The 72,089-nt window shown below is 39.7% G+C and overlaps 3 protein-coding genes and 1 pseudogene across 7 annotated transcripts in view; 3 read left to right on the top strand and 1 right to left on the bottom strand.

The window, feature by feature from the left end:
- MCU (mitochondrial calcium uniporter) overlaps positions 1-15,295 on the top strand; it is a 202,763-nt gene extending 187,468 nt beyond the window's left edge. For 2 of the 4 annotated variants that reach the window (XR_003437879.1, XM_027129931.1), the window contains 3 exons: positions 551-754; positions 11,843-11,959; positions 13,330-15,295. Coding sequence is in view for 3 of the 4 variants with exons in the window: in XM_027129931.1 (XP_026985732.1) it covers positions 551-754; positions 11,843-11,959; positions 13,330-13,407 (399 nt within the window). In the remaining variant the exon portion in view is untranslated. The remainder of the gene's footprint in view (positions 1-550; positions 755-11,842; positions 11,960-13,329) is intronic. The other 2 variants (XM_027129930.1, XM_027129932.1) reach the window with 2 other exon arrangements.
- Positions 15,296-19,901: 4,606 nt separating this feature from the next.
- Positions 19,902-21,132, top strand: LOC113632601 (mirror-image polydactyly gene 1 protein pseudogene; annotated as a pseudogene).
- A 2,658-nt stretch (positions 21,133-23,790) lies between these two features.
- OIT3 (oncoprotein induced transcript 3) lies at positions 23,791-48,774 on the top strand. The gene is made up of 9 exons (XM_027129929.1): positions 23,791-24,061; positions 27,890-28,264; positions 29,058-29,165; positions 33,910-34,032; positions 37,679-37,801; positions 39,407-39,567; positions 41,177-41,592; positions 46,504-46,603; positions 48,032-48,774. Exons 1-9 carry the CDS (start codon positions 24,001-24,003, stop codon positions 48,203-48,205), a joined length of 1,641 nt encoding a protein of 546 aa, XP_026985730.1. The 5' UTR covers positions 23,791-24,000; the 3' UTR covers positions 48,206-48,774.
- A 1,157-nt stretch (positions 48,775-49,931) lies between these two features.
- Positions 49,932-70,765, bottom strand: PLA2G12B (phospholipase A2 group XIIB). Of its 2 annotated transcripts, none has more exons than XM_027129629.1 (4): positions 70,406-70,765; positions 59,542-59,630; positions 55,987-56,152; positions 49,932-50,470 (listed from the first exon to the last, which is right to left on the bottom strand). In XM_027129629.1, exons 1-4 carry the CDS (start codon positions 70,614-70,616, stop codon positions 50,349-50,351), a joined length of 588 nt encoding a protein of 195 aa, XP_026985430.1. In that variant the 5' UTR covers positions 70,617-70,765; the 3' UTR covers positions 49,932-50,348. The 2 variants fall into 2 exon arrangements, with proteins under 2 accessions (XP_026985430.1, XP_026985431.1); XM_027129630.1 differs by having other exon boundaries at positions 49,932-50,467.
- Between the last annotated feature and the right edge of the window lie 1,324 nt (positions 70,766-72,089).

Genomic DNA, 72,089 nt, shown 5'->3' with positions numbered 1-72,089 from the left:
TTATCCTAAGTACTTGTATTCTCTTATTTAATCCTCAGAACAACTCATTAATGAAGTTATGGTAATGTGCAGATCAGGGCCTAAACTCAGCCGTTCTGAATCCAGAGTCCATGCTCTGACCCACTGTGCTGCTTTGCCCCTAGTAGACCTTTTGAGTAAAAAACTAATGATAGATTAAATCTTGTACACTACAGTGAGAGAACATTGGCATGTTTTTATTTCTCTCTTTCAAAGAAAGCAATCTTGTGGTTGGATAAAGACCCGCTGAAACTAACTTATTCACTCCCATAATTTCACCGTATTTTCAGCTACTTCTAGGATGAAACATAAAACACAAGTGTATCAAAAATGTTATGCCTATAAAATAGTACTCAGTAAAAACTACAGATATTATTTAGGAAGACAAACTATATTTCCTAGAATTGAGACTAACTTATATCTTGATTACAAGCCCTGTTTCTTTAGTGAACATTGAACAGTTTAAATAAGAGTTTAAAATTGGTTCTATGTCAAAATGCTTTACAGTTGACCAGTCACGTGTGCCCTGTAGGTACGAATTGAGATTAGCAGAAAAGCTGAGAAGAGGACCACTTTGGTGCTATGGGGTGGACTTGCCTACATGGCCACACAGTTTGGCATTTTGGCCCGGCTTACCTGGTGGGAATATTCCTGGGACATCATGGAGCCAGTTACCTACTTCATCACTTATGGAAGTGCCATGGCAATGTATGCATATTTTGTAATGACACGCCAGGTAAGAATTCCTCTTCAAGTAACTTTCCATGAGATAGTACAATGTTGGTTGTCAAAGTAGTTCCCTTTTCTCTCATCTTCTTTCTAAGGCCAGTTCCCTTGAAGTAATCATTTATCCTTTATACATACTCACTCATACAAACACACATATGTGCACATGCATGTGCATGCCAGTTATGTATCAGGCACTGGTCTGGGTGCTAGAGGTAGATAGATATGACATGGCTTTGGCCCCCATGGAGCAAACAGACTATTAAGAGAGCCATATAAACCATTAAATTCATAAAACTATTATAGTAAGATATAGAATAAGAAGGCAAAGGAGAAGAGTGGTCAGCTGTAGGATAACTTGCTCAGTTGGCTTGTCTTTTTATGTACTGTGTAATTAATTTAGCAGTCAGATGGTGTAGTCCCAAGCTTTTGGGTTTTTTTGTTGTTGTTTTGTTTTTTAATTTTATTTATTTATTTATCTGTTTGTGCCCAGTCTTAGTTGCGGAATGCATATGGAATCTAGTTCCCTGACCAGGGATCGAACCCGGGCCCCCCGCATTGGGAACGCGTAGCCTTATCCACTGCACCACCAGGGAAGTCCCAAGCTTTTGGGTTTTATTGAATGTTTGGAATGGAGAATTGGTGATAACTGATCAAATAGTTAAACTAAACTCTGGGCTACTTCTAAATATATTAGGAGTATAGGTGTGTGTTGTTGTTTTTACTTCATGGAAGAGAGGTGAAAATTAGATATCTAATCACTATTCTATTCTTTATCATCCAAGGCTCATATTTTAAATATCAGTGTCTAGAACTAATTTTTATTGTTAGTGCTGTATTTTTAGTAGCTTGGAAATCCATAATGGTCACTTTAGGAAGTATGAAGGATTTATTATCACTTATTTATTACTGCCATGTGTGATACAACCACAGATCCAGGCTCCCTTGAATAAAAAGTATTTGAGGGCTTCCCTGGTGGCACAGTGGTTGAGAGTCCGCCTGCCGATGCAGGGGACATGGGTTCGTGCCCTGGTCCAGGAAGATCCCACATGCTGTGGAGCGGCTGGGCCTGTGAGCCATGGCCGCTGAGCCTGTGCGTCCGGAGCCTGTGCTCCACAACAGGAGAGGCCACAACAGTGAGAGGAGAGGATCGCGTACCGCAAAAAAAAAAAAAAAGTATCTGAAATAGCTGAGAGATATGAGAAACCTTTTCTATTTTCTTAGGTATCAGAAGAAAGCTGAGAGTTGCTTCTCTTATATTTTTATATGGCCGCTATTGAACATAGGCATTTTGTTTCTGTTGTCATTAGACCAATGGTCATAGGCCTATTTTTGTGCAGGAAAATGAAAGCCCAAGGGTGTTATTTAACCTTTCCGGGCCTCCCAAATATGTCTAGTGGAGAAGAGACAGTAAACTGTTCGTGTCCTGCTATTGTTTGCCCAGTGTCTCTAGCACCTAATCCCTTGTCTGGCTCATGTTCGTCACTCTACCTGAACAGAGCTGACAGCCAAATCAATCTTATCTAACCACACCTCTGGACATGGCTTGCATATGTGTATATGTCTGTTTGTGTTTCTTTCCCTCTTCCTCTGCCCTGTCACTGTCCCTCATATACCCCTTTAATGGATTCTTTTTATCGACTGAAATCCAGGCTCCTTAGCCCAATATTCATAACTGGTTGCTGTCCTTTCCAAATGCCTCTCAGCTCCTCTGTGTATGTACTAGGTATTTTAAACACATCAAATTACAGTTGACCCTTGAACAATGGGGGTTAGGGGCGTCAACCCTCTGTGAAGTAAAAAAATCCATGTATAACTTAAAGTCAGCCCTCCATATCATGGTTCCTCTGTATCCATAGTTTTTCCATATCCATGATTCCACATCTGGGGATTCACCCAACTGCAGATCGTGTAGTGCTGTAGTATTTACTATTGAAAAAAATCCGCATATAAGTGGACCTCTGCAGTTCAAACCCATGTTGTTCAAGGGGCAACTGTGTAGTCTGTATTTCCCCCCAAATGCCCTGAGTTTTTCACCACTTCCTTCCTTACTTCATATCATTCTATTAACTGGGAAGGTTTTCCCTGTAGATCGCTACCTGTCATATTTCAAGGTTTACTTAAATGCGTATTTTTCATGAACCTTTGACTACTTCCCTGCAGCCAACTTTGATCTATCCCTCTTCTGAATACCTATAGCACATTGTGCCTCTCATTTCACTTATCCTATGCCATCTTGTATTATAATTATTCATGTTCAATGTCTTTTCCCCTCTACTAGACTATGATATCTTTTGAGGCAAGGCGTTCGGGTGATTTTTTCAATTTTTATTTCCTTACCATGCCTAATACAGTGCCTATCTGTCCTACTGTTTAAATGCTGTCCTACTTCTGTGATTCCTCAACGTTTTTGCTGCCCCCAAGTGACAAGTTGTAAAATAGCAGTAGTAAACAATTTAGTCTTTTGTGAATAGGAAAACACTGACCAAATAAAATGTAAATAGTTTCTCATGTTAAATATTCTTCCCCATATCAGTATCCATAATTAACACCCATGAAACAAAATGCCTGTTCAACAGCATTTAAACTGTTCAATGAGCATTTATTAACAACCTAAATATATTCCAAAAGTATATTAAGTTCCAAAGAATTTTCAAAAGATAAGTTCCTTGACATCATAAAATCAAGTGAAATATTGAATTTTACTGACTAATATTTCAGTGAGACCTGAGTACCATTTTCTATCATGTGAAAAAGGAGCCTGACAATAAGAATTGCCATTCAGCAAAGTTACTTCAGCAGGCATGTGAACCACCATTCAGCCCCCTAGCCCAGGAGTTTTCTACAAAGGGGAGGTCACCCTCAAGGGTGTGAAAATTGGTTCTGGGGGAGTAAAACATCTTAGATATTACAACAGATAAACAGATACACAGTATATTTGTGGTGTTGAAACTTCTTTGAGGGACTTCCCTGGTGGTCCAGTGGGTAAGACTACACGCTCCCAATGCAGGGGGCCCGTGTTCGATCCCTGGTGGGGGAACTAGATCCTACATGCATGCTGCAATTAAAAAGCCCGCATGCCACAACAAAGATCCCACGTGCTGCAGCTAAGACCTGGCACAACCTAAATAAATAAATAAATATTTAAATATTGTTTTTAAAAACTTCTTTGGGGAGGAGGGGCAATTAAGGAAAATAATCTAAAAAGGCAACTTAAGGGAACAATGATGAATAAAGGTTAAGAAACACTGACCTAGCCTTTAATACCTTTTGTCATCTCAATTCCAACATCCAGCATTTATATTCTACTCCAGCAAACTACTTCAGTGGCCATTCAGGACCTACTTAGAATAAAAATTAGCATGCCTAATAATTTAGTATGCCTAAACCTTTAGGCTCCTGACATCTCTCAACTTTTTTCCTTCCTTCCTCGTGTGTTGCTTCCTTTTCTGTCGAAATTAGACCATATTGTCATTCTGTTCAATCTCTGCTCCATTGTCTTTCCACCATATATACTCTATAAACTCCTAATCTTGGATAAATTTAGCCATTTATCCTATATCCAGGCTACTGAACATTGCTAGAGAAAAATCATGTAATAGTGTGGATTGGACCACTGCTTGTGTTTCTAATTAGATTTTCTTCCCCACATAACCCTCTCATTAGTTATTCTAAGACTTCACATCAGGCTCCTCATCCCACATTTAACTTTGCCTCCTACCTCTCCTGGAAAATTGAGCTTAACAGATACAAGCTTGCAAATTCCTAAACCCTGTGAGTTTAATAGTATCCATACCTACTTTCACACTATTTCCTTAAATTCAAGTAAGAGGTGGCATTTTCCTGCTCAGGGCTAGCTCTTCCACCTGTTCTTAATCCCATTACCCCCTTCCAGAATCTTATGCCAGTATATTTTTTGTGTTCCCTATGTTATCAAACTCTCCCTCTCTGACTCTCTTCCCTTCATAACCAAGCTCTATGTGTATCTCTTCTCACTTATTATCAAATTACCAAATTTCTAGAAGAGAGTCTAGCATGTAGTTGCTTAGTAAATGCTTGTTGCCCAAAAGAGGAAGCATAGAATATATCTGAATAAATTGAATTAGTGTGTACATTTACATCCTCAGCAAAGATAGGTAAGTGGCCTAGTAATAGCAACTTAGATGAAACCTAGAGGGCTTTCCCTCAAGTTTTTAATCCAACAGTTATCCCTTAGGTCAGTATTACTTGATTCAGACCACGATTCTATCCATTTTTAAAAAGCTTCCACAGTCCCTTCAACCACTATTTGTTCATTATCTGTCATCATCAATAATTAAATATTTACTTCTGTTTCTAGTTATGGCATCCTAGGTAACCAGAACAATGCTCCCACTAGGAAATGTTAAAATAGTTAGACAAAACATAAAACACATCTGCCTGTAGACTCTAGAGAGCTAACAAGATAGCAAAAATTACCAGGCAAGAACCAGAAGAAGAGAAGTCCCAGGAAGGTGAAGCTGGTGTTTAGATGTGCTTTTTCCTCTGGGGATTTGTATTGATTAAAGAGGGTAAGGCTGAGAGGCCAAGAAGCTGAGCTATACTTGATAACCTAGAAAGACCAAAGCCATAGAGATTCATGTCCAGGGATTGCTAAAGTAGGTTGAAACATTTTTGCTTTGGTTTGGAATTTTAAAGGCCACTACTGTAGAACAGAAGAACCTGTTGTAGGCTCTCTCAGAGACTGTAGCTCATCTTTCGATCATCCCAATCTTGTAAATTGGATTGAGGTAGTCCTAGAATGCTGGTGATCCCAGAGTGCTGATATCGCTGGTTCCAGGCCAAAGAAAACATTAATCATCCCTGGGAGGAGATAACATTATCCTAAACCTTACATTATTTCTACAAATAATTTTGCAAATACAAAGTTAGTCATACAATAAAAAATAAGCAGATACACAGGAAAACACCTACAGAAACAGTAGACATTTGAAACAGACACAGATAGGAGATCTAGTTACTGGATTTATCAGACATAGCCTTTAAAATAATTATACTTGCTAGATTCACGGAGATAAAAGGTAAGGTTGAGAGTATTGGCAGATAACTTGATTTTTTAAAAAACAAATGAAAATTTTAGAAATAAAATTTAATAGATGGATTTAACTGCAGATTAGACAGAAGAGAGATAGAGTGACCTGGAAATAAGTCAGAAGAAACCATTCAAAATAAAGTATGGAAAGACAAAAAGAAGTAAAATATAGGAGGGGGTGAGAGATACAGAGGATAGAGTGAAAAGGCCTAATATATTTTTAATTTTATTAGCATCTCAGAAGGAGAGGAGGGAGAGAATGGGAAGAAACAATATTTGCAGAGATGGTGGCTGAGAATTTTCCAAAATGATGAAAGACATTAATTTATAGATTTAAGAATTCCGTCAAATACAACCAATATAAAGGAAAAGAAATCCACATCTAGACACATCAATAGTAAAACTGCAAAAGACAAAGAAGAAATCTTAAAAGTAGCCAAAGAAGAACAAGAAAGGCTTGCCTTCAAAGGAGTCACTGATAGATAGCTGACTTCTCAACAGCAGAAATGAAAGCCAGAAGGTAATGGAATGGTACCTTCGATGTGTTGAAAGAAAATAACTGTCAACTTAGAACTCTATACTCAGCAAAAATATCCTTCCAAAATAGAGGTGAAATAAAGATGCTTCCAGACAAACGAATAGAGAACTTGTCACCAGTAGATCTGTACAAAAGGAAATACTAGAGAGCGTTCTTTGTGCAGAAAGAAGATTATCGCAAGTGGAAAGTAAAAAAAAAGCAGGAAGGAATGAAGAGCAATGAAAATGGTAAATCTGTGAGTGAATCTAAATGAATATTAAATGTATAAAATAATTATAATAAACTCTTATGGAATTTAAAATACAGAAAAAACTAAAACATATGACAATAGCATATACGTCTGGAGCAGGTAAGTGAACTTGAAATGTTCTAATGTTCCTTCATTGTCTGGGAAGAGGGTAAAAGTACCACTTCCATTCAACTTTGAATGAGAAGTCCTAGCCAGTACAGAAGGCAAGAAAAAGATACAGAGGATGAAAATATTGGAAAGAAAAACAACTGGCATGATTCATAGATTTTGTACATACAAAAATTTTAAAAGCATATATAGATAATTAGTTAGAATTCATAAGTGAGTTTTATAAGTTTACTAGATACAAGGTCAATATATATAAATTAATTGCATATCTATATGCCAGCCAAAAATAGTTAGAAAATGAAACTTTTTAAGCAATGCAACTCAAAATGACTTTTAAAAATAAATCATGCAAGAGATAGCTTCAAGAAGGCAGAGGAGTAAGTCGTAGAGATCACCTTCTCAGATGATGATACAAACAGATGGAGAGATATACAATGTTCTTTGATTAGAAGAATCAACATTTTGAAAATGACTATACTACCCAAAGCAATCTACGGATTCAGTGCAATCCCTATCCAACTACCAATGGCATTTTTCACAGATCTAGAACAAAAAATTTCACAATTTGTATGGAAACACAAAAGACCCCGAATAGCCAAAGCAATCTTGAGAAAGAAAAACAGAGCTGGAGGAATCAGGCTCCCTGACTTCAGACTACACAAAGCTATAGTAATCAAGACAGTATGGTACTGGCACAAAAACAGAAATATAGATCAGTGGAACAGGATAGAGAGCCCAGAGATAAACCCACACACATATGGTCACCTTATATTTGATAAAGGAGGGGAAAATATACAATGGAGAGAAGATTGCCTCTTCAATAAGTGGTGCTGGGAAAACTGGACAGCTACATGTAAAAGAATGAAATTAGAACACTTCTTAACACCATACACAAAAATAAACTCAAAATGGATTAAAGACCTAAATGTAAGGCCAGACACTATAAAACTCTTAGAGGAAAACATAGGCACAACACTCTATGACATAAATCACAGCAAGATGCTTTTTGACCCACCTCCTAGAGAAATGGAAATAAAAACAAAAATAAACAAATGGAACCTAATGAAACTTAAAGGCTTTTGCACAGCAAAGGAAACCATAAACAAGACGAAAAGACAACCCTCAGAATGGGAGAAAATATTTGCAAACGCAGCAACTGACAAAGGATTAATCTCCAAAATTTACAAGCAGCTCATGCAGCTCAATATCAAAAAAACAAACAACTCAATCCAAAAATGGGCAGTTGACCTAAATAGACATTTCTCCAAAGAAGATATACAGATTGCCAACAAACACATGGATGGATGCTCAACATTGCTAATCATTAGAGAAATGCAAACCAAAACTACAATGAGGTATCACCTCACACCAGTCAGAATGGCCATCATCAAAAAATCTACAAACAATAAATGCTGGTGGGAATGTAAATTGATACAGCCACTATGGAGAACAGTATGGAGGTTCCTTAAAGAACTAAAAATAGAACTAACATATGACCCAGCAATCCCACTACTGGGCATATACCCTGAGAAAACCACAATTCAAAAAGAGTCATGTACCACAATGTTCATTGCAGCTCTAATTACAATATCCAGGACATGGAAGCACCCTAACTGTCCATCAGCAGATGAATGGATAAAGAAGATGTGGCCCATATATACAATGGAATATTAGTCAGCCATAAAAAGAAACGAAATTGAGTTATTTATAATGAGGTGGATGGACCTAGAGACTGTCGTACAGAGTGAAGTAAGTCAGAAAGAGAAAAATGCCGTATGATAACACATATGTATTGAATCTAAAAAAAAATGGTTCTGAAGAACTTAGTGGCAGGACAGGAATAAAGACGCTGACCTAGAGAATGGACTTTAGGACATGGGGAAGGGGAAGCTGGGATGAAGTGAGGGGAAGCTGGGATGAAGTGAGAGAGTGGCATGGACATATGTACACTACCAAATGTAAAATAGCTAGTGGGAAGCAGCCACATAGCACAGGGAGATCAGCTCAGTGCTTTGTGTCCACCGAGAGGGGAGGAATAGGGAGGGTGGGAGGGAGACGTAAGAGGGAAGACATATGGGGATATATGTTTATGTATAGCTGATTCACTTTGTTATAAAGCAGAAACTAACACACCATTGTAAAGCAATTATACTCCAATAAAGATGTTAAAAAATAAATAAGTAACCAAATAAATAAATCATGCAAAATATGTACAAGACCTCTATGTAGAGAAACATAAAATTATAGGAGAGTTAATAAATATAATGATAGAGCATGTTCATGGACTAGAAAAGTAAATAGTGCAAAAATGTTGGTCTTATCCACATTGATCTATTAGATTCAGTGCAGTCCCAGTCAGAATCCCAACAGATTTGGAGTTGGGGGAAGATATTTTAATAAACTGATTCTAAAATGTATATTGAAATACAGAGGACTAAGAAAAGTAATAAACACTTGAAGAAAAACTAGGTAAGAGGATTTACTCTCAGATATGAAGACTGCAGCTTTAATTACAATACTGCAGTGATTAAGACAGTGACACAGGGATGGACAAATAGTCCAGTGGAATAGAAGAGAGAAGTAGAAATAGACCTAGTATAAATGAACTTTTGATTTTAAAAAAATGGCACTGCAGGGAAAGAGTTTTTTGATAAATGGTGCTAGGACAATTGAATATCCATATAGAAAAAAGAAATGACCCCATCCTTACACTATAAACAAAAATTAATTCCAGACAGATTGTTGATCTAAATATAAAAGGTAACACGATGAAGCTCCTGGAAGATAATATAGAATATCTTAATTACTGTGGAATAGGGAATGATTTTTTACACAGAATGAAAAATGTTAACCGTAAAGAATAGGAACGATAAATTAGGCTATATTAACATTAAGGACATCTGTTTATTAAAGAGCACCATGAAGAGGGAGAGTGGGCTGGGAGGAGATGTTTCCAGTATGTATATCCAACAAAGGATCCATATCCATAATATAGCAACAAATCCTACAAATCAGTAAGAAAAAGACACACAATCCAGTAGGGAAAAAATGGCAAGAGGTTTGTACAGGCACTTCTAAACGAGGATATGCAAATGGCCAATAATATAAAAGAGGATATGAAAAGGCCTCAGCCTCATGAGTGATCAGGAAAATGCTATATCTCTTCAAGAGAAATAAAAACGTGTCCACACAAAAATTTGTACACAAATGTTCATAGCAAGATTATTCATAATAGCCAGAAAGTGGAAAAAACCCAAATGTCTATCAATTGACAAATAGATAAATAAAATGTAGCACAGTGGTCCCCAACCTTTTTGGCACCAGGGACCGGTTTTGTGGAAGATGATTTTTCCCTGGGGGAGGGGATGGCAGGGGATGGTTCAGGCGGTAATGCGAGGGATGGGGAGCGGCAGAGGAAGCTTTGCTGGCTCGCCCACTGCTCACCTCCTGCTGTGCGGCCCAGTTCCTAACAGGCCGCAGACCGCTACCAGTCTGCAGCTGGGAGGTTGGGGACCCCTGATGTAGCATATTCCATTTAATGGAATATTATTTGTCAATAAAAAGAAATAATGCACTGATACATGCTACAAATAGATGAGCCTTGAAAGAAGCCAGACACAAAAGGCTTTTTTACAATTCCACTTGTGAAATATCCAGAAAAGGCAAATCTATAGAGACAGAAAGGCTAGTAGTTAACTTAGAACTGGAAGTATGGAGGGAAATAGGAAGTGATGTTAAAGGGTATGTATGGGGTTTCTTTGGGGGATGATGAAAATATTCTAAAAATTATTGTAGTAATGGTTGTACAATCCTGACTATGCTAAAAAGCATTGACTATTATACTTTAAATGGGTAAATTGTATGGTATCTCAAGTAAAGTTGTTTTTAAAATGTAGTAATATAAATAATATAAATTAGGAGTTTGGGATTAACATATACAAACTATATAAAATAGATAACCAACAAGGACCTATAGTATAGCACAGGGAACTATACTCAATATTTTGTAATAACCTGTAAGGGAACAGAACCTGAGGTAGTATTTCTGCCTAACTCGTTTTTTAACTGACAATACCAGGTATTGGCAAGTAGGTGAAGTGATGGCAACTCATGTCCTGCTTATGGGAGTATAACTGGTACAACCATTTTGATATCACTCCTTAAATTTGAACACAAGCATACGTTATGGTCCAGAATTTCCATTCATAGGTTTATACCGAACAGAAGATAAGTCCAGAGATGATCTTGACAGCATTATTTACAACAGCTAAAACCTAGAAACAACCCAAAAATCTATCAGTAGTACAACAGATAAATAAATTGTGATGTAGCCACACAATAGAATATAACATATCAATGGAAATGAACAGACTACAGCTACACGCAAAAGATGAATGTCACAAACATGATATTGAGTGAAAGTAGCCATACACAATGCATACTATCTGACTCCATTTTTATAAATTTCAAAAAACTCAGCTGTAGAGCTCAGGGGAGTGTATGCTTAAGTAAGAAAGCTGTAAAGAGAGCAGGAAAACAGTTACTATAAAAGTCAAGATAGTGATTACTTTGGTGGGGAAGGAGGGGTTAGTAATTGGAAAGGGGCAGGAAGGGGGCTTGTGAGTTACTGGTGGTATTCTATTTTCTCTGTCTGGTGATGATTAACATTTATTACGTGATGATGATTCTTTATGATGTACATTTTTTGTGTGTGTACTCTTCTGTGTGTGTTGTGCAATAAAAAATGTTTAAGAGGGCTTCCCTGGTGGCGCAGTGGTTGAGAGTCCGCCTGCCGATGCAGGGGACACGCGTTCGTGCCCCGGTCCGGGAAGATCCTACATGCCGCGGAGTGGCTGGGCCCGTGAGCCATGGCCGCTGAGCTTGCGCATCCAGAGCCTGTGCTCCGCAACGGGAGAGGCCACAACAGTGAGAGGCCCACGTACCGCAAAAGCAAAAACAAAAAACAAAACAAAACAAAAAAATGTTTAAGAAATAAATACTTAATATAGCACATGTCAGTAGTATATCTTTATATATGCTCATGTATATTGAATCTAATCAACAGTAAATGCTTATTTTGTGAAGATAGTGTGCTAAGGAGTATAATTTAATTTCTTCTTTATTTTTGTAGGAATATGTTTATCCAGAAGCCAGAGACAGACAATACTTATTATTTTTCCATAAAGGAGCCAAAAAGTCACGTTTTGACCTAGAGAAATACAATCAACTCAAAGATGCAATTGCTCAGGTAAGTTTTACAAAAATTAAAGTAAATCCCAGCCTCATCTTGTATGGCATTATCGTCATCATCGTCGTCTACAGTCAAGTACTTAGATGCGTAAACTCTGAAAGAATGATCCAATCCTCTTCTTCCTATGTAAATTATTCCTCAGTTGATAAAAATGACTATTTTACATGGTCAATGCTCCAGAAAGTTTTATAACACAAGCAGATGAAAAGATAATGAGTCCTATCTATCCTTTTATCACTAGCATATTGAAATTTTTAAACCTATTTTTATATTTTTCATTTTGTTTCTTTAGAGAGGTCTGTTTTTACTTTTCTCTCTTTTTTAATTTTTTCTGCAATTGACCCAAAGATCTCTCACCTGAGATGTGTGGTAGCAATGGAGCCAAAATAAAATCCGGGTCAGAGAGAGACTACTAGAAATGTTTGCTAGGTGCAGGTGAGAGATTATTGAGCTAGAAATGTTTTTTTAAAGACTGATATCTTATTTTTCATAACAGCTACCTCTTTCACATTTCTGATTGTGCCTCCCCCTCACTCTGATATCTTTGATTTTGGTGAAGAAATCCTCATTCCTTTTCTCTGCAGTCTTTCATGACTTTAGAGATTTTTTTTATAAACCTCTGGAAGCCCTTCCATTCTCTTTAATGTTTAATTACTCTTCTCTGGACCTTCTCTGCCTTCTCTGTCCCTTTTTGGTGACGGGGTTGTGCTTTGAATAGGCTTAATTCATCTCCCTGCCTTGGCCTAAGTGAATTCTTACCTTCTGTTGCTCTGTGTGGTGGTTCTCAACTGGAGGGAATGCGTCAGAATCATCTCTGGAGCTATTAAAAATACAGGTGCTTCAGCCCCCCCCAAACCTATTAATCCAACTCCTCAGGGGTGAGGCCCAAGCACGTGTGAGTTTTGAAAGTGCTGCAGTTGACTGCACATCCCTGTTTTAAAAGTTCCTGATAAGTGAAAAACTTAAACAACTACTAGACAAATAACTAAAGTCTTGAGGAGCATAAATTTGAATTCTGGCTCCAGGCAAAAAGTTTGTAAAAGGGCTTCTCTCTGGAGAAATGCCATCAAGGTGCATCAGTTGCTCCCACATTCTTGAGCCCCTGATCCTGCCCTGTTGATTGCACAGTCTTTTCTGGAGGCTCTGTTGATAGCTGAAACTGCCAGGACAGACTTCTGTTTCTGTCCTGCTTTGTTGTCCTGTGCCTTTAACATTCTTTGCCTCTGAGGCACTCTTACTTTGAGAGTGATTGAGATGATTTCTCTGACTCATAGTGATGGAGGACAGACAGTTTCCTCTTCTCAGGAGACAGTAATATCATTGAAAGCTTGGCTAGCCAGTTTTCTCACCTTTTGTTTCTATTTTAGGCAGAAATGGACCTTAAGAGACTGAGAGACCCATTACAAGTGCATCTGCCCCTCCGACAGATTGGTGAGGAAGATTGATCTGCAGAGAGCCTCTGAATCCCAGCAGAAAGAACACCTGTTTATAACTATGGCCTTTTTAATTAAAGCATTGCAGGTGGAAGCTGGGAGCCACGTCTGGGTAGAGGGTTTTTAACTTTAATTAAAAAACAAAAACAAAAAGATCTTAGGGAAGAAAGGAATGTTAAAATCTGACCATCAGGCTTTGTGGAATATAAGCTCAAAGGGCTTAGTGAATATTGTCTTAATCAAGAATCTCAGTTTCTGGATGAAAATCATGTATTATTATTATAGTTGAGAGAAAGTGATGCTAGGGGTGTTGTTTCTTGCATCTTCTTTTCAGGGTCAGCAAAATAGTAACACACCAGCACCCCACTCAGCTCTAAATTTTTTTTTAATTTAACTTTTCTTATTTTTGACATAGCAGTAAATAAATATACCAGAAAAGCAAACCCTCAAGATATGTGGGTGGCAAACAGAGTCTGAGCCCATGTCATTAGCATTTATTTTAGATTGGACCCAGTCTCTGCAAAGTTACCAGGAATCTCTCCCGTTTGTGCCCCATTTCTGACCACCCACACCTGTTGGTACACTAATTTTATCCATATGATAATTGGAACCAACTTATGACTGTTCGATAATTGACACTTTGGATTATCCCTTAATACCTTCTTAAATGTCTCAATATTCCAGTTCTCTGGATCACTGTCTAGAAATAATTGGCAACAATGCATGAGGTTTTTTTGTTTTGTTTTGTTTTTTACTAATTAATCTTTAAGAGGAGGACAGATTTCCCTCCTTTATTTGACTATCCCATTGATACTCCCCTCTCCCTCCACAGCTAAAGCCAGAGGCGGAGTGTTCAGCTGTATTACCAAATCAGGAAGATGTAAGGTTTACAAAATGGCTAAAAACCATGGCTCTGTAGCCATTTCAGAACCAGAATAGTTTCACTGCTGTTAATCTGTTTGTGTGACAGCATTCCAGGCCACCCAGATGGCACTACCTTGTCTGGAGGCCTTGTTAATCTCGAAGGACACACACTCCCACGCTGTTTGTGAGCCCTCCCACCTCCACCACTTCAGTAGTTGTAAATCAAGTGTGTGGATCTCAAAGGGTGCAGTTTATCTTTGTACAGGAATACATTTCTATGGCTTCTTTCAGCCTACCCTCTTCACCCTATTTTTTCTTAAATTGAGAGAAAAAGGAGTTAATCTTATACTCTATCAAAATATTTTCTACCATATTTCCAGATGACATCACACTTGAAGAGTCAAAGGAATCTGTGTCTACTATCCTGCTTTTAACTACTGCGGGGGCAGGATGGAAAGGATGTTGGGGCTTGCCGCACAGCTGATTGATTGGCTTTTTTCTTTCACATGATTGATCCCTCTTCATTGTGGCAAGGGGTTTCTTTCTCTTTTTCTTCCTCCTTTGGGATCATTGTGTATGAAGAGAAACACTTTAAACGACAAACCCAGACTGCAGGTGCCTTGCAGAGGTTGAAGGCCAGCCAGGATTGCTGCTGCTGTTCCAGCCACCACCCCTTCCACTGGCATGACGGAATGAAAGGATGCATGTCTCCACTTCTCATCCCTCCTCCCACTTCCTTCCCCACCCGCCCCCCCAGTCGTTCAACCCCCTTCCCTCATTTATTTCTGTTAAGTTGTGTGAATTATTTTTAAACCATTTATCCTGTTTGTACGCAGGGTTTTTAAGAAGAAACAGCACAGTGCAATGAGCAAATCCTTTCAGGGTGTGTGGGAGGCAAGGGGAGGGAGAACGTGGAGAAAAGTCCTTTAAACAAATAGCAAAATATTGAACATGTGTAAAATCCTGTATCATTTATGAAATATGTATAAAAAGCAATGTACCTTCTGGAACAATAAATACTTATTCAATTTTTGAACTATAGCATCTCATTCTTTAAAGCAAAACAACCAAGATCAGAAACAAAAACAAGCTTATTCTGATTCAAGGTGGAAAAGTTTTTACCTCTAAAATTAATTTTTATAAAAATACCATTTTGAAATTAAGTTTTGTTCCTGGAGCCTATATTTTTACAAGGCATTTCATGAATTCTTCCTGAACTTAAGATGGTCAATATTTTCCTAGTTTTCCAGAGCCACTAGAGGTTCGGTGACCTTTGCAACTGTGATAGAGCCAAGGACAGCACTGACACTAATATCCTTATCTCCTGATTAACAGGAAATATCTCCATTATATCAGATCATCAGATTGCCCAGTGTGGTCTCCTGGACTCCAGAAACTTGTTCAAGGATGAATTAAGATCAAATACTCATTATTTTAAGAGTTTGTATCAAATTTATAATGATCACCAAATGGGAAAATATCACATGCCACCTAGTCCATCGAAGGCATATCAAAAAGCATGTATTAAATGTCTGCATTAAGTGCAGTGTGAGATGTACTAAGAACCTCCACAGCTACAGTCCTGCCTCTCCTGGCAGCTCACAGCAACCGAACACAAACATCCCTAAGATATGTAAGGTTTAAGAAGATAAGATTGAAAATATTAAGCCATTGTTTGCATTCAACAAATAATAACTACACCCATGCACCTATGGTCAACTACGACAAAGGAGGCAAGAATATACAATGGAGAAAAGAGTCTCTTCAATAAGTGGTGCTGGGAAGACTGGACAGCTACATGTAAAAGAATGAAATTAGAACACTTCTTAACACCATACACAAAAATAAACTCAAAATGGATGAAAGACCTAAATGTAAGGCCGGATACTATAAAGCTCTTAAAGGAAAACATAAGCAGAACACTCTTTGACATAAATCACAGCAATATCTTTTTTGATCCACCTCCTAGAGTAACAAAAATAAATGAGACCTAATTAAGCTTGAAAGCTTTTGCACAACAAAGGAAACTATAAACAAAATGAAAAGACAACCCACAGAGTGGGAGAAAATATTTGCAAAGCAACCAACAAGGGATTAATCTCCAAAATATACAAACAGCTCATGCAGCTCAATGTCAAAAAAAAATCCTATCAAAAAATGGGCAGATTTAAATAGACATTTCTCCAAAGAAGACATACAGATGGCCAAAAAGCATGTGAAAAGATGCTCAACATCACTAATGATTAGAGAAATGCATATCAAAACTACAATGAGGTATCACCTCACACCAGTCAGAATGGCCATCATCAAAAAACCTACAAACAATAAATGCTGGAGAAGGTGTGGAGAAAAGGGAACCCTCCTACACTGTCGGTGGGAATGTAAATTGTTACAACCATTATGGAGAACAAAACAGTATGGAGGTTCCTTAAAAACTAAATATAGAACTATCATATGATCCAGCAATCCTACTCCTAGGCATATATCTGGAGAAAACCATAATTTAAAAAGATACATGCACCCCAATGTTCATTGCAGCACTATTTACAATAGCCAAGACGTGGAAGCAACCTAAATGTCCATCAACAGAGGAATGGGTAAAGAAGATGTGGTACATATATACAGTGGAATATTACTCAGCCATAAAAAAGAATGAAGTAGCACCATTTGCAGCAACATGGATGGACCTAGAGATTATCATACTAAGTGAAGTAAGTCAGACAGAGAAAGACAAATATCATATGATATCACTTATATGTGGAATCTAATAAAAAAGTGATACAAATGAACTTATTTACAAAACAGAAACAGACTCACAGATCTCAAAATCAAACTTATGGTTGCCAGAGGGGAAACATGGGGAGAAGTGATAAATAAGGAGTTTGGGATTAACATATGCACACTACTATATATATAATAGATAACTAATAAGGACCTACTGTATAGCACAGGAAACTCTACTAAATATTCTGTAATAACATATGGGAAAAGAACCTGAAAAAGAATGGATCTATGTATATATATAACTATTCACTTTGCTGTACAGCTGAAACTAACACAACATTCTAAGTCAACTATATTCCAGTAAAAAAAAAATTTTTTTTAAGGCAAATAATAACTACATATTCCACAACATCCTCTTAGGCTCTGGTGAATAATGGAGAGTGTTAAATCCATTAGTGAGCATAGGTAATGCAGTTTCGCTAAGGGATCATAGACTTTTAGAGCTGGAGAAAGTAAAAGTGTTCTCAGAGTATGGTTCCTGGAACAGCAACCTACCTCTCCAGAAATGCAAGTTCTCCACTCCCTACTGAATCAAACTAGGAGTGGAACCAGCAATCTGTGTTCAGCAAGCACTCCTGGTGATTCTGATGCAAACCATTGACCTCATCAAACCGTGGCTTTAAAGAGAAGGAAACTGAGGCATAGAGAGGGCATCTGTGTCATAACTCATCAGTGAATTCTATGATCAAACAACCAGACTGAGTGAGGATTGGTGAGTATGGTGACTATGGTAAATGGAAAGGATAGAGATCATGTCACACGTACGTACTATTGTATCTTGCCTGTGAGGGTGTAGTGGTAAGCACACAGTAGATGCTTACAAAAACAAATACAAATAGGTTGAATTTTTAAAATCTGTCTGGAAAGATTTCACAGAAATGTGGAACTTCTTAGATTTCGGAATTCAGTTTCACCAAAACTGTTAAGGGTTGTCATTCATTTTTTTTTAAATTTATTTTATTTATTTATTTTTGGCTGCATTAGGTCTTCGTTGCTCTGCGCGGACTTTCTCTAGCTGCGGTGAGTGGAGGCTACTCTTCGTTGTGGTGCACGGGCTTCTCATTGCGGTGGCTTCTCTTGTTGTGGAGAACGGGCTCTAGGCTCGCGGGCTGAGTAGTTGTGGCTCGTGGGTTCTAGAGCGTAGGCTCAGTAGTTGTGGCACACAAGCTTAGTTGCTCCGCGGTACGTGGGATCTTCCCGGACCAGGGCTCGAACCCGTACCCCCTGCATTGGCAGGCGGATTCTTAACAACTGAGCCTCCAGGGAAACCCGGGTTGTCATTCATTTTTATCACTGCCAACAACCTTTAGTTCATTGCTCCCCAAATAAGTCCAAACTCCTTGTCTCCCAAAATGGACTATGTGGTTATTTCCTTAGGATAAATGTATAGGTTAATTTTAACAAGACCTACTGAATATAAAATGACCCACTTTATAAATATTCATTTATGTATGTTTTATAAATGCATCATCCACCGAGCAATCCTTCCACCTTGAAACTGCCCTCAGCTCTTGTGACGACTACTTCTCTGTAAATCTCTGACTACTTCTCAGCCTATTTTGCAGCATCCTCTTCCTCTGCCCACATCTTTATATTAGGCTTCTCCAAGGTCCCATCTTGGACCCCATTTTCCATGAATGATCTCATCCATTCTCCTCCCCCAATTTCAGTTACCGTTTATATGCTGGTAGCTCTCTCAAATTGTTATCCTAGCTCAGATTTCTCCCGAAGAGTACATTGGTTAATCTATCTCCTAACTGATCTATTTCCACCATTCCTGCCTGTGCATTAAATTTGTTCACTGTCACCAGAGTATTTTTGTTTTAATTTCTAATAGCACATACTTTAGAAAAATAGATGCTTACATCTCCCTGCGCACCTCCCTGCACAGAGGAGCCCCAGGCGGGCAGGGAGGCTCCGAGTAAGCATCGGTTGGTGGACGTGGTTCCTGCGCGTCGGGCCTGAGAAGCTCTGGGCAAGAGCGCAGAGTCGGCTCCTGGGGCGGTGCGGGGCGCATCTCAGGTCTCACACTTGTAAGTTTCGGCAAAGAATGCTGTGCTTCTTTAGGCACGCTGAGCCATGCCGTACAAAGCTTCAAATCTTGGCGCAAAATCCAGAGACCTTGCCAGAGCAAACAAGACGTACAAATGGACGACTGGTCAAAAGGGCCTAGATAAGTGGTGGTGGTTATTGCTCTTCCAACCAGCTATGAAAGAAACCTTCATTGCCTGTATTTTATAACCAACCAGTATATTTTAACACCAGGACAGTGCTGCATTAGTCCAGACATAACCCATAGTTATCTTGAACAAGAGACCACTGGGAGAAATAAAAGTACACAGCCAGATGAGCAACTGCCTGTGAATTCTAAGGGAAGCATGCAACAGAAATCCAATGAATTAGTTAATGAAGCTACATATGAGGGCATAGAACTGCCAGAGCAGAGATCAAGGAATTTTCAAGTCATCAGTCCTCATCTAGGTGATGAGAAAGCTCACTGTACCAGAGAAAAATCCAACATTATGGAACATAGAAATAATGATTTGCATTACAAATGTATGATTCCTTGTCAAGTTACTTCAGACTTAGGAGACGATAGCGTTGCTTCTAAAAGAATTGGACATTCTCAAAGCAAGCAATAAAAAGCTTCAAGAAGGGCTTCCCTGGTGGCGCAGTGGTTGAGAGTCCACCTGCCAATGCAGGGGACACAGGTTCGTGCCCCGGTCTGGGAAGATCCCACATGCCGCAGAGTGGCTAGGCCTGTGAGCCATGGCCGCTGAGCCTGCGCGTCCAGAGCCTGTGCTCCGCAACGGGAGAGACCACAACAGTGAGAGGCCCACATACCGCAAAAAAAAAAAAAGCTTCAAGAAAAACTGACTAAAGAAGATAAAGAACAGAGAAAACTAAAGCTTAAACTGGAACTCCAAGAAAAAGCAACAGAAGCTCAAATTGCTGAAAAAACAGCAGCTCTGGTTGAAGAGGTGTATTTCGCAGAGGGAACGTGATGAAGCTATTATGTCTCGACTGCAGTTAGCCAATGAGGAGAGAGATGAAGCAATTGCACGAGCCAAGCATATGGAAGTGTCTCTAAAACTGCTAGAAAATATTAACCCTGAAGAAAATGACATGACATTACAGGAATTACTGAACAGAATAAACAGTGCAGACACAGGGATAGCTATTCAGAAGAATGGAGCTATAACTGTGGATAGAATCTACAAGACCAAGGAATGTAAAAAGAGAATAACTGCAGAAGAAATGAATGCAGTGATTGAAGAACGGGATGCTGCTTTGTCTCAGGTGGAAGTTTTTCTCCCTTTGGAACTAATAAGACTTCTGGATTAGCAGAATCTCAGTTTGCAGAGATGGGAAGCAAAAATCTTGCTATTGGATCACTACAGGTAATAATGAATGAAGCCACTCCTATTTCAACCCCTTGATTCCGGGACCCGTGAATATTGGCTGTGGATGAAAAAGTACTATATGTTGGATTCTGGTTTAGAGTATATACACTGTCATGGAGAACCTTGTCCTAGCCCCACCAGGTATTGCCACCTATCGGGCACTATAATCAAGTCTTCAAAACTCCATTCCACTGTTTTATCAAACTAGCTGTGTCAGGATGATTCAGAACTTGGTAAGATCAGTGTTCATGAGCATGAGCCCATTGCCACACTTCATGTGCTATGAAGTGAGTTCCTTGATCAAAACAATGCTGTGTGGAATCTCATGGTGATATGTAAGGCATTCTATAAGTCCATGGATGGCTGTTTTTGCATAAGCATTGCATTCAGGGAAGCAAGTCCATATCCAGACAAAGTGTTTATTCCAGTAGGAAGAGTAAAGAGCAGTTTTAGTAAGAAGGTAGGAGAATGAAAGTTTGTGATCCAAGAGCAGAGTTTCAGAGTTAAGAATTAAAGAGGACTAAGGACAAGATATGGCCAAGGTTATTGTTTGAAGGTATATTTTATTGGAATAAATGAGTCAAGAAATTGTGAGGCTAGAGTGTTGCATGGGTGATTCTTGCTTTTATCTAGAATATTGGCAAGAAAAAAAATTTTTTAATGTGGGAAAGTAACCTTTGTTGTCAAATCACAGTGGTACAGATGAGAAGCAAGTCATCCAAATCAGTGCTTCTCAAACTGTGGTGAAAACCAGTTTAAAAAAACGTTGTTCCAATGTGTTATGGGCCACTACTTTTATAACGTATAATAAAAATGACTTATTAAAAAAACTAAAAAATGTGAGAGAAGGGAAAAGACACCACACGAAGTGGTCAGTGAAACTCAGGATGTGAGACGTTCTATAGGACAAAAGACTGGGTTTCTTCAACAAGTAGCATGGGAGGTGGAGGGACTGTTATAGATTAAAAGAATTTAAGAGACCCAACCACAAGCAATGTATAGCTCTTGTTTGTTTTGTTTTGTTATAAATTTATTTTATTTATTTATTTATTTTTGGCTGCATTGGGTCTTCGTTGCTGCACGCGGGCTTTCTCTAGTTGCGGTGAGCAGGGGCTACTCCTTGTTACAGTGCGCGGGCTTCTCATTGTGGTGGCTTCTCTTGGTGCGCAGGCTCTAGTAGTTGTGGCTCACGGGCTCTAGAGTGCAGTAGTTGTGGCGCACGGGCTTAGTTGCTCTGCGGCATGTGGGATCTTCCCGGACCAGGGATTGAACCCGTGTCCCCTGCATTGGCAGGTGGATTCTTAACCACTGTGCCACCAGGGAAGCCCCTATAGCTCTTGTTTGAATCCTGACTCAAGCTAGCAATACAAAGAAATTTTTGAAACAACTGGGGAAATGTAAATATGGAATGAGTATTAGATGATATTAAGGAATTACTGCTACTTTCCATAGTTGTAATAATGACAATACAATTATATAAAAAAAGAAAGGCCATTTGTTAGAAATACATACTGCTATATAAATGAAATAAGATTGACAAAATGTTAACTATTATTGCAGCTGGGTACTCTTTATTGTTTTTTCTACTTTGTATATATTTGAAATTTTCATCATAAAAAATTAAAATGAAAAGGCCGGTCAACTAAAAAGGAAAAAATAGGAATAAGAAAAATATCCTACCATCCTGGGAAGACTTGTTTACAGAACCAAAGGACTATCTGGTAAAAGTCCTTGACTCTAGCAATCAATCCTGGCAGCAAATCTGGGTTTATCTCACGCACACGTCCTCTGTTTCTCTGCAACACATATGAAGCAGTCAGATGGCTTCTCAGGGACAGGAAATTGCACGGTTTTGTTATTTCTGTTAAGACCATTGCCACTTAGCAGCACTACCCTGTAATGAAACAGTTCCTCAAGTTAAGACCATTGCCACTTAGCAGCACTACCCTGCAATGAAACAGTTCCTCAGTTAAGACCATTGCCACGTAGCAGCACTACCCTGCCATGAAACAGTTCCTCAGTCCCAGAGTCATCCATTGCTGCCATCAGATTGCAACTTAATAAGCTAATAATGATCAAGTTGCCTGTGTCCCACTAGTATTAGTGATAAAGTAGCTGAGTACAAGTTAAATCAATGGAAACCCCTTGCTAGACTGTAAAGTCTGCTTGTGGGAACCTCTTTTACCCTAATCACTGTCAAATACCCGTGACCAGCATGTTACCTGGCCCTTAGTAAGCATTACTGTTTAACTGAACTGAAACCCTAGAGGAAAGGGGCCACAGTAATTTGAATGCTACTTAGTGTAATAAGAAAATGTGCTAAAAGATTATGAAGACAAATTTAGGGACTACTTCCTAAATGACAATAATATTTCTTTCCCAGGCACTAGAAGTTCTGTTATTAGGAAAAGAAGCATAGATGAAGAAAGTTTAGAAATAATAGAAGCCCAAAGCATCATGTCAAGGTAAGATTAGGAGAGAAAAATTTTGGTTTCACGTGGATCCTTGTTTAATATCATATTTAAAAACAACAAACAAAAACCTATTCTCTACCCTTCTTTTTATCCTTCCCCTTCACATTATCTTCAGTAATAGTGCTTGCCAATTCTCATTCTACGCACTGTAGGATGTCAGGAAGCTGGAAAACTCCAAACGTGTAACTACTAAGGTTATGTCTAGTGACATGTCATATACAGGACCCTACATTGTCCCTCTCTTGTCTAAAACTGAAACTCTAGTAAACTTTGTCACTTACTTTTCAGTGTCGTCAATTTAATGAATAGTTCCTAATCTGAAGCCCCTACCCCTATCTTACTGTGAGAATTAGTGAAATAAATAACACTAAACCATTTTAAATTTGGAGAAGAAAGGCACTATGAAAACATGAGATACTGCTGCTCAAACACAACTTGAACCTTGTTTCTTTAGGAAGTTTTGATACCAAAGACCATAATGAAACAGACTTGGATGTTTGCTTCAAGAGAATATTGTCCTCATTCCACACCTGTCCATACTACTCTTTTGTGTGCTATTGTAAACTCCTTGACCACCTGACCAAGACATTTTCTAAAGATCATTTCCAAAAATTAGGCTTTATCCCATTCTCATGTAATCTGCAATGCTATGGCTGCAATATCATGAAATCAGTTCCTTGAAATCACAAAACAAGATTTTGACGTGAGGGGATGTCCCTCTTTTAGAGTTCCCTTCTGGATAAGATACTGGAGGCCTCATTGCAGGGAAGTCTTGAGAAAAAAACAATAGGAGGATGAGGGATTGTGAGGGTTTTTCTTTTTTTTCCCCTGAAGAAAAATATCAATAAACTAACTCTGTTGACAGTGTAAAGCAGTACTTCTATCTGGGGTCAAGGCCAGAGCAATGGACACCTTATCCCACTCATCCTCTTCCTCTGATAAAGCCCCAGCCAGTACTGAAAAGTCTTCTTCACAAGAGCCTAGAGGCCTTTTTAAAAAGTGTTTGAAAAAGAAGCGGACAAAGGAAGACTGAAATTAAGAGGATTTTCCAGTCTGTCTCTGGTGGCTGGTCCAAAAGGATGCTTCAATTCCTGCTCTTCACCTGCCTTCTCACCACAGTAACACTGGGGTCACCAACGGGTAAGTCTTGTGTCAAGTACTTGACACGATGTACTTTTTGTTGGAGGAATTTGCTGTTATGTACAGGTAATTAAGAGCAAGATTCCAATATCTTAAATACTGGTTCTAGAATAGGAGAAGAAAAGTCATTGAAAACCTGTAGAGATATATTTTCAGAGAATTTCATTTCATGTTTCGTTTAGCCTTTTGCCTGGGCATCCAAAATTTCCATGGATCTGCCAAATCCAGACAACTTTCCATGAGCTAAATATTTCTTGGAGTATCTGTAAAAGGAATCCTAACCTCTTTATATTCTAGGCACTTGTATAGTCCCAACTTTAAGAGGGAAAAAAAATTTTTTTTAGAGCAGAGGATAGAGTTTTTTCTTTCATTAATACAAGGGACTGAGTGTGCCCCTAAAGGCACAGATCTGGATAAATCAGACATCTTGACATCTGAAAATACGACTTTTTGCAGAGATTGAGTGAATCTTAAACTGTTTCCCCCCTTGGTACCTCCCGACTTGATACAAAACTGGCCAACAAAGCAAAGTTTTAATTCCATTTAGTAACAAATGTCTCTCTCCTTTTCCCATTAGAATTTAAGTTCTAACTAGAAGAGAGAGTGAGATGGCGAGAACCATCCTTCTTGGCACCTCTGAGAATCTCAGTGTTTAATTGCCCCTATTTCTTCAGGTAACTAAGGCCTTGCTCTAGTACCTTTAAGAATAAACATTAAAAATAGGCTTGAGACCCTAAGGAGACATGTAAAACTAAATGTCATGTGGTATCCTGGATGGGATGCCAGAATAGACAAAAACAGGCAAAAACTAAAGAAATCTAAACTATGGACTTGAGTTAATAATAATGTATCAACACTGGTTCATTAATTGTGGCAAAGATACCACGCTAGTGTACGATGGTTTCATACTAGGGGAAAGTGGGTGCCAGAAAATGGGAACTTTTTGTACAATTTCCTCAATTATTCTCTAAATCTAAAACTGGTCTTTAAAAGTCTTAAAGATAGGTTTGAGCTAAGTTTAATCACCCTGTATCTGCTACCAGTAAGTAACCAAGAGTCGCTTGAGTCGAAGTGGTCCTGCCCTCAACTTCCTCCCCGCTTTCTCCCCACTCTCTTCCCCGGCTTACTCCTCCCTCTAGTACCTCCTGTACCCTCCCATCAGACACCTTCTCCTTTCCCAAATCTTTTTTATTTTATTATTTTTTTTTTCCAGCCCTTCTAGGACGTTTGACTCAACGCCATAAACAAGATAAAGGGAGAATTTTGGGGGCTAGGGATTGGGTGGGGGTGCAGTTGCCTGAGATGAAAGGGTAAGTAAGAAAAAAGCAGAAGAGGGGAGGGCGGAAGGCGGGAAGCGAAGGGGGAGAGGGAAGGAAGGAGAGGAGGGGCTTCCGGCCCGAGTGCGCAGTGCCAGAATCTGGCGATCCGGACTATCCGAGGGGCGGTGCCCGGGGTTCGGACCTGGAGGGTCAGGGAGTCCTGGTCCCCGGGACGAAAGGGCGGGGGTGCTGACGTTTGCTCTCTGCTTTCGGCCACGGCGAGGTGCCGGCCCTGGGGGCGCACGGACGTCCGGGCTGATGAGCGAACATCCTAGTAAATAAAGGCTGACCGGCTGTCTGCCAGCTGGGGCCCCCTGACTCGAACTTTGCCCACCGGGCTGTTCTCTGAAGCTCTCTCATTTGAGGGATGTATTATGTGTGCATGTGTATATATACGTCAGTAATTCAGGACGCAACATGCATAATACCGAATTCGGGCTCCACATTGAGAGACTGAAAAAAGGAATTAACGCCAGCGGCCAGATTATTAAAGGATTAAATTACTCCCTTTAAAGGGGATGAGTGGAATGGGTTTATTTAATGTTAGGAAATATTGTATGGGTAGCTTTTAAAATATGTATTTAGTTTACAGAAGATAGTAAATTTCTCCTATTTGTGGCATGTATCACCTACAACAAGAGAGGAAGTAAACGTTCAACAAATAGCACAAGAAATGATAGTTAAATTTAAGGAAAAACTTTATAAATCATGAAATAGTTATTGAGGGAGGTTTAGGAATTTCTGTAAAAGCTATTAAAAGTTGAGTACTTAACCATTTCTTATAAAATTAGAGCCAAGGAGATGAACCAAATATTTCTATGAATTTATAATCACCTGTGAAATTGCCCTGGAAATCTGTCTTCATAAGAGAACCACAGCTGGGAGAGCAGATAAGGGAATTTTTCCCTTTTCAGAGGGTAGAGAGTCTGTATGAGGACATTTCTTCCTCTCAAGGGACATCAAACCATGGTCTAGGGCACAGTCAGGAAACCGCAGGGACATTGTAAGGAGAGGGTTGCTCCTGGCACGTGTAACTCTGCAGAAGTCTTACTTCCAGAATATGCAATATCCTACTTATTTCTTGTCCCAAACGGTTATTATACTCTAAATGGGGACCTTAGCACTAGGCTACACCATCCTCTACATGTGACTGAAGTTTTGAGATTAAACTTGAAATTGAAATGGAGACTGGGAAAACCCAAAATATTTTCTAGACAACTTACATTTTTTGATCATGGCCTATCCACACTTAATTATTGTGCAGTATTTGCTGAAGCTGAATTTCCTGCCCACAAAGTATTTCAGCCTTAATATGAATTCCCTGCCTACAATGTCTATTAAGTCAGCCTCACATGCATTAAGAAGGATAGTACTCTGGCTAGGACTCCTTTCTAGAATTTCTTGATTTTATAGATTCTTTGTAAGAACAATTTGCCTGTGTTAATTCAATGTTCTCCTGAAATTGAGAGAAGCAGTGAACTGGGGATATTGGTGTATTCAGTCATTAAAATGTTTTTGATGAGGTATTTGTCCATGTTATTTATGCACTAAAAATGCATGCTTGAAATGTTGCTATATTCTAGACAGTGATGCCCTGGCTAATTGTGAAGACACAAAGTTCATGGTGTTTTCAATAGGTGATGGAACATGTACCAACATTCACATGGAGAATATCTTTGATAATTACTTGACACTATACTGTGTTTTTCAAAGCAGCTGACATATGCCAGAGGCCTATTCCTTCTAAGGTGGAATGAGCTTTACACATTCATTATCAAGCCAAACTGCCTGCTAATGCAAAATTCCATCCAAAATCTTGCTTACAAATGACCATCCAGCTACTTTTTGAAAATTTCCAAAGATGAAGAGCTTACCACTCTATGATATAGCCTCTCCATTACTAGATAGCTGAACTGAAATGCACTTCCCCGTAACAATTTGTTCCTGTCATTGTAACAGAAAGCTAATTCCTCTTTCACAAGCCATTCCAGATTTTTGAAGACTGATGCATATTCTTCAGGGTTTGTTTTTTTTTCCTCCAAACAGTAGTTCTCAGCTTCTTCCCCAGTAAATAATTGTTAGGCTCCCTTCTAAATCTGATCACCTTCCTCTGGACATCAAGTTTGTCCATTACTTTCATAAAATATAGCCTCCAGGTGTGAACACAGTACTCAAAATATAGTCTGACCAGTGCAGATTTCAGTGAGACTATAACCTCCCTTGGTCTGAACAACTATCCTATCAGATGATTACTCTGGATGAAAGGTTTAGTTCAATGCAAACACAAAACCTTAAATAGATTTGAAATAATTTTTCAAATGTAAAAGGCATTTATGAAATATGTTTACGTCAACTTGAGGAATCTTAAACAGCTACTTTTGGGGACTTTAGATTATTTCTTTCTTGAACTAAAAAGCCAGAATGTAAGACCAAGAAGGTGGACTCAGGCTATTGCCACTGTGATCTGAAACATCACAAGGTGCCTCTGAGGTGTCCTTTTCATTCCCAGCCCTAGATCCTTGTTCTGCTTACATCAGTCTGAATGAGCCGTGGAGGAACACTGACCACCAATTTGATGAGTCTCAAGGTTCCCCTCTGTGTGACAACAATGTGGATGGGGAGTGGTACCGCTTCACAGGCATGGCAGGGGATGCCATGCCCACCTTCTGCATACCAGAAAACCACTGTGGAACCCATGCACCTGTCTGGCTCAATGGCAGCCACCCTCTGGAAGGCGATGGCATTGTGCAACGCCAGGCCTGTGCGAGCTTCAGTGGGAACTGCTGCCTCTGGAACACCACGGTGGAGGTCAAGGCTTGCCCTGGAGGCTACTATGTGTATCGTCTGGCCAAGCCCAGCGTCTGCTTTCACGTCTACTGTGGTCGTGAGTACCTTCCCTGGGCTCTTTTCCTTCCCCCCACAAGGCCACATATGGCATCAAAGAGAAAAACACCATAGGAAATTTGGTTATGGTAGTATCTCAGAGCCTGAAGAACATTGATTTAGGGCCACGGATACCTCCAGATCATGGTTTCTGAGGTCTGTTCTTAGATTTCTGAAAAATTCCTGAAGAATAGAAAGGGAAAGGAGCTATGACTTTGATCAGTTTTACTTTGTCTTCCACTCCATTCAAACAGAGCAGTAGAAAGTGAAATGTTGACTTAGATTATTTAGTGTGGATTTCCAGCCTTTTTGAGCATGGAGGACCCCTTCTCAATATATATTTCAGACATCCATATGGTAGCATTGTGCTTAGTGCCCACTGATTTTTTAAATGATGTATAATGGGAAGAAGCCACTTGAGATCAGTAATACTTTTAAGTGAATTTTCATGTTATTAATCCCATAAAAATCTGTATACATTTAAAAAATAGACTGCATAGAAGAGTAGGACATAATGCTTACTTAATCTACAGCTCATGTTTGGTGAGGTTTTAGATTTGCAGAAACTCCATGGTCATCCAAGGATCTGAAGTTGGGACTCATTGAACTCAATGACAGAACATGTCCCTAGGCAGCACCTCTTGCCATTGGGCTATATAAATGCTGATCAATGAGAATTCTCTTGATGTTGGCTAGGAATTCATACCCCATGATTGAACTCATGAGGCTTTCTCATGGATGAGAGTGTCCTCTGGTCCTCGCCCTTCCTGAAAGGTCCTCTTTATCCTCCATAGATTTTTATGACATCTGTGATGAGGACTGCCACGGCAGCTGCCTGGATACCAGTGGGTGCACGTGCTCTCCAGGAACCGTGCTAGGCCCCGACAGACAGACATGCTTTGGTAAGAGACCCATCTTGCGGTAGAAACAGGCTATTAGGAGTAAAGGACAAATCAAAAACTCTTCCTGACTCAGAGCACCATCATTTTTCCAGTTTGTGTCTCTGAAAACTCAGAATGGGGTTTGTCTTTTTAGTTCATAACTAAAGCCTCAAGCCAAATTTATATCATGTGTCGGGACAGTCTGGGATTGCGTTGTCCAATACGCTAGCCACTAGCCATGTGTGGCTTTGTGGCTTGTGTGACTGAAAAACTGAATTGTAATTTTACTTAATTTTAATTTAAAAGCTAACATTTGATTCAGTCATTGGAAAACTAAAAACGTGTGGGGCAACTTGAGTGAACTGTAAATTTTATGACTCTAAAATACAGCTCAAGTATTTCTGATGAAAATTTATCATCCAAATTGAGACATGCTATAAGTATAAAATACACACCAGATTTTGAAGATTAGTTCAGAAAAAGATATCAATAATTTTAATATTGATTATATATTGAAATGAAATATTTTAGACATACTGGATAAAATGAAATCTATTTTTTTATTTATTTTATTTATTTATGTATTATCTTTTGGCTGCACTGGGTCTTAGTTGCGGCATGTGGGATCTTCGTTGAGGCACATGGGATCTTCAGTTGTGGCATGCAGGATCTTTCATTGAGGCGCACGGGCTTCTCTCTGGTTGTGGTGTGCAGGTTTTTCTCTCTCTAGTTGTGGCGCACAGGCTCCAGAGTGTGTGGGCTCTGTAGTTTGTGGCACAAGGACTCTCTTGTTGAGGGACGCGGGCTCAGTAGTTGTGGCACGCTGGTTTAGTTGCCCCACAGTGTGTGGGATCTTAGTTCCCCAACCAGGGATTGAACCTGCATCCCCTGCATTGGAAGGCAGATTCTTTACCACTGGACAACAGGGAAGTCCCTAAAATATATTATTAAGATTAATTTTACCAATGTCTTTTAACAAATTTTTTAATGTGACTACTAGGCAATTTTACATTACATGTGTGTCTTGCTTTGTATTTCTGTTGGGTAGCTTTGGTCTAGAATTATCTAAGGACATACTCCTATAGCTTCACTAATATAATTTTGGTTTGTCTGAGTAGCAAGAAAGGGGAGTCAGATTATTTGTAGGAAATCCAGAGCTGTCCAATTGTATACATGTTTTGTTGTCTACAGCAGGGAGAAAATAGAGTTGAAAAACCCAGGACTGAAGATCATCTATTTTCTGTTTAGTGTTATGAAGCTTTTTGTATTCAGACTCAAATAGAGTTAAAACAAGTCTAGAGAGAAGGGGGAGGACTACCCCACAGCTGCCTCCTCCAGAAGAAGAGTAACAAGATCAGGATGGGTTAGGGCATCAGGATGAAAGGGATATCAAAGGGTTCTTATTTTAGAAAAGCTTTTGTTCCTCAGTCTCTTTAATGAACCCCACTAGCCATCCCATGGAGCATGGTTAGGCGCTCCCATAACAGTTGTTAGGGCTCTTGCCTGGTTGATTTTGACTATGTGATTTAATGTAAACAGGTTCAGGGTGTGGGGGACGATGGTTCCTACAATTCCCCCCAACCCCTCACACTGCACACACACACACACACACAGACACACACACACGTGTCTGTTGGAAAATATTTGGCTTCCTCTTAAGGCAGGAGTTGTTCATTCATCTCTTCTTTTGTTTTAATATAACTTTTGAATAGGTAATGTATTTAAATGACTCCCAAGTTAAACAGCATGAAGGTATACAGTGAAATATCTAGCTCTCTGTCCCCCATTTGTTCCACTTCCCTCTCCTCCAACTCCATCCCAAGTAAACTCTTTTTTTTTTAAATATTTATTTTATTTCTTTATTTTTCTTTATTTTTTTGGCTGTGTCGGGTCTTAGCTGCAGCACGCGGGATCTTTCGTTGTGGAACACGGGCTTCTCTCTAGTTGTGGCACATGCGCTCCTGGGTGTGTGGGCTCTGTAGTTGTGGTGGCCCGTGGGCTCTCTCGTTGAGGCGCATGAGCTCAGTAGTTCTGGCGCGCAGGCTTAGTTGCCCCACAGCATGTGGGATCTTAGTTCCCTAACCAGGGATCGAACCCACGTCCCCTGCATTGGAAGGTAGATTCTTTACCACTGGACCACCAGGGAAGTCCCCCAAGTAAACTCTTACATTATTTACTTACGTATGCTTCCAGGGTTTCTTCAGGCAGATATAAAAATAAAAATATACATATTTATTTATTTGTTGCCGTTTTTTAAACCAAAGCTTGCATATCATACACACCATACACATCTCTTGCTTAACAATTTATCTTGGACATCTCTGCCTATCGGGACATAGGGAAAAGCCCCCAGTTCCTGCCTGGAGTCTGTCTGTTGGTTTCAGGGAGATCATGAACTCCCTGAAATTAGAGGCAAAGTTTTGTGTTTATGTGCATGTGTCAATGTTACTTTAGTTTTTTAAAAAATATATAACAATTTTAATTATTTATTATAAATTATTTTTTTCAGGCAGAGAGAAGAGTATAGGAAAATACTATAACAGACACTCATGTACCCAGATTTATAGCTAAATTTTTCTTCCTTTTTGAATTAAAAAAAATTTTTTTAATTAATTTATTTATTTTTGGCTGCATTGGGTCTTCATTGCTGCATGTGGGCTTTCTCTAGTTGTGGCGAGCGGGGGCTACTCTTCGCTGCGGTGCATGGGCTTCTCATTGCGGTGGCTTCTCTTGTTGTGAAGCGTGGGCTCTAGGCACGCGGGCTTCAGTAGCTGTGCCTCGCAGGCTCAGTAGTTATGGCGCACGACTTAGTTGCTCCATGGCATGTGGGGCCTTCCTGGACCAGGGCTCGAACCCGTGTCCCCTGCATTGGCAGGTGGATTCTTAACCACTGCGCCACCAGGGAAGTCCCTCTTCCTTTTTTTAAAATAAAATTTTACAGATACAAATAAAGCCATCTCACTCCATCTCTTTTACCTCTCTCACCCTCCAGGGGTAAAAATCACAGTTTTGAAGTTAGTGTGTGTCCTTCTGGTCCCTGTTTTTATGCTTTTATTATCTATGTAATAAATAACAATAATAATATAACATAACAATAGCAATATATAGCATTGTTTTGTGTGTTCTTAAAATTAACATAAAAATGATACCTTACCTCACGTGTGAGATTTTCTCTAGAGTATACCCATAAAAGTGGAATTGCTGGGGCATAGAGTTTCTAAGGCTGTAAGTGACAATAAACTCCCAGATAACAATGGCTTCAGTAAGTAGAAGCGTATTTCTCTCTCAGGTAAAATAATCAGTCTCCAGGTAAACAATCCAGACTTTCGACAGAGGGTGAACCCAAGCACCAGTGTGGCCACTCCCAGGAGGGCTGCTAGCACCTCTAGCCATCCACTGTCCAGGCTGTAGGGGCCCTGATGAAGGATCTAATCTTAGCAACTATATTTTTCATTTCTACGAGTTCTGTGTGTTTGTTTTGTTTCAATTCTGCCTTGTCTTCCTCCACAATTTTATTTTGGTTACTGGCCTTACTCTTATCTGTTTAGTAATTTTTTAAATCCTTGTATTATGGATTTTTCTGGATTATTCTGTTCTCTCCAGTTCAGAGCCTCCCATTGGTTATCTTGTCAGCTTTCTCATAGTGGATCATCTCCTCCTGCATATGTTTTATGATACACCACCTTCTGTTGTCATTGTTTTTCTGTGGTCCTCCACTCTTATTATCTGGTTTGAGGAGTTCTTTTTTACTACAGAGAGTTTTTTGATTGCTTGTGTCACAGAAGCTTCACCAGTCCAGGCCAAACTTTACATCAGTTTCTCAGTTTCAAGATCCCCACGCCATGTGGGAATTATGAGTTCATACTTCAACCGTGGCAGGGCCCAACTTGGGGTTTATGAAGGCTTTTCTCTTTCCTAGAGCCTCAGGCAGAGAGCTCCTTATTTCTTTCCTGGGCCTCGGAGCAGAGTCCTTCTCCTCCCCCTTTCATTGTGGGGATACGTTTTCCAGGGTCCTAGACTTGAGCAGGGTTTCAGTTCTAGCTCATCTCCTCTCCTGGGCCCAAGGCCATGCCTCCTGTCACCTTGTGGGTGTTTAAACCCCAGTCCCTGGTTTATATCCTGTATCCAAGCCATGGCAAATTTAACTCCTCAAGCTCCCCTGTTTTTGTTTGTAGAAGGAAGGGGATCGACATTTGTTGCCAACTGTGCTTATTCTTTTTATAGCAAGAGTCCATGTCCTTCATCAGATTCTTAAAAATGTTAGCAATCATTGCTTAAGTACAATGGGGGAATATTCCAATATTTAAAATAGATTTGAGGGCAGTTCTTCATGTTTTAAAGAAGACTGCTTCGCAAAAAATTTTATCCAACATATCCTCTGCAATGCAAATTCCTTTAATGCATTTAAAACACAGTTTGATTTATGTTTTATTTATTTAGCAAATCTTCAGGAATTGCAGAAAGTGAGACTCTCCAATACAAACAAGCAGGTGAACCCAAATACCAAAGGGGACTTCATTTCCCCAACAGTTTTGCCCTGAGGAGGGAACTGGCAAGCAACCAACTAACTGCCTTCCGCTCCAGCAGAGGGCAGAGGGACAAATAACTTGGTGGGGAGACCAGGTTAATAAAACTGATTATATTGGAGTTGGTTTGTGGAAAGTCTATGGACAGGATCTGAAAAGATGTGGAGTTTCTGCTAAGGGGCTTGGGAAAAGGTTGCATGGCTCAGCAGTATCTAAATGGTGTGGTCTCTCTTCTACAGATGAAAATGAATGTGAACAAAACAATGGTGGCTGCAGTGAGATCTGTGTAAACCTCAAAAATTCATATCGCTGTGAGTGTGGGGTTGGCCGTGTGCTAAGAAGTGATGGCAAGACATGTGAAGGTGAGATGGGCAAAAAGGGATTCACATCAAGAGCCCCCAGTAAGCCATTGGCTTATTCTTTGATGTTCATAAAACTGGCCAACGTCAGAAGAGAGTAACAATCTGGCTGTGTAAAGAAACCACAAATCATCATCACTGAGAATCATTGCAGGATGCTCGTGTTGCAGACAGAATGCAGTGTTGATTTTGTCTCCAAGCTTTAGCAGGAGGGAGCTGTTGCATTTTGCAAGAGGCAGAGAGCTGCATTTTAATTGGTGGTATAAAAATAGGGTATTCCGTGTTTCCCAAACTTTAATGTGCCCACGAATCACCTGGGATCTTGTTAAAATACAGGTTCTGATTCAGTAGGTCTGGGGTCAGGTGAAGATATTGCATTTCTAAATAACTTCTAGGTGACACCTGTGCTGCATATCCAGGGAGCATATCTGGAGTAGCAAGATAACGGAGGTAGGTAGCATAACAAATGGTTTACAGCAGTGTTTCTCAAACTTCCCTGCTGAGAATCACCTGGGTGCCTTTAAAGCTGGCCTTTCCCAGGCCTCTCTCCTGGAAACTCTGGTTCAGTGGGGTGGGAGGGGCCTTACAGTTTGTGTTTTTACCAAGTTTCTAGGTGAGTCTTACCATCTTGGAAGTTTGGGAAACTGGCTTACATGAAGCCATTTTTTTTTTTACTCATATGCTTTGAATTTATTAGAGATTAATACATTTTTAGAGATAAGTAAACTTATCTTTTTTTTTTTTTTTTTGCGGTACACGGGCCTCTCACTGTTGTGGCCTCTCCCGTTGCGGAGCACAGGCACTGGACGTGCAGGCTCAGCCGCCATGGCTCACGGGCCCAGCTGCTCTGCGGCATGTGGGATCTTCCCGGACCAGGGCACGAACCTGTGTCCCCTGCATCGGCAGGCAGACTCTCAACCACTATGCCACCAGGGAAGCCCTAAACTTATCTATTTTTGATAGTAGAGATGCTGTATACATTTCATATAATTAAGTGCTAAAAAGAATTTGTAATGTATGTCAAATAATTGAAATGGAAATTGTCTACTATTACGACATGAAACTTAGATAATGTCCCTTCTCTAAGGCCCTTGCAAATTATCCCAAATAAAATTTCATCACTTCCACTTTAATAAGTCTGAATCTTATGATATTGGGAGTTGAGAGACCAAAAAAGGAAAAAATTCTGCAGATTATATGGAGAGATAAATGGCTTAATTATCATTATTTACAGAGGACATATGATTTGTCCCAGAGGGTAATTGAATTTGTGGCATAACAGATTATAATACTGCTTACGATTTCACTTTATTCTAGTTATATTCAAAATAATAAAATACTACCCCAAAAGGAAAAATTATGGCTAGTGCTCACAATTCATTTCATGCAACAAAATTTGCGTTATTAACTCAGGGACCATTAACCAGGATATCAAATTACTGTCCCTTGTAAAAAGACTAAAAGTACTTTAAATTTTATTGAGTAAGAGTGATGTCCTGAATCCTCCTTAAATCTTATTTTATGCAATAATCTTTACATATTTAAATATTAATGAAATGTTCCATGAGGAACATTTATAATTACTCATGAGTATTTCATTGGAAATATTAAGTTAATCCTCATATAATTTTAAAACCTAATAATCATAACTGAAAAGTATTTTAGCAGAAGATAAAATTTGAATATGAATTACACTTTAGGATTAAGATTCATATTTGAAATCCTGGTTTTTTTTTTGTTTATTTGTTTTTATGGAAACCCTTACATTTTATTGATAGTCCAAACATATTTGTTTCTTTAGCTAGTCTGTTAGATTAGCATATCTTCTTTTTTAAAATAAAAAGCTCTTTTTAATTTTTAAGTAACTTTTATTGTTTTGTTTTATTATGAAAGAGTTATGTTCATAGAAGAAAATACAAAGGAGTAAAAGAACGATAACCAAAATGACCACAATCCCACTTGCAGATATAGCCATTCTAAACATTTTGGTATGTCCTTGGAAGAGACTTAAGATCCTTTAAACCAAATAAGAATTTCTGTTTATTTTGTGCTTTGCAGTTTTAGACCTGGAAATATCCTGAGTGAACATTTAATCCAACCCTTTCATTTTACATATATTGAAATTGAGGCCCAGGGAAATTAACTGACTTAAGGAAGACCATTTTTAAGAAAAAAATTTCCTATTAATGTTGACTTTAACATTTTATAGCATATTTTATGCTTTCTTCTACACCATTATATATCATTTTCAGCTATTTCAAAAACCCATAGGAATACTCTTATCCTTTTTAATTGTACAGATTTATAAACAGGTGATAGCCTAATCTCTCCTAAGTTTTGCAAAGATTAATTCATCGCAAATTTATTCTCTCTCCCTGTTTCACAAAAATTGATTCATCTCAAGTTAATTTACTAAGGACTAATATTTTTATTATTAATGAACTGAGACTAATAGCTATAACTGGAAATTGGCTCATATCTTTCCTTGAACATCTTAAATGATTTGAAAGCATTCCCTTTTTTTTTTTTTTTGGCCATGCCATGCGGCATGTAGGATCTTATTTCCCCAACTAGGGATCGAACACAGGCCCTTGACAGTGAGAGTGTGGAGTCCTAACAACTGGACCACCAGGGGATTCCTGAACGCATTCCCTTTTATTATCTGACCCCTAAAACAGGGACCAGTAAACTTTTTCTGCATAAACACAATAGTAGATATTTAAGGCTTTGCGGACCATATGGAATCTGTTGAAACTACTCAACTCTGCCCTTGTAATGAGAAAACACCCATAGACAATAGGGAAATAAATGGGTATGACTGTGTGCCAATAAAACTTTATTTACAACAACATGTAGCAGGCCAGAGTTTGATGACCCATGATCTAGAAGATCATATCCAGAGCCCACAAAGGTCATTATGTTTCCTCGCTAACTATGACATTATGTGGTAGTTTCTTCATTTTTCAACTGAATATTTTTCCTTTTTGCACATTTGATTGAGTATGCTTTTTGAAAATGTGAAACTTTTAAAAAGAAAACTTTAAAAAACTATGTCATAAGAGGAATGTCACAAAGGGCTCAGCTGAGTGGAATCTTTCAGTATGTTGTCCAGGTTTCATTTTTATAATGTGCTGTCAGCCCAAGAAACATATCTCCAGTGCTATTATTCCTAGAGATTTGAGGAGAGGGGCTGGTGATCCAACCACTGGTAATAGCTCTGACTAACTCTGATCCATTTAGCTGCTCTAGGAGAATTTATATTCTGTCAGTCCCTTTTACATCAATAATACTCTATAAAATTTCAAACTGGGTGGACTAAATGTTACAGAAATTAAGAAATGACTTTTGGGTCTTCCTCCCCAAAATTGTAGTCTAACCATGAGAAAAACAGACAAAGCTGGATTGAAGGGCATTCTACACAATGACCAGCTTAAATGGTTAGAGCTATGTGTGTTGTAAGATTGCTCTTTGTAGCTTTAACATTTAATAAACTTCTTTGTGGACATCATGTCTCAGTGACTGAGTTGGGCCCCAATGATACTGTGGTAAGTCAAGTACAATGCCTGATGCAAAGTACCAGTCCAAGAACCAGAATTCTTGGGGAAGAGGGCTACAATATCATTCCCTTTTCTTTTGGTTTTTATTGCAGACATTGAAGGATGCCACAATAACAATGGCGGCTGCAGCCATTCTTGCCTTATGTCTGAGAAGGGCTATCAGTGTGAATGTCCCCGGGGCTTGGTGCTGTCTGAGGATAACCACACTTGCCAAGGTAGTACATGCTCAACCTCTGCTCTTAATTCCTCCCTCTTAATCTCCCTGCCTTCCTCAACCGAGTGTGTCAAGATTCTCATCTTTTAGAACACCACCTCTTTTAGCAGCATGTGTACACTCTGGAATCATTTAAAAATTGTGGTAAAAAAATATAACATAAAATTTACCATCTAAACCAATTTTAAGTGTATAGTTCAGCAGTGTTATATATATTCACATTTTTGTGCAACGAATCTTCAGAACTTTTTCATCTTGCAAAACTGAAACTCTATACCCATTAAAACAAGGACCCCTCATTCCTTCCTCCCTCCAGCCCCTGGCAACCACCATTCTACTTTCAGTTTCCATGAAGTCAACTACTTTAGGTACCTCATATAAGTGGACTCCTACGGTATTTGTCTTTTTGTGGTTGACTTAATTTCACCTAGCAAATTGTCTACAAGGTTCATCCATGTTGCAGCATATGACAGGATTCCTTCCCTTTATAAAGCTATTCCACTGCATGGGTATACCACATTTTGTTTATCCATTCATCCATTGATGGACATTTGGACTGCTTGTCAATAATGCTGCTATGAACACGGGTGTGCAAATATCTCTTTGAGGTCCTGCTTTCAACTCTTTTGGACCTATGCCCAAAAACAGGATTGCTAGATCATACAGTTTCCTTTGCTTTTTACTTTTGATTTTTTTCTCTAATTTCTATTATTAGTTGTATAACTAATACTTAATTTAGATGGAATTCCTCTCTTTTCTAACAGATAATTGGCTTATGAAAAGTTGAAAGCCCTAGGGAACTGATTCTTCCCCCTACACGTACAATCTGATCATCAACAATCCTCTGAGAACTATTTTCTGGAAATCTAGTTATTTATGTCCAGAAAATTAATTCACTCATCCATCAAGTATTTAATGAGCACCTATATGTGACTTCTTTATACTAAGCTGTTGCTGTGATATGCCCTCACATACTGATATTGCCCTCACATATTGTCTGACAGTACCCTTTGTACTCCTTTTAGAGTATTTGTACAGTCTAGAGGAGTGAATGCTAAGGAAGAGCAATCTTTTTATATTAAATTAAAGTGAATTTTATAGTTTATGGTTTATTGAGCAATGCAAGGACAATTTAGAACTCTTCCCCAAGTGCGCTAACGCTGTTTTTATTACCTCTGTTTTATGGGGCAGTAATTAATGGGAAAGTCAAAGTGGTAGTGTTATGTAATTTAAGCCTATATCAAAGCAGTGCTTTTTCTGTATTGCCAATAAATTGTGTTTGTGCTAAAAGTTCATCCTTTAGGTGTTTCAGCGCATGGAGTTACGCTAGACACACTTTGAAATAAATGTTTGTTGGATTGAAATTTTGATACAGTATTTTCTCATTTGGGAAACAATATAGTATTTGAGGAGCATTATTTGACCACAACCTTGGGAGTTAGGAGTCCAGGTTTTATTCACCAATTTGTTTTGAGCCTCAGAGGTTTCCTTGAGGATAGAACAAAAAGTTCAAGTTGTGGAAGGGAGAAGTTATTTCTCCTAGAATCCTCCTTCCCTTCTCCCAGTCCCACTTTTCCGGTTCTAACAGCAGTTCCTGTCCCCACAGTCCCCGTGTTCTGCAAATCGAACACCATTGAAGTGAGCATCCCCAGGGACCTGGTCGGCGGTCTGGAGCTCTTCCTAACCAACACCTCCTGCCGAGGCGTGTCCAATGGCACCCACGTCAACATCCTCTTCTCCCTCAAGACATGTGGCACAGTGGTCGATGTAGGTTCTTCCTGAAGGACCCTTGGGGAATGACCAAATCCAGTTATTTGGGAAGTTGTTGACAGAGGTGTGCAGTGTGGCTTGCGTCATAGATGAAATATTTCCACATAAAAGAATGGAGTTAAAAAAATCATATACCATTCATTTAACAAATGTGTTATTGAGCATCTGCTGTGCTGTGGTCCCGACACTGGGAGGACAGTGGCTTAAAAAGAATTCTGCTCTTTCTGTTCTCAAATGGTACCATCTCTCCAATATGTGCAGACATTTTTCTGAGTGCATCAGCACCAGTACCCGGAGGCTGGCTATGTCTCCTCTGACCAATTATTATACTTGAAGATAGTGACTGATATAGATGATGGTTCATTTATGAGGTAGTAAATGAGTTCAGGGATTGAACCAGTTAGAGGTAAAAGGTTTGTACTTTCCTGCAAGAATCTGTGCACAGCCCTGTGCTGGGAGCCTGAGGGATATGTGAAATAAGATTCCTGACTTTTAGGAATATCCACAGTAGTATTGAGATGAAAACACACACAAATTATAAATAAGAGACAGTGATACAGTTGACGGGTGGTATAGGAGTCCAGAAAGGGACAAACAATGGAACAGTCACGACAAGTGGGACTTGAATTGGGGTGGAAGCATGTGTGTGGTTTATACAGGCGGAGACGAAAGGAAAGGGCATTTCAGATGGGAAACAAGTGAGCCAGTCTCAGACATGGGAACTCTTGAGGCTTAAGCTGAGTGAATGGGCAACACAGCGTGACTGGAAAAGGAGACTGGAAAAATAGATGGGGGGAGACTATGCTTCCAGACATCTGCTTTGTGTGCTGGGGTGAGACGTTTGGGCTTTTTCCCATAGGAATGGGATTAAGCAGGCACTGTCATAATGAAATCAGAAGTGGGCAAGATGGATAGAAAAAAGAGGACCTGGACCCAGGAGATAAGTGTAGAAGCCCTTGCAATGAAATAAATACTTACTTATTGAATCCAACTTAGAGAAAAGCAGAGAGCTAATGAGATTTGGGGTGAGACATAGGGGTGATATATGAGGAGAAGGTCCCGCTTTAGGCAAATTGTGTTTGTTGTATCTGTGGATAATCAAATGGAAATGCCCTACGATGAGCCAGGGGTTCTGGCACACAGGAAAGCAGACAAGGCTGGAGATGAAGAACTGAAAAATCATCTGGGTAAACGCGACAGCTGAAGTCTGCGTGGGGTTGAGCTCAGCACAATGTCATGCTGCAGCACCATCACCAGGTCTAGGATTCCAGAAAAAGAATAATGTACAGAAGCTGTTCTTTTCTAAAATATCAGAGCTTTGAATTGGCTGATTCTGCATAGCTCAGGTTTTTATGACTAATACTCCAAAAGAATGTGTGGGTTGACCATGAAGTGGTATGTAAAACTCTTTAACAGTCAAAATATCTTGCTAAAAGGAGGAGAAGCAATTAAGAAAAAAGAAGCCTCAGGCTTCAGCAACCAAACCTCTCATGTGCTTTGATGTAAAAAGAAATTTGGAGAACGTTACGGTGGGCGTGGGGCGGGGGCTGAGGTGCTCTGTGGAAATAAACATAGACTCTCCTCTCCTGGCCCTGGCCTGGCTCAGGTGGTGAACGACAAAATCGTGGCTAGCAACCTTGTGACAGGTCTACCCAAGCAGACCCCAGGGAGCAGCGGGGACATCATCATCCGAACCAGCAAACTGCTGATCCCTGTGACATGTGAGTTCCCGCGCCTGTACACCATTTCCGAAGGCTACGTTCCCAACCTTCGCAACACCCCGCTGGAAATCATGAGCCGCAGTCACGGAATATTCCCTTTCACTCTGGAGATCTTCAAGGACCATGAGTTCGAAGAGCCCTACCGGGAAGCTCTGCCCACCCTCAAGCTGCGAGACTCCCTCTACTTTGGCATTGAGCCCCTGGTGCACGTGAATGGCTTAGAGAGCCTGGTGGAGAGCTGCTTTGCCACCCCTACGTCCAAGATCGACGAGATCCTGAAATACTACCTCATCCGGGATGGGTAAGTAGGCTGCTTGGACGATGGGTTAGCCCCAGTTTACATCAGACCTCTGGGCACGAGAGCAAACTCAGTCATTTCTTAAAACCACCGCAGCACTCTCACCAGCTCTTAATTAGTTCAGAAACCGTTTGTGCGCATTTTGGTGGTAAAAACTGGTGAAGGAGAGGGGAGTCCAAAATGACTCCAAGGGGTCTAGCTCGTGTGACTGACTGGATGCCCTTAACCAAGATAAAAGGACACAGGTGGAGAAGCAGATTTGCTGTGAAAATATTGAATATGATAATTCCAAGTAATAATATTGTATTGTAAATACCTGCAGGATACTAAGGCAGAGAAGTTCAGTGGGCAGTTGGAAATGCGTGTCAGACCCAGGAACAAGGTCAAGACTAGAGACAAAGGACAGAGAATCGCCCCTGTTTATAGTCAAAACTATAGGATTAACCTGCCCAGAGAGATTGTAGAGCATGGGTGGCAAGTGGGGGCTGAGAAATGCAAGAGGGTTAGGAAGTGGGAGCAGCAAATGCAGGCCCCTCTTTTTTTTTTTTTTTTTGCGATACGCGGGCCTCTCACTGTTGTGGCCTCTCCCGTTGCGGAGCACAGGCTCCGGATGCGCAGGCTCAGCGGCCATGGCTCACGGGCCCAGTCGCTCCGCGGCATGTGGGATCTTCCCGGACCGGGTCACGAACCCGTGTCCCCTGCATCGGCAGGCGGACCCTCAACTACTGTGCCACCAGGGAAGCCCCAGGTCCCTCTTTTAAGAAGTTTGGTAGTGAAGGAGAGAGAAGAAACACTTGGTCAGTTTTAGGAGAAGAAAGATCAGGTGAAGTTCGTTTCTGTTTGCTTGTTTTATACAAAGGAGATTTCCGTATTCCCTGAGGATGCTTGGATTGAGACCTTTGCTTGTCTCCGTGTATCATTGGAAGCCTGCAGTTACCACACCCACTGCTTACATTCCCAGGAAAATTACACTCACATCCCAAACTCATAGTAGTATCTCATCAGTTTCTTCCTCATCCTCAATGTCAGATGGGACACATCTCAGGCAGATCAGGACCTGCAGCTTAAGAAAAGGCAAATAGTCTAGTCAGAGCACCATAGGTGTGCCCCGGTTCATGCCCTTTGCTAATTGGCCTGGTAGACTCTGAAATTTCTCCCTTGCTTTTAACTCCTCAGATCTCTCACCACAGGCAAGCTTCACCTGCTGCTATCGATCTCCTGCACAATGATTTTCAACCCTTGATGCACATTAGGATCAACTGAGAAGCCTTTCTAAAAGTAGCAATACTCCAACCTGGTTCTCCACTCTTATTGCCCTAATTCCAGCTCTCATTATCTGTCACCCGGACAGATAAAACGCTTTCTAACAGCCTCCTAAATCCCAGCTCTCAAGTCTCAGCTCCACAGAGCCCTGGGTATCCAGCCAAAAGAAAAAATATTATATGTATAGTCAGATCCCTGCTGAAAACATTTTGATGCCTCTTGATTTCCTTTGGTTGGTAAATTTAACTGTTTATCAGCAGGAGTACTTCTAGTTTCAGATTCCTGTAGCCTCCTTAGCTTGTTTTCAGAATCTGGAAAATACATCACTCTGAGCTGCTTTGGATGGCTAAGAGTAGGTCTCATAGAGGGCTGAAGCCCTTTAGATTTCTTGCCATCTTAAAGGGTTCTCCACAAAGTTTTAAAATGAAACGTAGAAGCATCAATTTTTATGTCTTTTTTTAAGTCACATAATTAGTGCTAAGTAGATTAGGAAATGGATTTACTTTTGGGGGAGAATGGATTTGGGTTCCTTTCAAATTTTTTTACAGCTTTATTGCAGTGCTATTTGCATACAGTAGATGTACATATTTAAAGTGTACAGTTTGATAAGTTCTGAGGTATACACCCTGGTGAAGCTATCACTACAATCAAGACAGTGAATATTTCTCTTACCCCAAGTTTTCTCCTGCCCCTCGTATTTACTTTTTGCAAACATAAACGTATAGTCTTAACTCATTTACTGGGAAAACATGTAACCTGCAATCTCAATAAAGCTTGTTATTCAGACCCTCAGTTAGGACTGACTATATATTTTTATTTTAGACAGTTCTAAGAAGAAGCTGTGCTATTTAATTTTCCAGCCGTTAGCACACACAAAACAACAACAAAATGCTATGGAAGATGTTAAAATTGTTAAAAAGCATAGACAGAACTCAAAAACACTGCTGTGTGGGCCTGTTTCCACTATTCACAGGAAAACAGTCCCATTTCCGGTGCAATATTGTATAATACAATATTGGCTAGGACAATAATGGTGCATTTGAGATAATCCTTCAAGATAAAATCCAACTCTCAGCTTGGCTTGCTCTTCCTCGCCCTCTGACCTCTACCTTCTCCAGTTTCTGCTCCTGCCAAAGGGAACCATGGGCAATTCCCAAATTCTGTTGTTCCTTACACCCTCCTGACTCTGCACCTGCTGTTTCCACTGCCTGAAATCTTCTTCCCTTTTTCTTCCTGTCTGATTCTTACTGGTCCTTTGAGACACATTGGGATTTCTTTCCTCCATGAAGCCTTCCCTGATTCCTTCTGACCTGAACTAGATATCTTCCTTCCTTCTTCCTCCTCAATGCCTTGCCTACAGTAAAAGTCATTAAATATTTGTCTGATGAACTATTGAATGAGTATTTATCATAATACTAATCTGGAGCTAGTTCAGAGCCCTAAAATAAACAGAGTGCAGTTTACTTATATTTGTAAACTATTTGATTATTCACTGTCCTCAGCTTAAATTTAATTCAGGCTGATATTTAACACATCTGATTCACTTCCCTCTAGTTTGGTTGGCATATGCTCTGAGAATGCAAAATAATTTAATGCAAACCTAAGCAAAGTAGAATTAGAAAGTTTATCTCCAGAAAAAGAAACATTGAATTCCAAAGTCAAATATTGGACAACTTTTGGGTAATCAGTTATTTTGGATTTTCCTATACCATTGTTACTTTCTTTTAGCACATGAACTTGGAGTTGATGAACTAGCATTGTCTAATCACAGCAAACACCAGATCAAGAGACAGAATTTGTCTTGGCTTCTATTCCGTAACGTGTTGCCCTGTAACTCTTTCTGCCACATCTTCTCTTTAAAAAAAAATCGTATTTTTACTACTCAGCTATAGAAAAGAATGAAATAATGCCATTTGCAGCAACATGGATGGACCTAGAGATTATCATACTAAGTGAAATAAGTCAGACAGAGAAAGACACATCTCATGTGATATCACTTATATGTGGAATCTGAAATAGGATAGAAATGAACTTATTTACAAAACAAAAACAGACTCACAGACAGAGAAAACAAACTTATGGTTACCGAAGGGGAAATGGGGGGAAAGTTAGGAGTTTGGGATTAACAGATACAAACTACTATATATAAAATAGATAAACTTCAAGGTCCTACTGTATAGCACAGGGAACTATATTCACTGTCTTGTAATAACCTATAATGGAAAAGAACACGAAAAAGAATATATATGTATAACCAGAAACTAACACAACACTGTAAATCAACTATACTTCAATTTTTTAAAAATAGTATTTTTAGGTAAAGATAAATTGAAAATGCTGAGGCATTCACATGAAAAGTGCCATTTTAATGTCACGTTACTATTGTTATCATAGGTACTGGGCTTTAAGCTCCCTGACGTCACAGACCATATTGTTCATCTCTATCTCCTGTGCAGCCCCCAGCAGAGTGTGTCACACAGATTAGGTATGCATTAGGTATTTATTAGAGAACATAATCAGAAGATGGTATAAATTCATTTAACCTCAGGAAAATGCGTACATAAATACAGGAAATAACAGAAACCACATTATATGTTTAGATCCTCTTCAGTTTAGGGGAATAAGGTAGTAGTGGTAATACAAGTCAAGATGTCTTATTTTTAAATAATTTTATTGGATTTTTCAACTGCCCTGAAACAGCAATTACCAATGAACTAGAAAGCGGTCTGTAAGCATGTGGAGCAAGTATCAACTTTTATAGGCTTTTATATCTGATCCCACTTTTTTACTGGCCTGGTAGACGGGAACTATTAAGTATCCATAAAAGGAAAACAGTCAGGAAAAAAGTTCCTTTTGAATTCAGAATGGAAAACATAATACATGTGTGAGCCCTGGCCTTTAGGAGAAATGGTTCATCAATACTAAACTGTCGCCTCAAAGTGGAGTGTCACTAACCCCTCTTTACCCTCAACTAATCCTGAGGCGAGCCTAGGAGTTTCACTTTAAGTGGTAGACCTGAGATTAAAACCCCAAAGCCCTATCAAACTAAAATTTAGCATTAAATCTGGGAAAAGAGGAATTAAAACATTTTGGAGGTGAATGATTTTTCCCAATAGATCCAGTTATTTTCTAAGAAACTGACATCTTTCTTCAGCTCTTTGTTGTACAAATTGGGGTTTGCTCACCTTTGGATCCCCTTCAGGGGCGAGTGTCCATAAATACAGTGAAATCTAGTTAAAGAAAAGTCATCTCAAATCAATAATAAAGTACGTAAATGCAGAATTCCTGCAATATATTACAAATTAAAATACAGCCTTAAAAAGATACCTTAATTTCAAAAGATATCTCTGAAACAAATGTTGCTGCTGTTGCTAATACTTCAATACAATGACTTAACAGGAGGTCCTTGTGCGCAGTTTGTGGGTACAGAGAATGAGAGACGGGACCAGCAGCGTTAATGAGCAGGCCTGTGTCTGAAGGTGCCTTCACAGGGAGGGGATTTCATTTTTCTTTCATTCTCAAAAATCTTGAGTGCAGCCCAGCCTCCTCCACCCAGTTTGCCTCTCCTTGGACCAAACACGTTGGACTGGATTGTTTTTCCACCTCTGTTTAAACAATCAAGTCTTACGTGCTATTCTGCCCTACTTCCAGCTGTGTTTCAGATGACTCAGTAAAGCAGTACACATCACGGGATCACCTCGCAAAGCACTTCCAGGTCCCTGTCTTCAAGTTTGTGGGCAAAGACCACAAGGTGAGCTGAACATCTTTACCTTGTAAAGGTACCTCTCCTCCCCAGCCTTCCTTCATGGTGTCCCAGTTTGTTCACATTCTGCAAGCCCACAGTTAGATCTGCATCACCTCTATGAAAAATACTATAAAACTGGCCATCTAGAAGGTTAACACCTCCATGAATGTCCCAATTACCTGCCCCCCACCCAGTAAAATAACTGGGCTTGTTCAAAGAAAGTACTATGTGATTATAATATAAAATCCTCGTGAGCAGATGTGGTTGAAAAAGCCTGTGTAGTGGTCACGTGGCAAAGTATATGGACAGAATATTTGCAGAAAAGACAAATAGTGAAATGTTCAGTGAAAATAGTACTTACGTGCCAATTAAAATAATTATTATAAGACTATTTTATACATATTAAATTTATAAAAATTATAAATCCCAACTTGCAAGACTATAGGGAGATGTATACAGTGGCAGTGTAAATTGGTATACTTTCTGGAAAGTGGTCTGACAATGTGTAATAACCATAAAATTATGATCATCTAAAAATTTCAATTCTGACAGCTTCTCAAAAACAAAAAGTAAAACATGACTTGTTGAATGTGTTTATAGAGCACTGTTATGAGAGAGGTGTTGCTTACACCAAATAGTGTATCAATTAATGCAATATTAAGCAGTTAATGCAGAATGAAATATAGAAAAAGGAGATATGAAAAAACTATTGTCATAAAAATTTACATGCAAATTGAATGTGATACAGTTTTTTTTAATGTATATACATGAATAGAGGTTGTAAGAGGCTTTGTATACTCTGTAAGGTAGAAGGTTTTTGATTTTTGTTTTAGTAGAGTTGTTGAAACACATAAACAAAAGGAAGTTTAAGAGACCAACAGTCTTTTCCATACTGCATTTAAGTGGATTTATGTCCTGTCCAGCTACATCACTGTTCTAGAACAATTGTTAACCATGATGACTAACCCTGATCTTCCTCCTCAGCTAGGCAGCATGCATGGGGAAGTTACTTAGAGGAAGAAGCTTGGAGAAAGAACTTGTTATTTTACACAGAAATGCATGGGAGCCCATGTTATACCCAGACCTTGATGTGAAGAACCAAGATGTTAACGTTGTTAGATGTCTTCACAGAGGTCTCTTGTGTCCCTGCACAAAGGCAGAAGTTATGGATGTAGGGTTTTAAATCACCCACATGACTCAGTGTGTTTGCCATGTTACTAAATGTGTGAATATGGGCAAGTTCGTTAACCTCCTAAGTCTCAGTTTCCTCATCTGTAAAATGGGGATGACGATATCTACCTCAAAGGGTAGTTGTTTAGATGAAATGAGATAATACATATGTAACGTTTGGTATTGTGTCTGGCTCCTAGTAAGCAGCTCCCAAGCGGCAGTTCTTCTCACTCTTTTTGTTCATTATCATTATGATCCTTCTAGGAAGTGTTCCTGCACTGCCGGGTCCTTGTCTGCGGGATGCTGGATGAGCGTTCCCGCTGTGCCCAGGGCTGCCACCGGCGAATGCGTCGTGAGGCAGTAGGAGGAGAGAATGACAGTGGTCCAGAGAGCCAGATGTTGACAGGCGGCCCCATCAGCATCGACTGGGAGGACTAGGACAACCCACCACCCGAGTCCTACTTCTGGCTGCCTATCTCCTTGGAATTCTCCCCTCGCCCTCTGAGAACATCAGCCGACACCCTAGAGCACAGCGCTGCTTTAAACCTTATACTGTGGGTTTAGACAAACTCCCAGAACGGACTCACTCTGACTCTAGCCCACTGTGTCGGGAAAGATCACCTCACTGATGACCAACCTGTCCCAGGTGGGGCTTCATCTTCCTAATGTGGAAAGCTGCGCTGTGCACCAAGAAAGCAGCTGACCCCATGCCCCCCATTTCTTTCCTGCAATAAAACACCTAGTGTTGGATGCAGTAGCCTGACTAAAATCAGAAGTTGGGTATAGTATTTCAAATTAGGAACTTAAAAAAATTAAATAGTTGCTTGAAATTATGACTTAAATACCCACTGACTCCTTAAATATGTAAACAATAATTATACCCTGAAATTTCCATTCAAAGACAGAGTAGTTATAGGGGATTTGGAAGTTTATCACTGTAAGTGTGTACTAAAAAAAATACTATTTGGATTTTCTCCTGAACAATATTTTCCTCTGAGGTTTTTATGCTGTCCTAAATAAACTATTTTCAATTAATAAATGTTAATAAATTCACTAACTTGCATTTAAGTGGTTCAATGACTGAACTGTAGACAGAATTAAAATGTGGTACCATATGCCCTGTTATTTGGCATTCTGTGCCCCCAGATTGATAAGACAATAGAAAAGGGTATAAAACTATACCGTACTCTATTTTGTAGGTGCTTAATAAATTTTATTGAGATAAATATCCTAAACCACAAAGATTAATGTTATCTGAAGTTAAATCTGCTTTCTTAATATGCCAATTCATTTTATGGCTTTACATAAGATCAGAAAACAGTTTTTCTTCTTTTTTTTTTTTTTAGAAACAACTGCAATGAACACTTCGTATTGGAACCAGTGAAATAATTAACAAAAGGAAGGGAAAGGAGAAAATGATGTAGATCGAAGATTGGCAAACTTTTTCTGTAAAGGGCCAAAGGGTAACTAGTTTAGGCTTCCTGGGCCATACAGGCCCTGTCACAACTACTCAACTCTGTTGTCCTAGCACAGGAACAGCCGTAAACAAATGTGAGCCTGGCTGCGTTCCAGTAAAACTTTACCAAAACAGGGGTTGGGCCTGATCTGGCCCATGCGCCTTCATTTGTCAGTCCCTGACTTTAGTGGCCCTCAGGCCTCACAGTGCATCAGAATCACTGGGGGGTGTTTTTAAAATACCAATACACAGGTACCACCCCCCACCCCCCTCCCAGAGATTCTTTGTTTTTTTAATGCTCCTCAGGTGACTCTAATCTGCAATCAGGGCTGAGAACCATAGTTTCGGGAATGGCCCTCAGTCTCTCACTCCCCTCAGTTTTCAGGGATTTTCCTAGCTGTCTTCAGTGGCAGTTTTTACCAAGTGCTTCTCATCTTAACAGGACACTAATACTGCTTAGTAACTGGGAATTTCAACAGGAATAGTTCAATGAAGGAAAAAAATGGAACCTTAGAGGCCTAACGCCATCTGACCTCTACCTCCATTGGCTTCAATCAGGTAAGCCTCTGACCTTGCCTTGTTCTTATCTCTTCAGCACCAGTGGGAATAACTGTTATCATTGATGGAATTTACCAGGTTGGGTTCTGTTCTCTTCTAAGTGAAATGGAAGCATATTGGTGATAATGGAATTCATTCATCTCTTTTCAAATTTTCTAAAAAGTACACTTTATTAAATGTGAGATGCTTACTGGCAACTGAAACATGGACCAGAGGAAAGTCATTGCCTCCCAAATGGTTGGACTCTCCAAAATTTCACTTATGAATATAATTATTAATTCCAGAAATTCTGGTATTTTAGTCTTTAAGAACTGAATTTCCAGGCAAATATGTCTTGGCTGGGGAGACCAGTGTTAAAGTGAAGCATAGTCTTCAAATCACTCCATGTCTTTTTTCCAATTCTCCTCAAACGATGACTCACTTTTCAGCTGTAGAATAGTGTTTCCTTTCTCCTGCTTTGCGGTATCCAAACTTTTGGAAAAAAGAATGAGATGCATCTGCCGTACTACCATCTCCCAGACAGACGGCTGTGGTGTCACTCAAAATGGGAAAGAAATCACCTCTTCCTCATAAGTCTTCTTTCTCCTCTTCTGCACAGATGCAGGCTGCCCGCTGACTGTTCATAAAGGGCCGGCAGCCCAAGGTCCATACAGTGTTGAACACAGTATCAGCCAGAGAATCACAGCCTACTTGAAAAAGATTAAGAGAAATATAAAGGTTAAGTCTAAGTAATTTTGAAGAGGCAGCGTATTTCCAAGGATAACATGATACCCAGAGGAAAGTAGAGGCAGTGATCCAAATACAGAATTAAAATGAAAAAATAGATTTAAGAGAAGCTTTTTCAGAGGAGCTTCTATCCAATCTAGTAAAGCAGAACACACTTTGGGATGCCCTCCTTTTATGGGCCTCCAGGTAGAAACCATGATTAGCAATCAGAATGCCCCACATCACTGTGCTAACTCCATGGAAAATTTACCTTTTTTTTTTTCAGAATACTCCCTCAAATAACACTACTATGTTTCCTATAGCTTTCCCTATTCAAGTGTGGGGTGAATAACCAGGTTGCTAATATTTCGTGGAGGATTTTTGCATCTGTATTCATCAGGGATATTGGCCTGTAATTTTATTTTCTTGTAATATCTTTATCTGGTTTTGGAATAGGGTAGTGCTGGCCTCTTAAAATGCCTTTGGAAGTGTTCCCTCCTCGTCTGCTTTTTGAAAGAAGGATTGGTATTAATTCTTCTTTAAATGTTGAAGCCATTTAAATGGCTGACTAATTCTTTGAATGTTGAAGCCACTTTAAAAGTGAAGCCAAAAAAAAAGTGAAGCCACCTGGTCCTAAATTTTTGTTTGTTGGGAGATTTTTGATTACTGATTCAATCTCCTTACTAGTAACAGTTCTGATCTGATTTTCTATTTCCTCATGATTCATTCTTGGTAGGTTGTATGTTTCTAGGAATTTATCCATTTCTTCTAGGCTGTCTAACTTGGTGTATAATTTTTCATGGTAGTCTTCTATGGTTCTTTGTATTTCTGTGATATTAGTTTTAGTGTTTCCTCTTTCACCTCTGATTTTATTTATTTGCATCCTCTTTTTTTTTTTCTTGGCCAACCTAGCTTAAGTTTTGTCTATTTTATCTATTTTATAAAACAGCTCTCAGTTTAACTGATATTTTCTATTGTCCTTTTAGTCTCTATTTCATTTATTTCCACTCTGATCTTTCTTATTTCCTTCCTTCTACAAACTTTAGGCTTCATTTGCTTTTCTTTTTCTAGTTCTTTGAGGTTTAAAGTTAGGTTGTTGATGTGAGATCCTTCTTTTTTTTGATGTTGACATTTATTGCTATAAACTTCCCTCTTAGGACTGCTTTTACTGCTTCTCATAAGTCTTGGTGTGTTATATTCTCTTCTGATTTCTTCTTTGGCATATTGGTTGTTCAGTAGCATGTTGTTTAATCTCCACATTGTTCTCACCACTTCTGTTCAATACTCTACTAGAAGTTCTAGCCAGGGCAATTGGCAAGAGAAAGAAAAGGCATCTAAATTGAAAAGGAAGACAATATGCAGATGACGTTATCTTGTGTACAGAAAAGCCTAAGGAATCTACTAAAAATTTCTTGGAGGTAATAAATGAGTTCAGTAAGGTTGCAAGATAAAAGATCAGTATACAAAAATCAATTGTAGTTGTATACATTATCAGCAAATAATCTGAAAGTACAATTAAGAAAACAATTCCCTTTATAATAGCATCAAGGGATTTCCCTGGTGGCACAGTGGTTAAGAATCTGCCTGCCAGGGCTTCCCTGGTGGCGCAATGGTTGAGAGTCTGCCTGCCGATGCAGGGGACATGGGTTTGTGTCCCGGTCTGGGAAGATCCCACATGCCGCGGAGCGGCTGGGCCCGTGAGCCATGGCCGCTCAGCCTGCACGTCCAGAGCCTGTGCTCTGCAACGGGAGAGGCCACAACAGTGAGAGGCCTGCGTACCACCAAAAAAAAAAAAAAAAAAAGAATCTGCCTGCCAGTGCAGGGGACACAGGTTCGATCCCTGGTCCAGGAAGATCCCACATGCTGTGGAGCAACTAAGCCCTTGTGCCACAACTACTGAGGCTGCATGCTGCAACTATTGGAGCTCACATGCCTAGAGCCCATGCTCTGCAACAAGAGAAGCCACTGCAATGAGAAGCATGCACACCACAATGAAGAGTAGCCCCCACTTGCTGCAACTAGAGAAAGCCTGCATGCAGCAACAAAGACACAACACAGCCAAAAAAAAAAAAAAAAGCATCAAAAAGGAAAAAATACTTAGGAACAAATTAAACAAAGGAGTATAAGACCTGTGCTGTGAAAACTATAAAACATTGTTGAAAGAAATTAAAGAAGACCCAAATAAGTGGAAAGACATTCATGTTCATCGATCAGAAAACATAACTTTGTTAAGATGGCAATACTCCTCGGAACTTTCCTGGTGGTCCAGTGCAAAAGAATCATCCACCTTACAATGCAGGGGATGTGGGTTCGATCCCTGGTCAGGGAACTAAGATCCCACATGCTGCAAGGCACCTAAGCCCACACACCACAACTACTGAGCTCGCACACCTCAACTAGAGAGCCTGCGTGCTGCAAACTACAGAGCCCACATGCTCTGGAACCTGTGCGCCACAACTACAGAGCCCATGCGCCCTGGAGCCTGCGCGCCACAACTAGAGATGAGAAAACCCACACGCCACAACTAGAGAGAAGCCTGTGCACCAGGACAAAGAGCCCACGTGCCACAATGAAAGATCCCGCATGCCTCAGCAAAGATCCCGTGTGCTGCAGCTAAGACCCAAAGCAGCCAAAAATAAATAAAATGATTAATAAATAAATCTTTAAAAAAAAAAGAGGCAATACTCCTCAAATGGATTTACAGAGTCAACAAGAGTCCTATCAAAATGCCACCTGCCATTTCTTGAAGAAATTGACAAGCTGAACCTAAAATTCATATGGAAATGCAAAAGATCCAGAATATCTGAAGAAATCTTGAAAAAGAGCAAAGTTGAAGGACACTTCCTGATTTCAAACTTTACTACAAAATTACAATAATAGGAACAGTGTGGTACTGGCATAGATCAATGGAATAGAATTGAAAGTCTAGAAATAAACACTGCAATTATGGCAAATTGATTTTTGGCAAGGGTGCAAAGACAATTTATTGTGGAAAAGAATAGTCTCTTTCAACAAATGGTGCAGGACAAATGTAGGAAAGAATAGTCTTTTTCAACAAATGGTGTATGTCCACATGCAAAAGAATGAAGTTGGACCCCCTTTCTTACACAAAAATTAACTAAAATGTATCATAGGTCTAAATATATGAGCTACAACAAAACTCTTAGAAGAAAACTTAGGAGTAAATCTTTGTGACCTTGAGTTAGGCTAAGCCTTTTTACATATGACACCAAAAGTACAAGAAAAATTTTTTAAAAGGATAAAATGGACTTAATCAAAATGTAAAACTTTTGGGCTGCAAATTATATCATCAAGAAAGTGAAAAATCAACTCATAAAATGAGAGAAAACATTTGCAAGTCATATATCTGATAAAAGATTTGCGTCCAGAATATATACAAGAAGTCTTATGACTCAATAATAAAAAGACAACCCAATTTAAAAGGGGGCAAATGAATAGACATCTCTCCAAAGCAGTTATTTAATGGCCAATAAGCACATAAAAAGATGCTCAACATCATTAGCCATCAGGGAAATGCAAATCAAAACCACAATGAGATATAACTTCACACCTACTAGGGTCTGTAATAAGATAGATAATAACAAGTGTTGGCAAGGATGTGGAGAAATTGGAACCATAATACATTGCTGGTGGGAATGTGAAATGGTATAGCTGTTTTGGAAATCAGTTTGTTATAAAATTACCATATAACCCAGAAATTCCCCTCCTAGATATATATCCAAGAGAAATGAAAACATGTCACCACAGAAACTTGTACATAAATGTTCATACCAGAATTATTCATAATAGCCCAAAAGTGGAAACAACCCAAATGTCCATCAATTGATGAATGGATAGAGAAAACATAATATATCCATACAATGGAATGCTATTCAGCAATAAAAAGGAATGAAATACTGATACATGCTACAATATGGATAAACCTTGCCAAGTGAAAGAATCCAGTCACAGAAGACCACATATTTTATGATACCATTTATATGAATTGTCCAGAATAGGCAAATTTATAGAGGTAGAAAACAGACTAATGGTTGCCTAGAGCTAGCCAGGGGAACGATGTAGTGGGACTGCTAATGGCTCTAGAATTTCTTTTTGGAGTGATGAAAAAAAATGTTCTAAAATTAATTGTGGGGCTGATTGCATAACTCTGTGAACATATTTTAAAAAGCATTTAAATGGTTGAATTTTATAGTATGTGAGTTATATCTCAATAAAACTGAACAACAACAACAAAATGAATGATCAGAGTATTTCAAGCAGAGGGAACTGAAGAGGCAGAAAGATTTGCGCCATCAACCCTCATAGCTTGGAATAGCAGAAGTCAGGAAAGAAATCAGAAATAAGCAAGATGATGCTGGAGAGGTAGGCTAGGACTGAATCAGAAAGGGCTATGAATGTCATGCTAAGGACTTGGATTTAATCCTAAGGAAGAGGAACCTATTGAAGGACTTACATGGAGGGTGGAGATGATCAGATTCGTCTGGTATGAAAATATACCTGGTCTCTATGGGGTCAATAGATTGGATGGGACCCAGAGATTGGGTTAATCTGTAGTAACCAGGCAAGCGATCTATCAAAGAGATATTTAGGAGAAAGAATCAATAGGATGTTGCTTGGAGGGAGTAACTTGACCTGACCCTAGATTAGCAGCAGGCACTTTTTCCCCTTTTGTAGGTACAGATAGAATGATACTCCCTTTTACAGCGCCTAATTAATTATTCATATTTTCAAGCCCTCACACATTCACTTCAGGACGGCACTCTAGACATTGATCTATAACAAGATCCGAGATTCTTCCTGCAGCTGACTTTCTCGATGGCATGGGGCCAGCTCTTCATAAGCCTGAATTTCAAACTTCACCATCTAAAAATATACAATGCTAATACCTGGATGTAATGTTCGGGCTTCAGAAACTAAAGGATTACAACTTTTCCTAAGGTAAATTAGGAAAAAGAAATTACAGAATCAGTGCTAGAAATTAGGTAGGTAAGCAGTTGTTTGAAAATAATTATCCTCAAAGATATAGAGACCTTTACACAAAAAAGATAGATTTTTAAATTAAAATTCTTTCCCTGACGAGAACAAAATAAGAAAAAAAAAAAAAAGGCTTAAACCCAAGTATGTAGTCCTATACGGAATAATTCCTGATATGGAAAATTATTTAACACTGGAATGGATCACGAAAGCCAGTTGGGCAACTCTTGCTCTGTCCTTAGAGGATAGATTTTATTTCTCTGGGAAGGCTTTGGTATGGCCCTGTCCATCAGGAGTGGTGCCAGCAGCTCCTGGGCAGGACAGCAAGAACTTTAGTGAAGGATTGCCCAGAATCTTCCTTCCCCCTTGCTTGCATTGGTCACAGGATAAAGAAAGATCAGTGAGCTCTGATGGTCTCTTTGAGTAAAAGGGCTCTGGCTACATTTCTGTGTGAAAACAGGAACAAAACTCCCTGCTCACGGGTAGATGCACTTAAGATTCCTACCTTCTATGTTGGAGACAAAGCCCAGACTCCGCTTAAGGTCAGAGCAGATAGAGTGGAGACACCATCGGAATTTTGCATCACAGCGATACTTGTTGGCACCGCAAGTGTCATAACAGACGTCCAGCTGGTTGCAGCACTTGGTCATTGCTGGAATGCCCAAGTCCATCTGAGGAAAAGTGAAGGAAGAAAAATGAAGGAAGAAAATGCCACGTTTAGACCAAGGACCTTAGGCAACCTTGCCTACCTTGTTCTCAAATTCCTGTTACAGATTCAGATCTATTCAGAAGCACCAATGACTGGAAAGAATACATCAGGTTGACAGTCACAGGATGCTAAGTTTTGATCATGATCTAGTTATTAGTTTAATAACTTTGAATGGCCCACTTTTCTTCTTTTTCTTTTGGGGTTTAGTAATTTTCAAATTCACAGGCCACTATAGTGCTAAAAATGGAAATCAGAAAGTTAGGCAAGAGGGCATAGCTTCAAGACTGGCAAATTCAACTAAAACCTATGCTATATGAGATTTTGTTTAAACAAAAGATTCCAAGTCTCAGAAGTATGAAAAATTAAGCCTCAGTTCATAAAGAGGTCACCAGCATTTATCAGGGATCCATCCCATGCAGCACTGTTTTAAGTATGTGTATATGTGTTTGTATGTGTCGAGGAGCAGACTGGGGATAGAACATAGTTCCTGACCACAAGGGGACTATGATCAAACAACAAAGTAACACACACACACACACACACACACACATTTATAAAGCATCCTAAACAATTACAAATGTGTCATAAACTAAGTTCATAGACTGCCACATGTAGAGTTACCAAACAGGAATTTTTTTGAAAGGATTATTAGAGATGATGGTAGACTTAAGATACAGCAGGTAAAGAAAGGAAATAATGAGCATATCATATATGAGCAAGTCAATTAGTTTGTTTGGTCTTTCAAGGGTCTTAGCAAGGTGATGTATTATATATTTTTATTTTATATATATATATATATATATATATATTTATATATTTTATTTTTTTAATTAAGGAGAAAGGCAAGTTGACAGATGGCCTTGACATCCAAAATAGCAAGTTAGATTTGATAAAGACTCTTGAGGAAGGAAGGGACATGATGCAATAAGTGATTAAAGAGGAGTAATCATTCTGTGGTTTATAAAACAGATGAGAACAGGGTGAGTTTAGACATGGATCTTTTTTTTTTAACATCTTTATTGAAGTATAATTGCTTTACAATGGTGTGTTAGTTTCTGCTTTATAACAAAGTGAATCAGCTATACCCCACTAGCTATCGGTTTTACATTTGGTAGTGTATATATGTCCATGCCACTCTCCCACTTTGTCCCAGCTTACCCTTCCCTCTCCCCGTGTCCTCAAGTCCATTCTCTAGTAGGTCTGCATCTTTACTCCCATCCTGCCCCTAGGTTCTTTTTTTTTTTTTAGATTCCTTATATATGTGTTAGCATACAGTATTGTTTTTCTCTTTCTAACTTACTTCCCTCTGTATGACAGACTCTAGGTCCATCCACCTCACTACAGATAACTCAGTTTCATTTCTTTTTATGGCTGAGTAATATTCTATTGTATATATGTGCCACATCTTTATCCAGTCATCTGTCGATGGACAGTTAGGTTGCTTCCATTGACATGGATCTTTTGCAGTTCTTCTCATAATATAGACTTGGACTTGGATGGAAGCTGTGAAAATCTGGTTTCGAGGTATGGGTGGGGATTGATTAACCAGCTATCATAGATCCTTTCCTCTTGGGTCTCCTTAAGTGTTCTCTTCTTTGAACTTTTACTACAAGACCACCTAGAGCGGAATATGGACTTTGGTAGTTTAAAAGGCCCTTTTAAGCAAAAACCAAAACAAAGCATTATTACATTAAGAGATAATCTAACTCATTAGACTAGGCAAAGGCCTGGACTCAGCAATTTTGGGTAAATTCCCATCATCTGACACCTGAAGCAAGCTACTTTGCTTGCACCTCACCCCTAAACCTAAGAATACATCACAACAGAGGTAACAGAATTAGATGAGTATAGTGGCTATCATTCAATTCAACTGAATTGGAAATTCTTGAACTAGTTCTAAATAATATTTGTATCAGTAAACAAAATGACATTACTCCCAAAATAGAGTGCATACCACCTTCTTAGCTACTAAATTGATATCAAGTAAAAGATATTAGCCAAAAATACATTGTTTCTCTAATGTATATTTGGAAGGATTATCTTCTGTGTCCATTCACGTATTGATGATTGTGGACCAGGTTAGGCGTACAGCTGTGAGGGTTGTGCAGTGAACAAGAGTGTCGTATCTAAGGGGGCACCTTCCCACAAGACATCATAGATTTATATATTTATTAAGAAAAATATCCAGCCAGTGGCAGGCATTTCCTTTTCTTACAAAATCAGTATATTAAGCTTAGTTGGTTTTTTTGGTTTTGGGGTTTTTTTTGCGGTACGCGGGCCTCTCACTGTTGTGACCTCTGCCGTTGCGGAGCACAGGCTCCGGACGCGCAGGCTCAGCGGCCATGGCTCACGGGCCCAGCCGCTCCGCGGCATGTGGGATCTTCCCGGACCGGGGCACGAACCTGTGCCCCCTGCATCAGCAGGCGGACTCTCAACCACTGCGCCACCAGGGAAGCCCTAAGCTTAGTTTCTGACAAATGGAAGAAAACCATCTTGAGGAAAGGGAACTTTTTTTCAATTTGCACAAAAATGCCACATGGGTGAGCAGCATTTTAGTTAGAAGAATAAACATTATGCTGCTTAGAAAATTGCTACAAAAATCTTTTGAACCAGCAGAAAAGTGAAGTTTAGCCTGATTAAGACACCAACTAAAGGCATAGCTAAACTATGATTTTAGATATGAAATCCTTCTACCTACATTTTACATGAAACCTCTTTTCTAAAGTGAAAAAGGTAAAAGGGCTTCCAAGGGGTCTTAAAAGAAATTAATTATTCCTTGTTTTTAGAGGAAGTCGACAGTTTGAGAAACAGTCAGAGGCAAAATGATAAATGTTTAGCCAGTGGCTGGTTGTGTGTATGGGCATGTGGGTGGATGGAGGTATGTTTGCAGGTTCCCATAATGTTAATACTCCAAACATAGTTGATTTGATGGTACCGTCACCAAGTTAGCCGCTTGCAAAAGTGCTGAGGATACAGCAATCAGCCCTCACTGGTACTGGTCAGTACCAGTTTGCTCCAGCACATCACTGGAAAGTCTCACCAATTTAAATAAGTCAAACTTGTCAGATGTATTTCAAATTAAGTTATGTTTGGTTCACTAAGGCTCAGCTGATATTTGCATTGGTGCTTTCAGAGTTCACTACACAACGGCTTTTCTGGGGGATAGCTGCCTCTAAGAAAAGGAAATCAGAAACTTTCTTTGAAAATGATCTCCCTTTCTCTGTATCCAATTTAAAATACTAATCATATTTCTCAATCATATTCCTTAAGTGTTGAGTTCCATCAGTGGTAACTCTTGGATTGGTTTTAGTTAAAACCAATCAACTAAGAAAACAATGGTGGCGTACATACACTTTCTGGTACCTTGAGACCCAGGAAATAGGAACTGCAGCCGTTGGGCTCCTGAGCCTTGTATCCAGGTCTGGGCATTGGTGCCTTTCCTAGCAGGGGAAAGAGAGGAAAGAAGCGGGAAGAACTGTTTAGAAATTAAGCATTTGGGAACATTCACCAAATAAAAATGATCTAAAAAGCATGTTCAGTTTTTCCTTTAAAAGTCACTGCTATATTCTTCAACTACATCAAAGTTAAATTGTTAAAGCAATAATAGAAATATTAAAAAGTACCAAATATTTGGAAATTAAAAGCCACCCTTCTAATAATAACATAGGTCAAAAAGAAATTTTAAGGGAATTAGGAAATAAACTGAATGAAAAGAAATACAAAGTATCAAAAATTATGTAATGCAGTTAAAGTAGTGATTAAAAGGAATTTTATAGCTTTAATCATCTATAGAAGGGGAATGATTGTAAATGGGGAGAAGGATTTTGGTTTTTGGCCCTGATGGAAATGTTTTAAAATTGGGTTGTGATGATATTGAGCAATTGTATTAATGTACTAAAATTTTTGAATTTTACCATAAAACAGATACATTTTATGATATGTAAATAAAACTAATAAATATTTGTTGACTACTAAAAAAAAAAAAAGTCACTGCTCCTGGGACTTCCCTGGTGGCACAGTGAAGAATCCGCCAGCCAATGCAGGGGACACAGGTTCAATCTCTGGTCCGGGAAGATCCCACGTGCTGCAGAGCAGCTAAGCCCGTGTGCCACAACTACTGAGCCTGGGCTCTAGAACCCGCAAATCACAACTACTGAGCCTGCGTGCCACAGCTACTGAAGCCCACAAGCCTAGAGCCTGTGCTCCGCAACAAGAGAAGCCACCACAGTGAGAAGCACGCGCACCGCAACGAAGAGTAGCCCCCGCTCACCGCAACTAGAGAAAGCCCGCGGGCAGCAGCAAAGACCCAATGCAGCAGAAAATAAAATAAAGAAAATTTTTTTAAAAATTAAAAGAAAAAGTCACTGCTCCTCACCAGACTTAAATTAGGTGGTGATGATGATTATGATGATATCATAAAAGAGTAATAACCTTCAAACCAGGTTAGCGTTTTTCTCCGAATATTGAAGAATTTTATGAGCACTTATTTACTAACAATTCTAATATTTCTTACATGCACAACCTTGAAGATAAGGTCTGTGGCAAAACCAAACTAAAACTCAAGGTTTCTCATTCTTCTATCCACTGTAAGACCACATACTATGCACAAAGACCTGATCATACACTTAAGGGATCAGAATTAAAACAGTACCACAAACTTTTTTAGAATAACGTGAAGGAAATTTTGCAAGATTCCATAAATGCAGACAAAGCATTGTTGACCAAAGGGCAAAGAAAACACCCCACTGAAACATTTTAGGCATTTGTGTCACAGAACTAAGGCGAAACTATCCGAAAAGCTTTGGATTTCTTAGTTTCTCCTACTTGGCTTTTGGGTAATTTTATAATCTTGCAAATGCATACAGAGAAGCTTTGTCAGTGTGTCAAGGGTAGTCATTATAGATAAAGATAACTTTGACCTGAGATGACCTCAGGACAGTCATCTGCAGTTAGTATTTTTATCCCATTATCCAGATAAGGAATATGGGGCTAAGAGGTTTAGTGACTTGCCTGAGTCATATAGAAAGTGGGGGGAATTGGGATATAAATCCAGATATATCCTGTTTGTCTCCAAAGCCCATGTTCTTTCCCCAGTTCCTTTGCCTCGTGTAGGATATGCAAGACATAACAGAAGACGGAGGAAATAAGCTAAGAATTAATCCTCCAAGTGAGACACATGGCATTTTCTCTTTCTTTTCTTTAATCTTCTCCTGCCAGGTATTTTATTTTCAATTATTTTGTATTATGAAATATTTCAAAACTGAAGTCAGAGAAACAAATACCCATGTACCCACTACACAAACACAATGAATGTTAACTTGCCAAACATGCTGTATTTCTTCTGTTTAATTAAATGGTGTAAGTACAGTCGAAGCCCCTTTGCACCCCATCTTTCTGTTTTAATTTTTAGGTAGGAAGTCTATGCTTTAGAGCCCTCCCTCCTTATTATTCTTAAAAACTGCCTTCATTACTCTTGGACATTTACTCTTGCATATGAATTTGAGAGTCAAATTAGTCTACATGAGACATGTAGATTATGTCTACAAGAGATGAAATGAGGATCTGTATTTAAAATACATTGAATTTATAGATTAATTTGGAGACAACTGACTTTCTTATAATATTCTGGATTCCCAAACATGGGCCTAATATAGCTTTCCATTTACTTAGGTCTTCCTTTATGTCTTTCAACAGAGTGTTATAATTTTCTCCATATATTTATTATACCTCCTACATACTGTATTATTCAGATGCTTAAACAAGATAGGATATCTCATCAAGATCCAGAATTAAGGCTCAGAAGGCTGGAATGATAAATCTGACCTTTTCTGGAACCCAGGCTGCTTCTAGCCTTCAGCTCTACCAGCCCTGGAATTTAGCCCTGACTCTCATGGTCCAAGATGGAGCTTCAGCCAACACATCCATATTACAAGCAGCAGGATGGAAGAAGCAGGTGGAAAGGTCAGAGCTCCTCTCTTTAACAAACACACTCCAGAATGTTACACACATCACTTCATCTTACTTCCCTTTGGCCAGACCTTAATCAAATGGCAACACCTGGTTGTAAATGTGGGCTAGGAAATGAAGTTTTTCTTCAATGGAGGCAGCCATGAGCCCTGCTGGAAGTTGGGAGGAGGGCTTATGAATGTAGAAAAGGGGGACAATAAGCAGTCTCTGCCACAGTCTGTTTGGGTATTTGTTGCTGTGGTACAACATATGTATATGATGGCGTTTCAAGGTGGCCCTCAGTGATCCCCATTTCCTGGTATTCATAACCTTGTGTATTGTCCTAGGGTTGGTCTGTGTGATCAACAGAATATGGCAGAAGTGGAGCCATGTTGCTTCCAAGATTACATTATAAAAGACTACAACTTCTAGGAAGGGTAAGCTGGGACGAAGCGAGAGCAGCATTGACATATATACACTACCAACTGTAAAATAGGTAGCTAGTGGGAAGCAGCCGCATAGCACAGGGAGATCAGCTAGGTGCTTTGTGACCACCTAGAGGGGTGGGATGGGGAGGGAGGGAGGGAGACACAAGAGGGAGGGGATATGGGGATATATGTATACATATAGCTAATTCACTTTGTTATACAGCAGAAACTAACACAACATTGTAACACAATTATACTCCAATAAAGATGTCAAAAAAAAAAGGCTACAACTTCTGTCATGGAAAGGTCCATTGGTAAAAAACTAAAGCTTCCTGCTAACAGCCACATGAGTTTGGAAGATCTCCAGCTTCAGTCATATCTTCAGAGACTAATATCAACAGGCAGTGTGACTACAACTTTATGAGAAACTCAGAGCCAGAAACACCCAGCAGAGCCCCTAGATTCCTGACCCTCAGAAACTGTGTGATACAATAAATGTTTGTTATTTTCTGCTGCTAAGTTTGGGGGTCACCTGCTACTCAACAATACTTAACTATTGCAGTTGCCATTATGATTTGCATCTCTTTTTCATTACATTTTTTTCTACGACAGCTCTATTGAGATGTAATTAATATATTATACGTTCACCCGTTTAATGTGTGTAATTCAATGGGTTTTAGCTTTTCACAGAGTTGTGAGACCATCACCACAATCTAATTTTAGAACATTTTTATCATCCCCGTACCCATCTTTAGCAGTCACGCTCCATCTTTCACAGTTCATCCATATTATTTTTATGGCTAAATAATATTCCATTCTCTGGATGTACCACAGTTTGTTTATTCATCCACCATCGATGGACGTGGTGGTCATTTCCATCTTTTGGCTATTGTGAAGAGTGCTGCTATGAATAATTGTGTACAAGTATTTGTTTGAATATCTGTTTTCAGTTCTTTTGGGTACCCGAGGAGTGGAATTGCTGGGTCACATAGTAATTCTGTTTAACTTTTTGAGGAACTATCAGCAGGCTTTCTTCAGCAGCTGTACCATTTTGCATTCCCACCAGAAATGCACAAAAATTCCAATTTCCTCAATCTCCACAGTTTCATTACAATGTATCTATAGGTGGACTGTGTATCCTTACCCCACCTGGAATAATCTGAAGACTCGGGTGTCTTTCACCTCTGGAGAATTCACAGCCCTTGTCTGAATTTTTTATTTTCTTCATTATAGTTTCTCCTTCTGGGCCTCTTATACTGAATGGTGATTCTTTTTAATCCTGTCCTTCATATATCTTAATCTCTCTTTCATATTTTCTATCTTTTTCTCTCTGTACTGAATTTTTACTAGCTTCATCAAATTTATTTTCCATTTTACTAATTATCTCTAGGTTGACTAACTGCTAGGTTATCTGCTATGTAACCCATCCACTGAGTTTTTTTCTTCCGATGACTATAATTTTCATCTCTTGGAGTTCTATGTAAATGTTCTTTAAATCTGTGTATTCATTTTCATTGAGTTCTGTTTTTTAATTATGTTTTCTATTGTTTCTTTTATTTCTTTAATAATTTCAAATGTTATTTTTTTATTATCTCCCTTCCTTGGGATGCCGTTTCATTTTTTGACGTCTACTGACTCTCCCGCATGGTGGGTTATCTTTTTGAATGGTATGTAATTGTTTTCGGGAGGGCTTGTTTTTCTAAATGAATTCCTGTGCCCTGTGTCACATACTACAGAGTAGTCCCTAACTGCTTTTGCTGTGGCTCTAGGAGTCCCAAGATAAGTGAGACACATGTCTTTATGTTAATTTCTCAGCTTGGGATACTCACACCAGGCCAGCTGTATAGATTCAGATTCCTCACCTATGCATAATGTATGCTTCAAGTAGTGATTTTTTTTGTTTTGGCTGCATTGAGTCTTCATTGCTGTGTGTAGGCCTTTTCCAGTTGCAGCAAGCAGGGGCTACTCTTCCTTGCAGTACGCAGGCTTCTCATTGCGGTGGCTTCTCTGGTTGCGGACCACAGGCTCTAGGTGCGTGGGCTTCAGTAGTTGTGGCTCACGGGCTCTAGAGCGCAGGCTCAGTAGTCGTGGTGCACAGGCTTAGTTGCTCCACAGCATGTGGGATCTTCATGGACCAGGGCTCGAACCCATGTCCCCTGCATTGGCAGGTGGATTCTTAACCACTGAGCCACCAGGGAAGCCCAGGTAGTGATTTTTCTTAGTGGATGTTCTTTATTCCTCCTCCAAGCTCCAGCCCCAGGTGGACAGAAAGCATTCTTGCTACTTCTTGAAATGTTGGATAATCCAGTAATCTAATCCCTTTTAAACAGACTAGACAGTTTCTCAGGCTCTAAGCTTTATGCAGACTGTTCAGTTCCAACTTCCCAATTCTTACAGGTGAAATTTACTTTTCCTCTCTCTGTATGAGCAATAAAGCCCATTCCTCAGCCCCTGGAGTCTATATATGTGCCAGACTGACACCCCCAAGGGCCATGGCAGCATCAGCTCCTGCTACCACTTTGGCTTTTTGTTTCCCCTTCATTTCTAGAACTTGAAGTTTTCCCTTTATTTCATTCTAGGTTGAGTGTGTGTTTTTTGTTTTAATATTTTATTTCCACCCTGTCTTTCTTGTTATTTGTAATGGAGAGGTCCTGTACTTGTTGACACAGAGTCCACCAACCTACCAGTAATCCCTGCATTACTTTTCAAAGGTCTTGAGAAATATAACTTAGCATTGATACTCTACTAACCTGCCGTGTGTGTGTGTGTGTGTGTGTGTGTGTGTGTGTATGTATGTAGCACTGGGAATAGGGGAATGGGTAAAGTGTATTAAATAATATTAGTAATCAAATTACACATATGAAAATAATCACACTATGTCATACAATTAAAGCATAATGTCTCTTGGAGGTGAGACTATGGTGATTTTATTTTTTCTTCAGATTGTTCTTTTACAAATGTTCTACCTATACTAGCTTTATAGAAATCAGGGAAAAAATTTCAATGAAGAAACAAATGTCTAAATTTGATGGTGAAATTTAGCTCTTTAATAATTTCGCTGATAAAGGGCTTTTGCAGCAGACTCAGTCCAATTTCCTGAGTTACCCTCTGCCATTTTTGCAGTTGGTAACTCACAGAAGATAAAACTCTGATATTCCAGTTTGAAAGTTAATAGGACACCAACTATAGATACGTCCCACCTGGCCTGATATTGAAGACAGTTTTTTTTTTTTTTTAATATTTTACGAAAGCTGTAGAAATTCTGTTTGAAGCTTGAATTAAAAGTTCTAAGAAAAAAAGTGATGGTTTGAGTCCAGACAGAAATAAGGTACTATATCCTCATATTACAGTCAGAGCAAATTTGAGTTGTGTTGAGTCTTTTCAGTTTGATGTTTTGAGTCTAGGCATCAATAATGTACAATGTCCACAAACTAATTTTATTTTTTGGTTTTGGCTATTTATAGGAGTGGGAGGCTGACCATCTGATCTTCTGGATGAGGGCTTGGCAAACACTGGCCCAAGTCCAGCCCATTGCCTGTTCTTGTATAACCTGCCAGATAAAAATGATTTTTATATTTTTAAATGACTGGGGGAAAAGTCAAAACAAGGATAATATTGTGTGACATATGAAAATTATTTGAAATTAAAACTTTACTGCTCACCAAAAAGTTCTTTTTCAGAACACAGCAACACTCATTCCTTATGTATTAGCTTCAGCTGCTTTCACAGAAAAAAGAGCCGAATGTTGTTAATAACCTTGATGTGAGGATGGTCTTTTAAGCAAGACAAAAAATGCAGAAGCTATAAAGAAAAGGACTGATAGACTGGTTCTTAGGAAAATTTAAAACTTCTGCATAAAGTGAAACGCCACAAAACACTTAAAAGACAAATGAGGGAGTTAGGCATGAAACCCGAAAGTTCTACCCGCAGGAAGGTCCGCTACCTCCTGGGCCCCACCGTTTTTCTCTCTGTTTTGTCACTGAAAACAACAGTAAAACTGTCTGGCGCTTTATCACCCAGGCCAAGGGTCAAACCTCTTAGGAGGGTGTGGCCCTTCTCCCCACCCAGCTGGTTCCCGCAGAAGTGGCTCTGTGTGCTCCGCTAGAGGTCTGCCTAGGAGTCCAAGGGCCATATTTGAAGGGCACATCCTGCTTCCTGCCAGAAACCCTCAAATACAGCATGAGGAACACAACAAGGGAACAAAACAGAACTGTGACAATTTAACTGAAGCAATAAACTCTATTTCAGTCACTAAAACAGATTAAGTTACTGCATGAGGTAAGGCGAGCGACTTGTCCTGGTTTGCCTGGGACCATCCTTGTTTTAGTACTTAAAGTCCCACGTTCCAGGAACGCGCTCCCCTTCCCTCCATCACCGGCAAACCTGGACATTTCCTCACCCTTCTCGAGAACAACCATTGCCCTCTAAGTCAGTAGCTGTTTTCTTTTTTTGGGCCCCAGGTCCTCTAAGAATCTGATGAAGGCTGTGAATTCTTTGTCTAGAAAAATGTATAAATTCACAGGTTCATAAAATTTTGCTCTAAGATTTCAAACAGATAAAAATTCTCCTGAAAATAAGAATGCTGATATTTAAGGATACCTTTCTTCCTAGAACTAAACCCAAGAAGAAAATCATCATGAGGTCCTTTTATCAAAGTGTGACGGTGTGGTTGATAGCTTAAATCATGATTTACAAGACACAGAAACTCTGCGTCACAGACCTTCATAAAGGCACAGAACACCTAAATCATCATTTGATGATTTCTTCCAGAAGCTGAGAGAATGTTGTCCAGCCACTGGGATTTCATGTTTTTTAATTTTATTTTGAAAGGGAATCTGAAGAATCCGAATGCATAGTTAACCTGTTCACCAGATTTTCTCATAACATTTATAAAATTTGTTTGGTATCTGCCATGTTCCATACGGCACTAATTCTTTATATATATTATCTTTAATTATTACAACAACCTTGTAAGATAGGTATTATTAACATTAGTTATAAACATGAGGAAACAAAGGTTGAGAGACTTAACTTGCCCAAGGTCATCAGCAATGAGATTCCCCAACCCCCACCCCCACCCCCAGTACAAACCCCTGATTTTTCCATTACTAGTATTTCTCAAAGTCTGGTTCGAGGACCACGTGTGCAGTTCCTAGCACAGACCTACTGAATCAGAATCCCTGAGGTGGGAGAAGGAATCGTGTTCACATTAGTGCAGACCCCTTAACCCAGCTGTACCATGTATGCTATTGATCCATGCTGAATCTCGTTATATTTACAGCCCGATCATTTGGCAAGTTCAGATGTTGTGTGTTGACCTGAAAACGAATTGTAGATACAAGAAGTGTGGAAAGCAATATTGATACGCTAGCGTAGGCTAGCAGGATACAAATATACCTTTGTCTGTCTGAACAATCTATGGGCTGAATGACCCCTTAAATAGTGCTCTCTACCTTGGTCACACTTTGCAATCACCTGGGAAACATTAAAAAGAACGATGTCTAGGTCCAACCCATGGGGATTCCCATTTAATTGATTTGGGCAGCAGGCATTTTTTAAAGCCTCCCCCAGGTGATTCTAAGTGCAGAGCAAGGTAGGAACCACTGTTTTAAGCAGTGGTAAGTACCTACCAAATGGCAATTTTTTTTTTTCTTGTAGACTAACTGTTCCTAAATTGTTCCTTCTGACAAAAAAAAAAAAAAAATTGCAGTTTTTAAAGCAGTTTTTTCCTCAAAGCGTGGTCCCAGGACCACCAGCAGCAGGATCACCTGTGAACTATTAAGAATGCAAATTTTCTGGTCCCACCCCAAACCTACCCAATCAGTATAAGAGGGGTGAGGGCCAGCAGTCTGTTTAAACAAGCCCTTCAGGGGATTTGCAGCACAGCAAGTTTCTTTTAAAGAAAGAGAAGCCTTGTGCACAAGAAGTGTATCACAAAGCAAACAGAGACTCAGTTAGTTATTAGACGTTATCTGTTCAAAAGCCTGCTTGATCCACAATCAACTTGAGAAGAAGTTCTGTACTGCTTGGGCACAGCCTCCAGGTTCTTGGCTCTGCTGCGTTCCAGAGGTAACAAGACTTAACCCCCTATTTCCTACGTGTTTTTCAGACCCCTGGTCGGACAGGTCCTGTTTTGTAGAGTGAGTGGAGTTATTTGTGTTCCTGCAATCTCTCTGTCGACTATTCTCATCCCCCACCCGTGGCTGCTGCATCGACTGACCCAGGTGCAACCAAAATTTGCTAAAATCTTTTAATGCTGTTTTGCTAGAGAAAAAGAGGGTTTGGTTCTTGTTTCCCTTAAAAAAAAAAAAAAAATCCTGCTGTTATCTATTTGCTAAGCCACAGACCTAAGTCTTGTGTTGCCTCCAGGAAGGAAAATAGCACCAGTGTTGATCAAATATCTGAAGTGAGTTAACCCTTTCCTGCCCCATCCATGCAAACTAGGTGAGAACAGTCCTTGTGACAAGGCATCTCTGCATTAGTCTAACACACCTTAGACAAAGACATTGCTAGCGGTACAGGTGGGTCCTAGCACAGATTTACCCTATGGAATCTTCACAGAGACGCTGTAGCTTCCTTTTTTCAACATTCCCCTCTGAGATGAAAGCTTCTGTGCTGTAAAACTTGGTTCTGGAGGATTAACCATGGTCTCTTAGTCACTCCCCGTTTATAAGGAAGGGATTTCCCCCCGCTCAAAGGTTAAAAAAGGGTCTGTGAGACTGATTGGGTGAGTCCAGCAAGTGTGTAGCTCTTTTGAGTCTCTCTCCAAGCTGAGTTTTATCTGTTGAGTGTCTGGAGAAAATATTTCTCAAGTGTTTTCCTGCTAGGCTCAACTCACCATTTTCATCTCTTAATCCCACGATGAAACATCTGATAACCTAAACAGTGACGCAAATGCTGTATGAGGTTGTGTATGCTTTCAGAAATACCTTCGTTTGCGTTTGAAGTTACCCTTTGCCTCCCAGCTGCAAGGTCCAGGGCTCCACGTTCTGCTCCCGTTACACTGAATTCCAGTGCAAGGTGAAGGAAGAACGGGCCACAGGGTCTGCTCTTTTGCAGCCAGACCTGCACGCAGGCTCCCATGTACCCTCTTTACAACTCAGGTGAGGTAGTGCTCCTACCCATTCAGTTCCACATCCCCAGGCCTGCTTGGGGCCTGCTCCCTGGTGGACAGAGGCAGCTGGCAGACACCCATCCTACCCACCAAAGGACTGTCACTGCTGACTGAGGCAGGGACAGCTCTCTTGGGGGTGGGGGTGGTTAGGCAAATTGATCAGAGATTGACAGATCTGGAAGGAAGGTGTGAACTGCATTCAGGGGGAGAGGCGAATCCATTTCCAAGCTAGGAGCAGAGTAACTGAGGAAGCGCAGAGTTTTCTGGCAGAATTTTCCCTGAATGTTCAGCTGAGTTTCCATCCCTAGGAACACCTCCCAAAGACATCTCTTATTCTTTCTCCCCACCCTTGCCACCTTTTCCTAAGTATCTACCTGCCTCACAATAAACCCATTAAATTGTCCCCAGGGAAACAATTCTCGCAAAACTCCTTGGAATAGGTTTGCCAGAAAAAACACAGGAAGCTCAGTGAAATTTGTATTTCAGATAAACAACCAGTAATTTGTCACTATAATTGTGTCCCAAATATCTCACATATCTTAACAAAGTCTTGGTTGTTTATTTGAAATTCAAATTTCATTGGGTGTCCTATATTTTTAGTTGCCGAATCTGGCACCCCTCTAAGAGGTGGATCACAGGAAAAAGTGCATGACAGATTGTGGCCCTGCTCAAGCTCTTCACAGGTCCACCAGTGACAGTCTCACTGGAAGAGAGACCGTGCACTCACCATATCGGCATCTGTACTGACAGACTCCATTTTTCCCTCCCAGCAGTTCCAGAAAGGAATCGAAGTAGCTGTTGACAGATTCAAAGCTGCCCCGGATGTGCCGAAGGCCCCAGTCTGAATAGGACTCCTCTGCGTCAGGGCTGGTGTCACTCTGAGCCAGGCCACCCCCCAGGCTGAGCCACAAAATCAAGAAGCTAGTGGCCAGCGTCATCCTGTAGCCAGGTAGGTACTGAGGTCCCTCCTCAAACCCCAGCCAGTGTCCCAGGAAGTCTGGGTACACGGCCCACCGGCCAGATGCCAAGCAAGACTGGGAAAGGAATTATCTGGAGCACTCAGTCTGTGTGTTCCCCAGAGGTGGACTTTAAACACAGCTATGGAGGTTGGGATGAGATCAGGGCAATTAGAAAGGGCAAAGGTTAGGCAGTAGGAGGGCCTCTCTGAGGGATGGCCAGTGAGGGAGAGAACACTTCAGAGCGGATTCCCCAGCCCTGGAGCAGGGGGATGTTAGCCAACTTTTCAGAGGCATGAGTTGTGGAGCAATTGGAATTCTACCCCCAACCAGCTGGTTAACCTATGGATTCGTTACAAGTTTGGTCCCCTAGGACAGGCCTCTTGACACAAAGGACGTAGCCGCACCCCTAAGCCACTCACCTACGTATGGTAACTAGGGAGATATAGGGAGATGCAGGAAGATGTCTAAAGGACTCAGGAAGCCCCCCGTGATGGCGGGTCAACAGTGTCACCTGTACCAACGGTCCGGGTATTGTCAGAGTTTGCTCTAAGTGTGAGCGATGGGAGGGTTCAGATTTAGGACCCCAGCTTCTGCGTCGGTCAGTGCTTGGCTCTCAGACTCAGTCCTCTAATCTGGCAGAGCTCCTCATCAAAGCCATCCTAGTGCTGGGGCATTTTTGCCTCTGTATTTACAGCAGTATTTTTATTTACACTCAGCAGCGTCTGGTATCTACAGATTGCCCTGAGATAGAGCTGGGGGAACTCAGCGCTCTTAGTATTGTTCTTGCATTGAGTTGCTTAAAAGTCAGAGAGTTTATCAGAAACACTATTTGAAATTTTAGACTTTAAAAGTGTTGACCGGGGGCTTCCCTGGTGGCACAGTGGTTGGGGGTCTGCCTGCCGGTGCGGGGGACGTGGGTTCGTGCCCCGGTCCGGGAAAATCCCTAAAAAAAAAAAAAAAAGTGTTGACCGAAGTCTAGTGTTTTGGCATCATCTTCAGTTTATACTTTGCTTTTTTAGTCATGTGAAGAAATAAATTCCATCCATGAAATCACTAAGCTAAAAAACGATGGCTTTATGGACCAAATGAGTTACTTAGCTTCTCTCTCAAAAGTCTGGAAAGCCCCAGAGAAAATAATGAATTAAATTTCTTCCTTTTAGATAAGAAATATATTTGTCTAAAGACTCAGACTCCAGGAAGGGTAGTAGTTATAAAATATATCATATGAACAGCAACAATGCCACCAATATTTTAAAGTACCTACAATTTTTAAAACCACTGTGTGTGTGTGTATATATTTTTTTAAATTTCACATCAATTCTACAAAGGAGGGTAAATACCATTCCCATTTGAGAGGTGAGAAAACTGAGATACAAAGGTTAAATGACTCAGTCAAAGATAAACAGGCTATCAAGGATAAGAGCTGAGGGTCAGAACCAGCTATTATATAAT

The sequence above is a fragment of the Aethalodelphis obliquidens genome, unplaced genomic scaffold (genome assembly GCF_003676395.1).
Source record: "Aethalodelphis obliquidens isolate GAN/ISIS:26980383/991018 unplaced genomic scaffold, ASM367639v1 scaffold37, whole genome shotgun sequence".
NCBI lineage: Eukaryota > Metazoa > Chordata > Mammalia > Artiodactyla > Delphinidae > Aethalodelphis > Aethalodelphis obliquidens.
The sequence above is the reverse complement of the archived record's forward strand: the minus strand, read 5'-3'. Positions and strand labels throughout refer to the sequence as shown.

What these genes read in the sequence shown, in the direction of transcription:
- PLA2G12B (XM_027129629.1), bottom strand. Translation starts at nt 70,616, where the DNA reads ATGACGCTGGCCACTAGCTTCTTGATTTTGTGGCTCAGCCTGGGGGGT. An exon ending in TCAGTACAGATGCCGATATG is followed by an intron (nt 59,631 to 70,405) that starts GTGAGTGCACGG and finishes TTCCCCTGCTAG; the next exon opens with GAAAGGCACCAATGCCCAGA. An exon ending in GTCTCAAGGTACCAGAAAGT is followed by an intron (nt 56,153 to 59,541) that starts GTATGTACGCCA and finishes ACTTTTCCTCAG; the next exon opens with ATGGACTTGGGCATTCCAGC.
- OIT3 (XM_027129929.1), top strand. Translation starts at nt 24,001, where the DNA reads ATGCTTCAATTCCTGCTCTTCACCTGCCTTCTCACCACAGTAACACTG. An exon ending in AACACTGGGGTCACCAACGG is followed by an intron (nt 24,062 to 27,889) that starts GTAAGTCTTGTG and finishes TTTCATTCCCAG; the next exon opens with CCCTAGATCCTTGTTCTGCT. An exon ending in TTGTGGGCAAAGACCACAAG is followed by an intron (nt 46,604 to 48,031) that starts GTGAGCTGAACA and finishes TGATCCTTCTAG; the next exon opens with GAAGTGTTCCTGCACTGCCG.